At 32.3% G+C, this 60,948-nt stretch overlaps 2 protein-coding genes and 1 long non-coding RNA gene across 5 annotated transcripts; 2 read left to right on the top strand and 1 right to left on the bottom strand.

Moving 5' to 3' along the window:
• Positions 1-283: 283 nt before the first annotated feature.
• Positions 284-29,202, bottom strand: LOC106720827. 3 transcript variants are annotated; one of them, XM_045683544.1, is made up of 8 exons: positions 28,761-29,202; positions 28,074-28,273; positions 27,485-27,517; positions 18,906-19,016; positions 3,628-3,792; positions 2,684-2,775; positions 1,974-2,118; positions 284-572 (listed from the first exon to the last, which is right to left on the bottom strand). In XM_045683544.1, the coding sequence occupies exons 2-8, from the start codon at positions 28,183-28,185 to the stop codon at positions 292-294; spliced, it is 939 nt and encodes a 312-aa protein (XP_045539500.1). In that variant the 5' UTR covers positions 28,186-28,273; positions 28,761-29,202; the 3' UTR covers positions 284-291. The 3 variants fall into 3 exon arrangements, with proteins under 3 accessions (XP_045539500.1, XP_045539499.1, XP_045539501.1); XM_045683543.1 differs by having other exon boundaries at positions 1,968-2,118; positions 28,761-29,201; XM_045683545.1 differs by lacking the exon at positions 27,485-27,517 and having other exon boundaries at positions 1,968-2,118; positions 28,761-29,201.
• A 1,192-nt stretch (positions 29,203-30,394) lies between these two features.
• LOC106720842 lies at positions 30,395-31,931 on the top strand. The gene is made up of 6 exons (XM_045683440.1): positions 30,395-30,455; positions 30,538-30,563; positions 30,646-30,713; positions 30,948-31,036; positions 31,530-31,653; positions 31,747-31,931. The coding sequence occupies exons 1-6, from the start codon at positions 30,395-30,397 to the stop codon at positions 31,895-31,897; spliced, it is 519 nt and encodes a 172-aa protein (XP_045539396.1). The 3' UTR covers positions 31,898-31,931.
• Positions 31,932-32,198: 267 nt separating this feature from the next.
• LOC106720845 lies at positions 32,199-33,624 on the top strand. Its single transcript, XR_001357477.2, has 3 exons — positions 32,199-32,260; positions 32,470-32,589; positions 33,569-33,624. It is a non-coding gene; the product is annotated as an uncharacterized LOC106720845 (long non-coding RNA).
• Positions 33,625-60,948: the final 27,324 nt, after the last annotated feature.

Raw genomic sequence — 60,948 nt, 5'->3', positions numbered from 1 at the left:
TTCATATATTTGTAACGCAAGCTACATATTAACATATATATTATATATATGTTCTAAGTTATTCTACATCAAGACAAAGTTTACAAAGAGTCAATTTTCCTGATTTATATTAGAAAAGTTCCAAAGTAACTTTAACAAGATTTTTTTTTTGTTACAAGAATTTTTTTACAAAAAAAAATTATTATAAGTCTCACTTATTAAATCAAATATTGATTTTTTCACAGTTCATTGAAATAAAATAAAAAAATAATCATTTTTTCAGATTAACAAACATTTTTTTAAAATAATAAATCATACTTCAGTACTATGAGTTTGTATACGTACTTTTTTCTGGCTGCCATTTCTGTTCAAAGGTGGTGAATGTCCCGAGTACCCTGGGTTATGTATGCCCAGGCCTCCGGGTTCCCCTTCTCGTGGCCTGGGCTTCTTCAGCGAAGACCTGAGGGGGGATCTGGTGATGGTACTGGCCTCAGAGAGACCAGTTAATGTGGTCGCAGTTGTATTCATAGAAGCCACACTACCATGACCGTTTGTACTGTATGGTTTTCCTGATGCATCCGTCATTGAAATACCTGGAGATATGGGAATTGTTCAAACTTTCATAAGACATTATCATTAACTTATATAGGAACGGCTAAAACACTCACGTACATATGTCCGGTGTCGTCACCGACTTTCGAACCTATCGGGGGCCCTTAATCAGGGTGAGTGGGACTGGTATTATTTCGCAGACGCGGCCCGTCCCTCAAGGGCCACCGATGGGCTCGAAACTAGTCGGTGCCGACACCGGATATATATACGTGAGTGTTTTAGCCGTCCCTATATAAGTTACATGGGAAATGTTTATTTATGAAATGTATATATTTTTTATCAGTGATTATCAAACTTATTTCTTACTAGCGACCCGCCCCGGCTTCGCACGGGTGCAATGCAAAATATACCTACTACAGAATGTCCTTATACACAACGTTCACAGCGTTCACATTAGAAACCTTTAAATTTATCAGTGTTTTTCTACTATATTATGCATTTATTATACATACAAACCTTCCTTAAGAATCACTCTATCTATTAAAAAAAACCGCGTCAAAATCCGTTGCGTAGTTTTAAAGATCTAAGCATACATACGGACATACAGCGAAAGCGACTTTGTTTTATACTATGTATTGATACCACCCCCTTTGAAAATTATTTTTCAGCGACCCGATTTTTTATACACCCTTTAAACTTAAAAACCACAATTTTATTAATTTAATTAATTTAATCATATTAGTCGGTTGATGTTTAAATTTACATTCTAAACTAGAATTAATTACCAGTGAGTTAAAATAATTTCTGGTGCAATATAATTAAGGTGAAATTGCTCTAATTTTTTTACTATCATTGATAATCTTCCTTTATTAGAAACTTGTTACAACTTCATTGTGTACTGTGTGAGGGCTATCTTACGAAATCTATGTTAAGTATATTAAGTTTTTATAACATCATACAGGGCACAAATATAAACTAATTATTCGTTATTGTGTAGTATGTGGGTTTTAATTTTAGTGAAATTTAAAATACTATATAAATTAAATGAAATTACAAATTATACATCTCCCCCTAACCCACATCAACGCCTCTCATTTTTTCTGGGTCCCTTAATGCTCCCCTCTAGGTTTCAAATGCCTCCAAGGGGGCGTTATCGCCCACTTTGAGAAACACTGTATTATACCGAGGTATATAATTTTACAAATTAAGATTTTTTTATTTTAAATAGAAATCAAAATTAGTATTTTTTATTACTTTGCATTGAAGTTATTAGATAAATCGACAAATCTGATGCAATGGTAGAAATTGTTTTATTACTATTTTTAGGTTGGTTAAATTTGAAACTAAATTTCGTACTTTAAATAAGTAAAAATTCATAAGTCGGTTAAGGCTAGTAATGAATGTGTTTTTAAAACAGTATTTTGTTTAAAACTAACCTCTACCTTCCTTAAATCCTGGATTATTAATAGTAGTTCCTCCTTCAGTGTGCGCGTGCGCATTAGTCGGGTCCCCGCCCGCGCGACGCGAGAATAACGTGTCGTATAACGACATTATGAATAATACGGAGTTTATCACTATGGAAACAATCTGGAAAATATAAATTGTATTAAATCAATAAATAGAAGAATAGACCGTCGGTGGCTCAGGGCTTAAGCACTTGACATGCAATCTGCAGGTCCTGGGTTCGGATCCCGCCATGTACCAATGTGTTTTTCGATTTACATATGTACATTTATCGGACGTTCTTACGGTGAAGGAAAACATCGTGATGCTGCACATATCTGAGAAGAAATCAATGATATATGTGAAGTCAACCCGCACTTGGCCAGCATTGACTATGTCCTAGTCACCACTAACTTGGGGTAGGCTCCGAGCCCCTCGGTGGGGACATATAGTGAGCTGATGATGATGATAAATAAATAGAAAGCTGGAGAAATTATAATAATTACAATTTTTCGACTCAGAGTTACATTATTTCAACGAAATTTACTTAGGCAATGAAATATCAGCACATAAATTGTTAGGGAAAATCTTTAAATGATTACTTTTTAAGGACAGAAAAGATTAAATAATTTTACACAAGATTTTCAAAGCCTTTTAAGAAATGTTTTGCTTTTGGCTAATGCTCTGGATACTAGATCAATGTTTATACCTGAACATAAAAAGCCTCCCCTCTCGTTTGATAAAATCCTCTGTCATCGACTTGGACCGCGAAAAGACCGGCCGCTGCTATTGACAGCAACGCTGAAATGGAAATTAAAAATTTGTTAACATTTGACTTTTATTAATATTACTAATATTATAAACTTGAATGTTTAGATGGATGGATGGATGTTTGTTTGAAGGTTCCGGAACGGCTCAACGGATCTTGATGAAATTGGGTACAGATATATATACATAGTCTGGAAAAACACATAGGCTATTTATTACGTTTTTTTAATGCCGCACGGATGGAGCCACAGGCTACAGCTAGTTAATCCATAAACATATTTACTTTAGTATTCCAAAGGTTTAAATAAGTTACCTTTATAATTAGAAAGTTACAGAGTATAAATGGTTTATTCTATTAGGATTTAATCTATTTATTATATAATCTTAGGATTTATTTGTACGCGCTTATCTCAGAACCCATCAATCGAATTTGTAAAATTATTTCTGCATTTGGAGGCACATTTATTGAGGAAGAATATAGGGTATTTAATATCACGCTATGACCATTGGGAGTCGTAAAATTGAAAAAAAATAATAATCGAGAAGGACAAAACTATTACGATACTTGAATGCACACTTGAGCGATTCCCTATTTGCAGTAGGTATCTACATATTCTATTTTATCAGAAACTAGCTTTTACCCGCGACTCCGTCCGCGCGGAATAAAAAAAATGCACACAAGATAAAAAAGTTCCTATGTCCGTCTCCTAGTTCTAAGCTACCTCCCCATCAATTTTCAACTAAATCAGTTCGACCGATCTTGAGTTATAAATAGTGTAACTAACACCACTTTCTTTTATATATATAGATATGCACTTATTCTATTATAATTAAATTGTGCGAGTGAAACAACAAGATAAAACTAGTGTTTGTTACTTTACTCACTTGCTAGTAACGCGAGCGCTAACTTCATCATGACGAGATGTATATACTTTATTCCCACTTTCTCCTTTGAGGAGATCATCGCTAGTTGCAGTACTGACAGTATGCAGAACACGCCCAGCACAGTCACGCCGATGACCGCCACCACGCCCGCTATGTACACTGCAGCTGGAAATAAATATTTAATTTATGAGACATAAAAAGTAAAAAGATGACGCAGGATCTAGATAAGAGACTTTTATTGTTGGATCCTGTCTGTGGATAGCTATGCCACTCTAGATAGAGATATCAAATAAATAGCACTAAAGCAGGTATGGATCCCTGACGATTTTTTTTATGTGATAAGGATGGCAAACTCAGGAAGCCCCAATTTAAGCTTTTAACAATTTCGTAATATCTAAGCATTTTCCCCACGAAATTATATACACTTATTACTATATCGTATTTTGTCTTAAAAAAAAAGAAAACACAATGTTTTTGTCTTAAGAAAAAATAAATATATAGACGATTTGAGATCTACCTCAAGAGTTTCACAATTTGTATTTTTTTTTTAAAAACAGTTAAAGATTTAATTAATTTCTGTACTTACATTTGTATTAGATAGAGTAGGGATTGAACAGTTTTGTCTGATACGAGTACTTAAGTTCACAAACGACTTCCGTCTTCGCAGTCTGTTACAGTTGTCGCTTCGCGGTAGAAAGTGCGACAGATCTTGTGGTAATCTTTTCGTGAACGTTAAGCAATTGGTATTCATAGTAAAGACGCGGATTTGTCAATGCAGTTTCTTAACGTTACTCTTAAAAGCGTAGACAGCGAGGCGCTTTTTAAACGGAATACTAAATGTCTACATTACTGGTTTATTGGACGTTTTTATTACCTCCTGTAACCTAACGGATGGGAAAATTTTGAAGTTTGAAGCGTTATTTGATTCTTATTTTTGCCCAGAATGTCCTAGGTAACATATTTGCCATTATAGCGATTTTTTCGAGCTCAATTCTGTAATTTATTTAAATGCTAGTTAACTTTGGTTAGTAGCTATAATCTTTTTTATATTCTTCTGATTTAAAATTCAGAATATTTTATTTATGCATAATTTATCCTTTTTTTTACAAGGTGGCAAACGAGCAAGCGGCCACATGAATTCGCCGAAATGGCGAAGCGACCACAGCCTATAGACATTCGCAATTGCAAATGCGTTGCCTACCCACAATTGAAGGAGGAGACGCACAAAAAGAGAATATTTCAGCTTCCTATGCATCTCCTCCTCCATCAAATTCACCCCCCCTTCCCATCCTTTCCTTATAAGAAAGGGTGGGAAGGGAAAGAGGACTAAAATTAGGCCTCCTAATGAGAGAGTTTATTTTAATTGAATACACAAATCATACTGATTACTGCTTGCATAACCTCATCCTTGTTCAGGACTGCGAACAGTAAAGGGTCACCGAGAGGGTCAAAAAGAGAAGTCGCCACTCTCTGGTGGAAACGACATATCTACAGAACATTGTATATTCAAGAACCAAAACATATTATAAGCATTTCCATAGTAAACCGACAACACTCACCTATTTAACGATTCACACCTGTATCAACAATAGACACAATCGACCGGATTTCAAACACACATGAAACATAACAGAAACCAAAAGGATGCGTCTCCGACCAAACTAGACAAGTGACTGACATGAGGCCTAACCTGACTCACTCACCTTACTCATGCTTGATTACAAATTCTAAGAGCGTTAGAAAGTCTTTATTGTTTTCTTCCTTTACAAAAGTGCTACGATATTAGTATAAATTACCAAATTATTGTGATAAAAATTTCTTTATTTTGGAACCTAATTATTAAGGCACTAGCAATATACCAGAGTTTTCTTCGAAGAGGATCTTCTAGCTCTATAGCCCTTTGCAGGCATTGGCTTCTTGAAAAGATAGAAAATAAAAACAACGTTATAAGTGTCCTACTCTAACCTATAGTCTAGGTTATTCGGTGACAAAAGAAACTTTATATTAGTGAAAGTTTGTTTAATTCTGTTCTGTTTTGTCGTATATTAAACCGGAACAAACAAATATAATTTATTGTAATATTAATATAAAGCAATCACACCCGATGTGTAATGTGTATGTATTTTTATGCTATAATTTAATAATCAAACGAAGTAATACTTTTAAGAGGCAACCCTAGTTAACTGTAATTTAGGTCGCATTTCAAGGTCCGTGTATTACGCACATTACCTCATTTCTTTGCTGAAGGCGTACACTAATGTCTGGTCGTTTAGTGTCTTTACTCATCCTATATGACAACAAACACGTAACTGACACGCCATCAACTGAGATGATCATTTGTAAGAGAATTTATAACTTTATTTGTTAAACTATTTTAAATGCATTGTTTGTTTAATGATTTTTAAGTGTCTAAACTGTGTCGTATGTTTTATATTATTCGTAGGGTTGTCACAAGTAACATTGTGAGATGAAAATTAAAAACAAAACTGGGCGTCGAGTTTTTGTTTATTTAAATTTACTTTTACTTTTTCTGATTTCTGAATAATTTCTGCTGTTGCCTTCTCTATGTTATTTACAGATTTATCCCTACAATAAATGTAATGACATCAAAACAACAATAGCATCATTGTAAACTGCATCTACTTAAATGTAATTTTATTCTTTGTAAGAATTGCAGGCCAATTGTAATCCTTTGTTCATGTTTTTCTTGGAAAATAATTGTAGTTAGAAAATAATTGCCGTGATATTTATAAAGTATTTTTCATTACAGGATAAGTTTGGTTTATTTAAAGAAATGTTGTAGTCAACATAAAATTTTACTATATATCCCTGAGTATTAATTTTTAATATTGGAATTAATGTAACTACAACAAGCATTGACATTAACTGGTTATTTAATATATAAAATGCACGGCGTAATAAAAAAAACATAGCCTTCATTTGTTTTATTTTGAAATTAAAAAAGTAGCAAGTTAATATGGTTAAACCAGATTAATTCCTCTCTTATAATTTATATGTCTGTATCTATAAACTTATTTTTAAAATTATTGTTGTCTGTGCGCATGGCCAGATTTGTTCCGGGTTCATTGTTTCCGGAACTTAATTACCTAGATTACCCAATCTCCGGAACGACTGGACCTATTTTGACTTTGGAGGGAAGATAGCTTATGCATGCGGGCATATTAAAGGCTAGTTTTTTTAATTACGCGCTGACAAAGTCGCGGGCAACCGTTAGTGTACAATATAGTTTGTATGTACGCAATACTAATGTGTATTTTGTCTGCGAGGTACAATTGTTATCGTCTACGACGTGCAGAATCGATCGTCATGTTCCAAGTGCAATTTTCTAACATTACACTAGGTATTCCACGATTAATGTGTACGTTTTTGTTTGGTTCAATTCCCAGTATGGCTTTTACTATGTAAGTAGAACAATTCTATCCCACGACACTGTGATGACCACAATGTGATTGTTACTTGTACGCAAACAGTATTAATGATGAACACAATAAGTAATTAATTTATCAAACCGACTGTAAGAGTACTAACAAAAGTCCATATATGTAAAAATCAATGTCTGTCTATTTTTGTGAAAATTTGAACGACAAATTGAATATTCTAATGGAAGATTTATATCCTAAAAAAATCTTAAAAACTACAGAAAATACTTCTCATATATTTTAAATATACATTTTTGTATTCGACTGTACTAACCACCAACCAGCAAACTGAACAGACCGGTTCCAAGGTATCATGATTCAGATTGTAATACCTAGACATCAATAACCAGGTAAAACAATTGAATCGCGTGATGTCATCCTAACATCAACGTACACAGTTTAACGTGGGTTTACACTGATATACCAGGGCTGGTGTTAGTGTAGGACGTGGTTGAGCGCCCAATGGCGCTGGATAGAAAGGGGCGCTACAGGTCTGCGAATAACCTTGTTAACCCCAGGCATGTTAAAAAATAGGGCGTCATAAAAATCTCGCCCAGGGCGCTAGTAAAGCTTAAGACATTACTGATATAAAAAAATATGCCTTCCCATTTATTTTCATCTATATATATAAAAGAAAGTTGTGTTAGTTACACCATTTATAACTCAAGAACCGCTGAATCGATTTGACTGAAAATTGGTGGGCAGGTAGCTTAGAACCAGGAAAAGGACATAGGATAATTTTTACCCCGTTTTCTATTTTTTATTCCGCGCGGACGGAGTCGCGGGTAAAAGCTAGTTGAAAATAAAAGCTTATAAGATTTTTTTTCCATACAGGTGTTTCAATGGAATCTCACGAGTATATAGCAGTTAAATGTTAACTGGGTAAAGGTTGAATTCATTGAAGAAAAAAACAATATGTGAATTATTTACAATTGTATTTGTATATGATTGGTCAAGGTCCACATAGTACATAAGATAGTTAAAAGATGGTATACACAGTATATTTTTTTCTTTATTCCATAATACTTAATATTCATACTAATTTTATTCCACTTAAAATCTGGCAAGATCAAGGGAAATATGTTTTAAAGATAATGATGTGACAATTTTTAAATTAAGAACTAAAACAATTATAAACAAACATAACATCTATCTATATATCTATATATATAAAAGAAAGTTGTGTTAGTTACACCAATTATAACTCAAGAACGGCTGAATCGATTTGACTGAAAATTGGTGGACAGGTAGCTTAGAACCAGGAAACGGACATAGGATAATTTTTACCCCGTTTTCTATTTTTTATTCCGCGCGGACGGAGTCGCGGGTAAAAGCTAGTTTATCATAAAATTAGCTGTTGCCCGTGATTCCGTCCGCGCACAATTAAAAAAGAACATAATAAGTAGCCTATGTGTTCTTCCAGACTATGCTCTACATATATGCCAAATTACATCGATATCCGATTAACCGTTCCGAAGATACCTTCAAACATCCATCCATTCGCATTTACGAGTATAATATTAGTAAGAAGTAAGATGGCCAGTGACATTTTTCCACGTACTATAGTAAAGTGACTCACGACTATTTCATCCATAATTTTGCATTTAAAATACTGTGCATTCTAATTCATAGTGTCAATGTATTTTATAATTAAATTAACATCTTAATTACACATTCAAAAGATAGTAAATTAGCATAACATACCAATAAATCGTCTTAATATTGAAAAATATATGGATATTGTGAAGAAAATGAAGCTTATAACTAGCTAATAGTAATGAAAAATTCTCGAGTCATTGAACTTTAGCCGTGTTAAATACAAAACTCTTTTAGCTTTTCGCAGACTGACTAAAAAAAATCATCTCTAGTATTCTCCATGATAAAGCAGAGATAACTCTATGTATTTTGGAAGTAAATTGTATTACTTTTTGGATAAATACTTGTATTATAAGTTTGAAAGTGTAAAGTATAGTCGGTTGTAAACATCAAAACCTGTTTCAACAAATTACAACACAGTTCTGTTTATCCACCTACACAGACTGTACGATGCTGCATCGCTAGGGTTGACGACGATTAAAAAATGTAGCTATGTTTCAAATATTTAGTTATTTTTAAATAAATTATTTATAATTGATGTTTCTGAAGAAAAAAAATGGTTATTGTGAGAAAACTATAAAATATAGATATATGCTATCGCGGACTTTTAATTAGCACATTTAAACAGCTACAATTCGCCATACATAATTTTTATATAGGTCCTATAGTTTAGCCTACGTAAGCGCTGAAAGCAAAAATGTCCCTAATTTTCGCAACAAATTTTGAAGCTATATTCAAAATCTACTAGTCTTCTAGTTATTTAAAAAAAAAACAAAAAAATGGGACCCACCTGCAAGCACTTCCTATCGATTAAAATATTTTTCATCAAAATCGGACCACCAGGGGCGGAGTTTCGCGGTAACACACATAAAAAAAAAAATACAGTCCAATTGATAACCTCCTTCTTTTTGAAGTCGGCTAAAAATAACAGAGGAATGATTTTTAAAGACATTTTCAAATGATTTGACCAAGACCTAAGCAATTTTTACTGAGTAATTTCCAGTTTTAGTGTACAATGAAAATATGATTGTTATACTAACAGACTATGTACTTAATACACGTTGAAAGAAATTAACACAATGCATAAGTAAAAAAAAACTACCTAAGTTTTAAAATACCTTAAATAAATTACAAATAATTGTTCGATTTTTTTTTCGCATGTGACAACCCTGGCCTATAGCCCTTAGTTGCAGCATAGAATAGATTATAGAACAATAAGAACTTTGCCCCCGATATGGCTAACGGTATTGTTGTGAATCTCCAATTGTCGATCGGACACCTGCGCGGACTATTTTAGGCCATCATTTATTTAGTATGCTGCGATCGTGTGCTGCACTTGAGTGGTAGGTGGCAGGGGAAAGACAATTCATTTTTGATTAAATAAAAACTGTATGATGATAAATGTTTATCATCTTCTTGATATAATCTTAACACGTTCAGTGCCACTTAATCGTCGAATTTTCATACGAAAAAATCGGGAAAATTTATCTATTAGGTACCTACATACACTGGGGGACTTTCTCGATGGCTTTAACTCGCTGCATTTTATCTGTTATCTGTCTATGTTTCGTGTATTTGGCAACACAAAATTGTTAAACATATTACTTCAAGTAAAACTTCTACAGACACTAAGAACAGAGTTTATAAAAAAGGTACAGAAATGAAAACGTAAATTAAATCACTTTTTACTATGCAGTCGGTTCTCACGATTGTATGCAACTGCGAGGAGCATTAGGGTCACAAAGTCTAGAGAACGACCGCAATCGAGAAGAAAAAAGTTGTTCAAAAGCAGAGATTATTTTTTTTAGACCTCTTTTAAAATTTTACAGGTTTGGTGGTATTTTAACTTAACCTTATATTATTCAACGTGTTAACCTACAATTCTATTTCATGTCACTATACCCGAGGAACTACCATGGACTCCAGGCTTCCACCCTGAACTCTTTGGAATCAGTGTTCCAAAAGATTAGAAAAAAATAACAAAACAACGTATTGCCAACCTTATTTGGTGAGGGGATATCTTTAAGCGAAAGTCCAACGAATCAATTTACTATAGAATCGGTCAGGGTTGTCGCTTATTAATTCTATTCGATATTATTTTACGATATTCGAGTGCAATAAACCTGAGGATGGGACTGTGAACAATGCTAGTCTTGTATGTAGTCTTTAACATACAATAACATTGTTTTAGTATTACGTGGTCTTCAATATGTGAAATTGCATTGTAAACTATCTGTAAGGTATGACTTCTACTACTTTATTATAATTACTAGATGTCGGCCGCGACTCCGTCCGCAACGAATTAAAATGTGTCCAAACTTCAATGAGTTGAACCATTGCGGAATTATACATATTTCCAGTATCATAAGTAGCCTATGTACTCTTCCAGACTATATTTTACATTTATAACAACATGGTGATCCATTTTGCCGTTGTGTATATGTCTAATAACAAACATCCATCCATCTAAACTTTCCCATCTATCTATATATATAAAAGAAAGTCGTGTTAGTTACACTATTTATAACTCAAGAACGGCTGAATCGATTTGACTGAAAATTGGTGGGCAGGTAGCTTAGAACCAGCAAAAGGACATAGGATAATTTTTACCCCGTTTTCTATTTTTTATTCCGCGCGGACGGAGTCGCGGGTAAAAGCTAGTGTATATATAAAAGAAAGTCGTGTTAGTTACACTATTTATAACTCAAGAACGGCTGAATCGATTTGACTGAAAATTGGTGGGCGGGTAGCTTAGAACCAGGAAACGGACATAGGATAATTTTTACCCCGTTTTCTATTTTTTATTCCGCGCGGACGGAGTCGCGGGTAAAAACTAGTTTATTATATTAGTAAGATAAGACTTTAATTAAATAAAAGTATAACGGTTTAATAAAAATATATGATCGTAGTTAATATTTTTATACTACCTGTAGCATAAAACTTAGTGAGACCATTTGTTAGTAATTAAATACGTTACGTGGTAATTAATATCAAATTCGCGGATTATGAAAACGAGACGAATCTCACACTGAAGTAACTAGTTTTGGTTTTGGCTATTTTAGAAACTAGTGGAATATTTAGGAAGAATATCCAATCGCATTCTCAATTCATTTTCAATGCTACAGAAGCTATTGCGTTTAAATATACTTTATAACTAGATGTCAAATTGAATAGCCTTTTAATCGAATATAGCAAATAAAAAAGGCCTAGCACGAAAATTTGCGAGATGATATTCCTAAAGTCATCGACAAAATGTGTATTAGATTTACACATCGTTTTTTTCGGTGTTTTACATTTTATCGGGCTTAGAGTATATTCTAATTAAAATTTCGACATTATGTCGATGACTTACGAGAACGTATATCGAAAATATTCGTGTTAGATCCTCAATAACATAAAAGCTATATTTAAGTGCGACAAATTTAAGACCTAATTGATTTAAGACCGATTAAATGACATTTCACTGAGATGGGTAGTGAATAAACGTCCTCGACTGCCCGTAGCTATCTAGCAAGTCGTAAATCAAAGTACCCGTACTTTTCTTATTACACTTAACTGCGGTGAATAGACGGTTACTGCGGTTAATAGACCATAACTAGTTATCTTATTAAATCTTCATCAGAAAACGTCAAGTTTTTGCTTAAAATCACGTTTAACATTGACCGAATTAATGTAAAATCAAGCGAATTAATTTACACTTTGACTGAATACGTACTTTATTATTGTAATCTTTAGAAATGAAATGTAAAATAAGTATATCTCGTTTGAAACATACAAACGTCAAATATACTACATGGCGGCCATTATAGTATTTTGTAGTAAATAAATATTATTTTGTCGATGTTACCAACTAGCTACTATATCAAATAAAACTGAAGAATACTACTAGAATTCAAGGTCGGTACAATGTACATAGCTTATTAGTACCTCATTGAAGTTTTGCACACAATTGAAAATATTTTCCTAGATTTGAGCTATGGGAAAAACAACTTTATCTTGACACAGATAATAAATACTTTGGTTTGTTTTCGGATAAAAAGATCTTTAATTTGGAGCGTCAGGTAACGTTATTGTAAGTGGCGCGTGCGACTCAGCTGCCTTTGAATTTTAAGAGAAAGGACTTATCAAGAGAGCATTGTATTCTTCTTAGCTTACTTGTGTACTCGTATTGCGTTTGTCAATTTATACGTTTGTATTGGGATATAAATAAGTTTTAATTTTGTCAGCATGATGTCCACATGTGTAATTGTCATCTTAACCTCACAATGGCAGCATTTTGCTTAGTCCGTTTCTTTATAATCAAAGTCTGTTGCTCACGACTCTTGGCATTGTCGTGACGGCTTTCCAGTCGCACGTAGGGTGACCATTTATCAGGATTTATCTGAGACATCTTGACTTGTATATAATCGTAACGGTTCATAACGATAAGTTTTATTTAAAATACACATAACTAGAGTTTCATAAAAAATAGTAATTTATTTTAAAGATATAAGGTGCCTGCTTCTTCGTTTGCAGCCTTTTACTGTAAAAAAAATAAATTCAATAAGATGTTCTTCATAATTACGCTCTAGTCAGCATTCCAGGATATATTTTAATGGCTTAACGCGTTACACTATCATGTAGGGAGTGTTGAACTGAGAAAACTGACGGCTCAATAAGTCTAATGAGGTAATGAGACTAGCGTTAATGGAAAGTTACGGTCACAGTCCCTAAGCAATTAACTTATAATGCCTTTGCTAAGTGAAAATAGTGTAGGAACCGCTTAATATGACATTGGTTATTTTGACGAAAATAAACAGATGTGCAGATCATGTGGAGAAACAAAGACACATTTAATTTGGGATTAAGATAGATAGAAATAGCTATCTAATTTTTAGGGTCTACATTGTCAAAATTTGCAATAACTTCAACATTCAACGACCGGCAAAAGTCAGTAATCGTAATCTATATACGATGTTTTTTGTTTATTTGGCACTTAGTCGGAATCTACAGTTTGGGACGCCCTAACCATGAATTTCTAAGTCCAAAATCTCCGTTTAAAAATATTGCTATATCTGTGTTGTCAAAGATAATAATAGGTATGACGATATGTTTTATACAGAGATTTTGGACTCAGAAACCTACGGTAAGAGATCTATCTATCATGTGTTCCTTATATTATAGTGTACACTTGAGAATCAAACCTTCATCGCGCGTATTAGACCGGCAAGTGGACCGCTAGGAAATGCGGGCATCGCATCTCGGTTGCGGTACATGGAACGGGTACAATAGTATGTTCGGGTGTAAGCTTGCAGCAAGTACATTCACACATTCCCTAAAGTCATTTATCTTAAAACCATGTAATAGTCAACAGAATAACCCATTAATCTATATTTGTTGTGCTTCCAAACAAATAATTTAAATAATCTTCGAATCAATCTACAGCTAAGGGATCGATTATTAAGGTGAATGTAATTAGGTCAACTGGATTTGTGAGTCTTGATAGTAACGTGTGTAAGTCAAATGTTCTGAATCGATTTGAAGAATTATTTTATTTTTGGGAAACTCTACATTATCCCGGGTGACATAGTCTACATCTATTTATTAATTTTTTTTAATTCCGCGCGGACGAAGTCGCGGGCAACTGCTAGTAAAGTAAGGTTTCCGTAAGTGATAACTGAAAATTTCAACCGTATAAGTTTATTTCATTTCGTAAGTAATATCGTGATTACATCAAAAGTAATTACTGTACGTTTTCATGTAATTAATAATTGCACAGAATTTGTAATTGACTTATTATATCCAGCGTTTAGGTCAAATGGTTTCGACGAAGCGTGACCCATGGGACGAGCTTATTAGGGCCTTAATGTGTTCGTCATTGAGGTGTCGCAATCGTCACGAAACTGTCATGTTTTTGTTTAATATTTTAGCGAGATTAATTGCCACACCCATATTCGTTCATGTGACAATGTAGGCCTTTAGTTTGGATTTATTAAAATAAAATTACAATTAAGTAAATATCGAAGGTTTACTGAGAGCAGCAGTAAAACTCTTAATTGAATTGAAAATTTGCGAAGTATCAACTTCTTACTGAATATGTCTGACGACATGACACAATATGACACTCCAGAGAAGAGCGTGCAGGAGTTAGTAATAAGGGAGTGAAAAATCACCCGAGTCGTTCGGGTAAAACAATAATGATTATCCGAGGAAAAGGTTATTCTTTACCGTCTTTACATCTATAATAGGAATTTAAAGCCTTGATGATCACAGTACTCAGTCAACAATTAATGCTCCTTAATCCCGTTATACTTACTACGTGGTCGCACGCGTCTTCGTCAGCGCAGAATTGAAATAATAAGTAGCCTTTCGGAGATAACTTAAACGGATTGGCAGGAAATAACGTTGATTCTTGGGAATATGGTAGAAATTAAACAGCTCCGGTGTACACCGAAACCAAAAAAAAAAAATATTGAGCGGTTTAAAAAATTATTAACTGAATCTGAAATGGAATATCTCATGAATTTTACATAATTTTTGTTTAGTTTATTACGAAGGAATTGAACCTGAGACACAGTTCGTTAGCCACACTAGACACTGATCCATTGAGTTCCATAAATAAATTCAAATAAATTGCGTTAATATGTAAGGAATTCTGATGATCAATTAACATGCGTCGCGTATACAAGGTGAATAGGTTTTGTACGTTATCGCAAGAAGTCTTTGATGAGGAAATGACATTGGGTTAATTTACTAAAGTTATACAAATAAGAATAGTCCGTTGTTTTAAGATAAGAGAAACAGTTATTTGGATGAGCGTTAAAAGAAACTTAATGAAAATATTTAGACTAAATCTAGAGGATCAGAAATATTTTGGTGTTTCAGAACGTTATCATAATAATGTAAAGCCCGCTTCACACTTCAGTTTAAACTGCATAATCGAACTGTTCACTTAAAACTGAAAGTGTGTAGCGGGCTTAAAATGTAATACGATTTATTACCGTGAGTTTCTACTGCTTACACTTGTACACAAACATGATTACTCTCTAATTCCGTTTACATAAACAGAACTATTTTTGTTTGCTCATCTCAGTTATAAGATTGCTAAAAGTGAAGATTTGTTATTGGCTTTCAGTTATACAGTTTAGATTTATCTAGATTAAGATAGCTGTCAAGTCTAGACTAGTCAATTTACAAATTTTGAGTACGCAAATAAACAGTAAAAGTTTATCTAGTTTAATACATTTTACGTAAAACTCACGAGGTGCGGTTCGACCTTCACAATGACACATTACAATCAGCATTAACCTACTCGATAAAACGGACTAATTCATTAAGAACAGGTCAGACACGCAAACTATTTTTGTGTATGTCTCTGTATTATTATGGGGTTAACATAATTGAGAGGTATAAAATGTTTATAATTACTGTGGTATCGATAATTTCATCTATGTAATTGTCTGTTTGTCTTTGATTTAACCTTTTAATTTTACAATATATGTGGAACCCCGAAGTTATAGTGGTTACTATTTGCCGAATTATTTATTTGTCATAATTCATTCATTATCATTCATTTTTCAAATAGAAGGGGTGTTCATTCTTCTTCAGCAGCGCCAATTTTCAATGAATAATAGTAGAACAGTATTCATCAGAATACTTCTACACACTAAAATCATATATCTTTTCTCTCCTTTATGAAATGTCGGCAAAGTTTGTACTACTTTATTATTTAACTGTTTTTTTATAATCCGTACCTTTAATTTATAATCCGGTAACGTCAAACTCTCTTTGGTATCTATGTATCGATACGTATGAAAAAATAATTGGCATTTCTGTATGTAATTTCGCACGATGTGTTGCTGATAACAAAAAAAGACATTTTTTTGCCTGTCTCTATGTAACTCTGTTAGCAAGGCTGCGTTTGTACTGGATATTCGAAATGGCTTGGCCGATTTTAACAAGACTTTGACGGGAAGGTAGCTGATGCATGCCATTACATGCCACTTTTTTCTGCGCTGACGAATTCACGGGCGACTGCTGGTAAGTTGATAAAAAAAATCTTTTTGTGACCGTACCTTTAGGAATAAAATTCCATGAGCATTGTTGTGCATTAACATGCAGTCACGTCCGTCTATCTGTCTACGTGAAAGGAAACGCACGCGACGTACAATTGTAGTTAAATTTAACCTTGTTCAATGAATTAATTAGCATACTATTCCGTTACGTGATGTTAAGATAAACAGACACACAAACGCATCATAGATCTCTATTGTTATATTATATTGTTACAACATGACTGTAATTAATTGGTTAATTTCTAAGTATATTTGCAATACCTTTACTTCATAATAGACTTGGTTGATAATACTTTTTGTGACTGCAAATCTGCCGAAATTAATGTCACAATCTTACTAATATTATAAATGCGAATATTTAGATGGATGGATGGATGTTTGTTACAAAGTATCACCAGAAAGGCTGCATGGATCTCGATGAAATTTGGTATAGATGTATAAATAAATCTGGAAGAACACATAGGCTACTAGTTTTTTTTAATTCCGCTCGGACGGAGTTGCAGGCGACACCTTGTTCTTTTATAATAAAACGTCTAATCACAGCGAAGGTTACAAATATTTACGCTATTCAGCTAAAATTAAAATATTCAATGTCAGGCAGACAATTAAGGCAAAAATAACAAAGAACAAAGGAAAGCAGTGTTCCTTCATTTATTTCCTAGATTCATTATTCTCTTGTCTCATCTTGCAATACATTTGAATCTATCATATAGGTAAAAGATCTTCAGTCAACCAATTCGTACAGACCCTGCGGCCTGACTTAGGCCCAGTCATCAACGATCCTAAATTAAACAGTTTTGTTATCAATGTACTAATCTGCTTCAAAAATTACGAGCAACTAGCTATCGCCCGTCCACACATAATAAAAAAAACTTCATTAGTAGCCTATATTTTCCAGACTATGTTCAACATCCATACCAAAAGACAATGGGCAAATTTGTATGGAGTCTGGGCTAAATGCTCAACAGTGATGAAACCCATGCCATTTGAAAGATTATGGGGTGTTATAATATTAGGAAGATAATTGAAAAAAAAGACAAAGTTTAACTTCACGCAAATAATGTTAAGGGTAGTAGGTGAATATTCTAAAAATAGTATAAATGATACAAGCGAATGAGCGCAAGGGCGTCTAAAATAACGGTTGATACGTTATGCTTTGCTCATCGACCATAAAATATCTTGCGTGAGATGTCGACTAGTTGATTTATATAAAATCTTTTGTTTATGTCACATTGCAAATAGAAAGACTGCTCGCGACTGTATATTGGCAACAGGATTAAGAGAAATGAAACTTTTTTGCTTTGCTCTAAAATTAGGCCCGTCATACAATACAAGGCAACGTAAATCGTTGAAACTACGCGCTCCGTACACACAACGTTGAGTCGTCGACCCGAGTTGTTTATACTTTTAGTACAGACACAGTGAATACATGTAAAATGTATAGATTTACTCCGCAATATTGAAAATTGCAGCGAGTTTTCTCACGACGATCTTGATAAACAGAAATGTCGGCGATGCGCGCTGTTTACGAACCTCCATGACTATTGCGTAAATCCCTTAGCGACTAAAATCAGCGGGTTTCAGATATTTATTGCCTTGTGTACGAAGTACCTTAATGTTACAAATATCCGGTGCGTTATTTATCAAAGGGTTGTAACATAAACGTGACAGGATTACGTCTAGCGTATTACACCGGACACAGGACGTAATACTTTCAATTTTGTTTGATATCAAATACATACTTTATTGAAGGATATGGTTTAAGTGATTTTAATCGATGTTGTATAATGTAAGACTTGAATGACTAATGTATATTGGCGTTTAAATACCACATTAACTCACGCTTTAAAAGGTAATCAATTAAACCAATTACTCGGAATTTTCCGTGTATATTTTTTATACGAGACAAGATTAGTTTGCAAATATGTTTTTTTTAGCTTGAGTTTATAAAAGATAATTTACGATATTCGTAGCAATAACAGCGCATGTCTCACATCTGACACGACTTAAAAAGAAAAAAAAGTACGCCAACGGGTGTGCTCACGTCACTTCATCCCTTTACGTTACAACGATATCTAAAATTGCATTGTTTTGGTAGTTTCTAGCCACCATAAAGTGTAGATGGTACTAATTGAAACGTTTATCTTATTTTATTCCTTATTCCATAAACCATAGAGTTGCGACTTACTTGATGGTCTGAACTTTGAGACGTCGGTGCCGCATTTCTCTCTGTTGTACAGCAACTTCTTGCAAACACGCCATGGCCCGAAGTAGCCCTGATCGAAGTTCGGGTTCTCAACTGCAATAAGAAGAACCTTTTTGAGTAATTGTGTTTTAAACCTTATAAAGTTGTGAATAAGATATGAATTAGTGTATCTGAAAATACGTCTAACTTTAAAAATTTCGCCTCGAAATTACGGGATGATAATAAAACTTTTTTATGATTTTGTTTTAATGTCTAGGCGAAGATTATCTCAGGAAAAGGAAAGGGGGTTATTGTTTTTGGTTTAATCTTTTTTGCGTTGGTAAAAACTTTTCTTTTTTCTTTCTTGCTTCTTTAAAAAATTATATCAATTTCAAACTACGAATGCTATAATTGTACCGTTAACATTTTATAAAATTACAAATATCGTATAATCTTATGTTTTTAAAGCTATCCATTCACCAATATTCCAGAAATAATGTATTATGTAGTTCATTTGGTATTCAGAGGTCAACAGTGTCACAAACAGGTTTCACAGCAAAGTTATCTTAAACACTGCCATCAAGGTACACTGACCTTCTAAACCAAAGTTGTTTCCCGCGAAATTATTCCTTTAAAAATATTTAGACTATTACCTAACTTTATATACGTCACAAAAACATACATGTACAAACTAACCAACGTGATTTTAGATATCTTTAGTCTTGGATGGAACTGTAAAAGTGAAACTCCGCTAAGATGTTAACGACTTTAGGAAGCAACTGGCGTCGTGTTCCTACCATTTGCACCTCATTAGCAACTGACTCACATGTCACGTGTCAATTGCTTACTCTACTAGCCCTAGAGCATTCGTTTGATAGACCTTGAGTATGACTCATGTGGGTATGTATTGGATTAATAGAGTTTTATACTTTTGTCAATTATCAGCGAATCAAAAACTGTCAACTGATTAAATTTGCAGATCAACCAGCGACAAATACAGATATTACCTGTCATAAACTAAGCATTTTCAGTAAATATTACTACGAAGCTGTTAAACTAATTTTTAATATCTCCTTTCTGTGCTATTAAATTGTACTCTTAGTAATATGGATGCTCGTCAAATTAAGATAAACTTTCTCCTGTCGTAATTATTGCATAATTTGGTCTAAAAATCGTGATATGTTGTCGTGAAAAGAATCTAAGGCCCTTCGTACACAAAGCAAACCGCAGATTTTAGTCGCTAAGCGAATTACGCAAACCAATGTTATAATGGTTTGTACACAGCGGATATATCTATTTGTCATCGTCAAAGAAAGTCGCTCACAACCTACTTGTCAAGTTCGTCGTGAGTAAAGTCTCTGAAATTTTCAAGATGGAGGAACAAAATACAGTTGACATGTAGTCGCTATGCCTGTACTGACCAAACAGATATCGGCGATTCAACGTTGTGTGTACGAAGAGCGTACAACGAGATTCTCGCGAGGGAACTTTACAATATTAGTTTCGGTGATTTCTGTTGTTTTGTGTACGAAGGGCCTAAGCCGAATAAATGACGGTATCTGTAATAACTTATGGACAGTCGTGACTAGTGGAATGACTTAGGCGTTACTCCGAGCAACTGTAAAATCATTAGGAACCACGTAGAAACAATAAGTCATAAATTGCAACGATAAATTTTACGATCTCCAGTTAACTGATAGCCTAGATTCTGTAACTATGTACCTAAGATTGAAAGCTTTAGCTTCGCTTCTGTTGAAAATGGCGTATGCAGTGAAATGTTATTTTAAATAACAGGTGTATGTGTGTATAACAATGTTAGTGTGTGTGTTTTCACTGTCAAAATATATGTATAAAACATTTTAATGAATATGAGAGTTTATGAAGCTGGCTGTACATAAATTTCAATCTTGCGTATATTTCAGACAAATATATTTCTATTGAGAAAATAATATTACAGATGCTAACACATAAAGACCCTTATTACCTCCTATAAAATGAGGTCGTTGTCAATCAAAAACCAGCATCGGTATTCCGATCATTGATGTGCGTATTACAAAACCTTACAGTTACTCTATTGTATTCCACAAAACTGTACAAGTAAAATTTAATATCGGAACAAATGTTACTGCTAGTTTAGTTTTTTTGTCATCGTAGCATCAAAAAGCGATTCGTTTTTTACATTATCCATTTAGAAAAACTAACCGCTTATGTTTTTTTGTTAACGTAAATGATATGTTAGTATGAGTGCCGTTTTTATTTCGTTCGTCAAGTTTCAGTGATGACACTTTATTTTTACATCTATATATATAAAAGAAAGTTGTGTTAGTTACACTATTTATAACTCAAGAACGGCTGAATCGATTTGACTGAAAATTGGTGGGCAGGTAACTTAGAACCAGGAAACGGACATAGGATAATTTTTACCCCGTTTTCTATTTTTTATTCCGTGCGGACGGAGTCGCGGGTAAAAGCTAGTTATCTATATATATAAAAGAAAGTCGTGTTAGTTACACTATTTATAACTCAAGAACGGCTGAATCGATTTGACTGAAAATTGGCGGGCAGGTAGCCTAGAACCAGGAAACGGACATAGGATAATTTTTACCCCGTTTTTTTTTTTTTATTCTGCGCGGACGGAGTCGCGGGAAAAAGCTAGTAGTTTATAACCAACCAAATTTGTGTCAGATAAAGCTTCAAAGTGTAAAGTTCTTGTGCATACTTATTTACATACATTTTTTTAAATATAAAATGACTAAACTGGTAAGACGTTCACATGTTAAATGATACGACGTATCCATTACAATGTACGCAGAAATGCAACACAGAATTTTAATATGACGCGAACTACACCGACTTCGATATTAAAAATATTTTCTTTTAAATCTCAACAGTTTTCTCAGTATATTATTTGACAAAGATTCTTTTTGTTCCGTAAGGTTGGGTATCTTTGTGATGTGAGTGATGATGGTGTGATACTATCACATCATCATCATTCCCACATCACACTTGTCAATCAAACATCTGATAAAACTATGATACGAAAATGTTTTATGTGTACGTAAGTTACTCTCTTATATACAAAATTCTCGTGTCACAATGTTCGTTCCCGTACTCCTCCGAAACGGCTTGACCGATTCTCATGAAATTTTGTGAGCATATTCAGTAGGTCTGAGAATCGGCCAACATCTATTTTTCATTATTTTTTTTTAACTGCGCGCGGACGAAGTCGCGGGCGACAGTTAGTTTTTATATATACGTAAGTTATTTCTAAGTTATATTTCTAATTTGTATATCTAGTCTCTACTTTCGTTTTCTTATAGGAAAGTCTATTACATTCCCAGTTTCTCCTCATTATTGTGTTACTCTACGCAATAAATCATGTGCAAATTACAGACAGCTAAGTCAGGAAGTAGTGTCGGCATGTCATTTAAGGTATGTACTAAATAATGACTCATACCTTCCTATTTGACAATTGTGAATATTTCTAGGAGTTGATATCGAATATATAAAAGTTACTAGTAAGAAATCTTAATCATCATTCGTCTTTAGTGCAGCTATCACATACTAAATCTACACTATGGGTCGCCCTTAGAGGCCAATTAACAACTCTAAGAATAGCAGTCCGAATATTATTATAAATAATATTTATAAACAATCTGGAAGAACACATAGGGCACTGATTAGGTTTCTTTTTATTTCGCGCGGACGAAGTCGCTGGCGACACAACTATTACTACTATTATAGAAATATTAAACATGCGAAAGTTTGGATGGATGGATAGATGAATTTATGGATGGACGATTGTTTAAATGTATCTCCAGAACAATCAGAGGATCTTGACGAAATTTGGCACAGATGTAGAACATAGTCTGGAAGAAAACATAAGCTACTAATTAAGTTATTTTATATGTCGGGTGCGTAGTTAAAAATAAGTTGCTTAAACTTTGAAAACAGAACCTCTATCAGTTACCGTAGTCGTTCGTAAAGTTATGAAAATAAACAAATTAACAAACGCAACATTTTAATGCTCTAGAAAAAGTTGAATGCACGATGGCTTTATACATTCTTTAAAAAACGACTCCATAAGCGGGCTGTGGCACATCCCACAAGTTTTGTCACAAAGGTCTCAAGGTCGATGACCCGATTGGCGGGCGTACCGCATTTTTAAATGCAGCGTGGGTACGCTCTAACGTACTTCGCAAACATTGTAAAATATTTTACAACATCGATGGGATACAAATGCCACTGTAAATACAATAGTGTCACGTTCATAAAACATATCAGAGTTGACATTTTGTTTGTTTACCTTCAAAACATTATTTATTATTGATTTTAGTAGACCTACGTTTTATTTCCGCGTCAGGATAAAAACTGTAATAAAATGCGACTTTAAAAGTGGAATAATATTATGTGTTTACTTAAAACATGCGTTAAATAGCGTAAGTACTTTTAAGACTGGTTTATAAGATATGTCTGGGACTTCAAAAAAATCTAGTGATAAATATAGCCATGTCACGTAGTGATAGAGTAGTTTCCCAATAGTTAAGGAATTTTTTATATCGGTTCAGTAGTTTTGGGGCCTTTTTAATGCAAACAAACAAACCTTTCCTTTTAATTATATTAGTATATACAAATATATCTTTTTTTCTTCTATTTATTAAAAAGATAAGTTTGTATGCCAGTTTGAATACCTACTACTGATAAATCTGGAACGATATTTATATAAACAAAATTAATACATTTTCATATTCTCCGTGTTTATTGTATTATAGTTCTCTGGATCATAGAATTGATTACTTTTTCTTACAAAGTCCTTGCTATTTATATGGATACGCGTGCTTTGTAGTCATTACAACGGATTTAATGCGTTTAAATTAATCTTACATTCCTAAATATTGTCACGCAATCCTTGTCATTGTATTTTATAATTTAAAAAAAATCTTAGAATATGTTTATAAAAGAAAAAGAAATCTTTTTAAAAACAATTAACTTATCGACGGACTCTACATAAATTGGGTCACAAAAAAGTTTTTTTTTTGGTTGTCATTCAAAGTTTGTTAGCGTTTAAATAATAAAACATTTACCGTGGGTTTTTCTCCGTATACTAAAATCTCCGTTTAAAACATATCTTTATCTCTTTTTTGTCAAAGATAATGACAGGGATGACAACATGATTTACACAGAGATCTAAGTCTCAGAAACCCACTATTGGAACTGTTATTTAATCATTAATAAACAACTGACGGTCACAAGTAAGCTTATTTAAAGGTCTGTGGTCGTTTGGGAATCGATCCAATGACCTAAATATTTCGCCCTGCAAACTAACCGACAGTTTTAGCAGTTGTGTAAAGAAATGTACATTGCATATATTACAGACTTGTGTTTAAAAAATTATCTTATCTAAACGAATTATTCTCGTAATTTGTAAGAGATATATAATATAAATAATAATAATGTCTAATGATATACAATAGTCTACCTGCATTTTCAGTCTTTCTATAGTTAGATAATATTGGTTTCTAATATAATTATAAATTTGCAAAGGAAGAGTCGCTTATAAGGCTCCAGTGCTATACTAAGTAAGCCGAAAGATTTTTTCTCGAGCTCAGTTTCAGAATTCCAAAGGAATATTCTAGAATTCTTTTACTGTCTTTTATAATTATGTTTATTTATTTATTTATTGACTCTTATTGCTATTATAAATTATACAGAAAAATGACTAAAAACTAATTGACATAGCAAGGTCGGCCTTATCGCTACAAGCGATCTCTTCCAGGCAACCCAGTGGGACAGTAGAGATGAACATGAATAGCGGGGTGTATTATAAATAAATATCAAGAAATGTCAAAAATAAATAAATAAGAGCAAGAACTATTTATAATTAATATACTAGCTAAATACGAATATACTAAACAGATTATACAACTTATATTATATATAAATATGAGTGCCTATAAATATCTAATATATAAAATTCTCGTGTCACAGTTTTCGTTGCCATACTCCTCCGAAACGGCTTGACCGATTTTGACGAAATTTTTTGTGCTTATCCGGTATCTATGAGAATCGGCCAACATCTATTTTTCATATCCCTATTAAGTTTTTTTTAACTGCGCGCGGACGGAGTCGCGGGCGACAGCTAGTCTAATATATAAAATTCTCGTGTCACAATGTTCGTTCCCGTACTCCTCCGAAACGGCTTGACCGATTCTCATGAAATTTTGTGAGCATATTCAGTAGGTATGAGAATCGGCCAACATCTATTTTTCATACCCTCCCATTTAGTTTTTTTTAACAGCGCGCGGACGGAGTCGCGGGCGACAGCTAGTAATTATATAAATTCAAGGGTTTATCGAACTATTGTAGGTGTATTATCATAATTAAATCATATTTATTACAAACTAGATTAATTTTAAACTTGTTTTGTATTAAATACCTAAGTCACTATAACGACGGGAGTTCATTGTTAATATGCGTGAGAGATGAAGCAGATTTCAATAATGCCTAGACGAGAAACATTTGCGCTGCACCAACACGAACAAAACATATTGCCATCCCTGTTATTCTCTATAAAAAAACAGAGATAACAATATTTTTGCAGTCGTACAGCAAAACTACAATAGAATAGTAACAATTGTTCGAGGTAATTTGAAACTAAAATGTTATTTTTTTCCCGTGATCCCCCGACATGTTTTGGTCGGAGACCTTGTTTATCCAGTTTTTAAATTTTTACTTTATATTTTACTACTAAAATGTTATTCCAGTGCCCCAATGATTTAAAGCAACCCATGAAAGTTTTTCTGATACATGAAGTGTAAAATTAATTACCCTAGAAATAAGGTAAAAGTTAGATATGTCTAAACGACAGGATGTGAAACTAAGCACTTACCGTGGTTAATGTTAAAGTTACGAAGTCAAACAGGGACGGTCTAGAAATTATATAGGAGATATATAGTATACTAGCTTTTGCCTGCGACTCCGTTTGCGTGGAATTAAAAGAAAAACTTCATAAGTAGCCTACGTGTTCTTCCAGACTATGTTCTACATCTGTGCCAAATTTCGTTAAGTTGAGCCGTTCCGTAGATATCTTCAAAGAAACATCCATCCATTCATCTAAACTTTTGCATTATGAGTAAGAAGTAAGATTAGTATACTTCTCATACAACATGCTTCTCATACAATAAAAAACACCAAATATTTACTAAAACAATATTTTATTGTTCTAATCTGCACTAAATATTAAATAATAACATACTCTGCGTACTGCATTTTATATTTAAAATTAAATTATAAAGATCGATTTCATGGAATACTATAATGAACGTTGGTAAAAGAAACTGGAGTCGATTTTAATAAAGCCTTTGTCTTCGTATTGGATCAATATCATTCCGTACCGGCACGGTAAAGACAACAGAGGCACGGGCTATTGCGTGACGGGTCATAGATTTTTCTTTCCCATTGTAATCCGTTCGAAGATAGTTTCTATTAACTCAGTCTTAATAACAGTTGTATACAAAGTTCCGAGAAAAGAAGAAAATTAACAGTTTTTTACTCTTTTCTAATCAGCCAGCAATTAATATATTTAAAAAAATTGTGGGTACATCATGTGTGTATTAAAACCTATTTGAACGATAACTTAGGTTTATTGACTTTTAAAAGTTAAAAATTATTGTAAAAAGGATGATTTTATATTTAGAAAGAAAGTGAATGTAATGTGAAAAATAAACCAATAAAACCTTATCTGAACAGAGTATAAAGTTTTTGCACGAGTTCTTAGATATTTTAGAAATGGAACGAACGAAGTAAAAACGCGATAACGTGCTTTGTTTATTCAAACAAGTGTGGAAGTGCAACTTCCGTTGCGTTTGCGGCTTCGGAGACGTTTTTTTTAAAGAAATCTTTTCTCTAACAGCTTTTTAATGTGTCGCTTATGCGCGGTCGAAAGTTTCACTATATTTTAGAAAGAGATCTTTTAACCCGACTCACTTTCAAACGAAAATTGGAGAACAAATTTATTAATGCTTTCAATTATCAAGGTGTAATATTCCGAAGTAACATGAGTTTGTGTTAAGTAAAAAGTAACGATAAAAAATTCCCCGCCGATAATTCGACGTCTAGACGGTTGATTCTAAACCCCACTTTACAAATGGATTAAAGAATTGGAAACAACGGTAATGATCTTTTTAGGTTAGAATAAAAAAACTAATATTGTTGTCTATTGGGATGTATGAAAATAATTATAAATATCATCTTCCAGACCTTATCCTACTCACATGGTGTCGACGAACGAGGTTTTATAACATTTAATGTTTTGGCTTAATTTTTACGGCTGGCCGCCTGAATATCGCCAAACATACTCGGGAAGAATAAAATAATAATAAATTTATAAAATTCAAAATAAATAATTATAAATACATTAAATTAAATTTCTTTGCATGCATTCAGATATATTCCAGATTAGATGGTTATTTATCGTTCAGATTTTTTGTTCATAGAAGCATTATAGGGTTGCATGGTATATGGTTTGTCCATCACTATATAGCAAAGACGTGCAAAGGCATATTTAAGTTATGAATACTCACATGCCTGCACGGAGAGAGCAAGGTCAGAGTCATCTGAAAGAATTATTTTGGTATTGATATGCTTTCTACGTGCCTGAAGCATGAGATTAGTGTAGTGATATTAAAGACATTCAACATAGTTTCATTAGACAGGACATTCCGAAACCAAATTATAATAACTTGTTACTACTATATAAGTTTGGTTTAACACATATACATGTGAAATGGCACTTGTTTTCTCTACTGATGATTGATTTTGTAAGAAAATGTTTCAAATGTCCATTCTAAAAATTTATTTATTTGAATCTCTTTGAAAATTAATTATTGTGGGTTCAGAAATATTCACACTATAAACACAATAAAAATTTACAAATAAATAATTCCTTGTATATATCCTTTTATCCCATTTATTTCTATCTTTATCTTATATCCCATTTATGTTACATTTTTGTTATAATTTTCATAAAATCTATGATATACAGACAACTAATTTAATGATGAAATTAAAAAATATTTAAAGATTCCCTATATTTTAACAACATACTTAAATATCCTTAATATTTAGTTATTTACAAAAAACATATAAAAATATATTAAAATTACTACTTACAGCTATAGAAATAACCCCATGTCGGTAATCCAACAGCGATAGCTCCGACTATAAAACAAATAAATCCGAGAACAACCACGGCTATTGAATAAAGGACTTTTCCACTTGCCATGGCTGCATGACTTGGCCAATCTCACAGAATTTTCTAGTCATCAGGATCTAATTATAGTCCTGTGACTGATCAATATTGTGATACACATCTGAAACAAATAGAAAAACATTTTAAAATGAGGAAATCTTTCATTTCCAACACATATTTGTCTGTGTATATGATTTTAGTGTAATTTTATCATGTAGCTTAAACACCAATCCTCTAAAGAATTCTTTTGTAACCGTGAATGAATATAGAAAACTTTTGATGAAGACTATTGGGGTAAGAGAGGGAGGAAGTCCCAAAGCTGTATTTCTAAAGAAAGATTAGATATTTATTGAGTCTAGGATATTTTATCAGTGTAGTCTTAATAACATTCTATTTGTTTATTATAAATGCTGGCATTCATGAGGGTTTTGCAAATTCTCTACTATATAGATTGCCAATAGGATTTTTTAAAGTGAAATACTAATGAGTAGCCAATAAGAAAATGTTTATTTCGGACAAAATTAAAATTTTAAACAATATGCTCTGATTAAGTCTTATTAGAATCAGTTAGGGTTCGTAAACGTTTGTATAAGTAAGATGTAACTTACGTTTTATTAATTTCGTACCAAGAAATGATCACACGATGTTCACTCAAGTATGCAATACCAGATTGATTTGTGCAAATTTCGATCTAATAACATCACTCTCAGTGACGGATAAAAGAATGCAACAAAACACCCGTTTTCACGTGAATGCACAAAGTACAGCCGAGATTCGAAATTCAAACCACTGCGACACACCTCTTACTAAAATATTCGTCTCCTCACATATTTCATTAAAATCGTTCAATTACACTTCGTTAAATAGTCGGTATTAGAAAAAGAATAAACTAACAAGAATTTATCACTGGCTCAGTTTTCGAAAAATTCCAAATCGCAGGAAAAATTCAATAAAATATCACGATAGTGAAACTTTAACCGCGTCTTACCGACCAACCGACCGAGTGTGGTCAGTAAATAAACTGGTTTTTTGATTACCTACACCTCCTACTCTTCAAAGAGTATATAAAATACGCTCCGATTCCGTCTCACATTCTGTCGCTAGCGCTAGAAAATAAAAGTAACAGATAATCAAACAATAAATCTTGCATTTAAAATTAATGTATTAGTTAAGTGACTTAAGTAAATTAAAATGAATACCAATTTAGTGGTATGGAATTATAAGAAGTTGAATTTCTAATATACCGTACAAATATCGCAACTAAGTTATTAATGCAACACTGTGAACAGTTGTCAAAATTGTCATATTTAATTAATTTTTTATCTCTACTTATTAACAAAATTGATGTGTATAATATGTATGCAACATGAAAAAAATACATATTTCTAACACATGATGTATTTGCGTTACTAATAACTAAAAACCCTATTTTTAAAATTTGTATGTCTTTATGTCTGTCTGCAAAGCTGCGTTTGTTCAGGATAATCTTCGGAACGACTGGATCGATTTTGATGGGACTTGAGCGGAAAGGAGGTAGATGGTGATGCGCGGGGGCATATTATAGGCTACTTTTTTTTTTAATTCTGCGCCGGTGTCGCAGGGGCCTGCTAGTTTATAATAAAATGTAAATCACAACATGTCATCGCTAGAAACTTTTAGTTTATGGTATAATAGTTTGTTTTTACGTTCCGTTTCACTTTCACATTATCATAACAATTTTTCCCTAAAAACTCACAAAAAACATAAAAATGTAAAATAATTGTCTTATAAATTATAGGAAACTACGCACCACTCTTACACTTTTTTTTAAATATCCCAAGCTTTTATTTAGATTTTGCTACTTATATCCCAGTTTGTAATATGACCATAACATTTTTTATTTTAAATGTAGGTTTCGTTTTAAAAATAGTCTAAAGGTTAAATAATATAAAGTATTATTTTCTTAATTTTATTGTAAAGTCGTATTTTTTAAAGATTAACAGCAAATTAAGAACAGATTGTGTTTGATAGATCAAAATTGCTATTATTGGCTCGAGGTCATACTATTTTAGTATCGTACTTGCACTAAATACAAATGGGTCTTCAGTAGTTAGGTACTTTACTATTGAGTAAAGTCTGCTTGAAATACATTTATACGATTTACCACTTCATTGTAATTAGTATAATATTTATTGTGTTAAATTCATTGGTGTATAAATTGATACTAATAGAAACTTTAAATTAATCGGAATAACAATTTACGATGGTTTGGAGAAACATATTTTTATTATTGCTTACAATAATTTTAATAACTTCCAATGCCTGTAAGTTTACATAAGATTTAAAATAATATTTTTAAAAGCCCTTTTGTCTTGGCAGTACTAATTTATTTTTTTCTTTCGCCAGATGCTGTTTCTAATACCGAAAGTGGGGTACACACTTTTGAAATATTAAGACATAACTACTAACAACGGGTAAATGATTAAATACTACATAAATCTTATTATTTTTCAGTCCGTTCCGGCAGCATGCGAGGAAGTAGGTGATTGTGTCGCGCAAAGCGACAATTGTAATAATACTATGTAAGTAACTATGTTTTTGGAGGAATATTAAATCTATAATCATCTTCTTGTGTTCTTGAGATATTATCTAATTATTTGATAATGTTATTCATTTGGACACTGTTTTGTGAGCCTCACCCCAACTGTCTTCGAATTTGCGAAAGCTCACAATTATTATTTTAGTAAAAAACTTACCCACATTTACGTTTACACTCTAGTGAATCATAATTGATTAAAATGACTTTAATTTTTTAGTGGTTTCTTCTATAACGACACAACTCAAGAGTGTGTAGTTAATATCAAGCTACTATTACAAACTTTGACTACAAAGTACGATACTCAAGGTAACCAGTAACTTTATAAATTGACATTAATATCTATCTTTAAATCTTAAAAAATAAAATCGCTTATACCGTAACCTCTGTTTGGCTTCTATGTTCTGCTAAGTTACAAAATTGGTTTTCTCAATCAGATGGTTATTTATTCCGGATGATGATGTCTATATACTTCGTTATGACTTATGACTAAAGTTTAGTATTCTTGAAAAATAGCTTAATATTTGCGTCCTTAACTAACTTAGCCTCTATTCTTAGAGTTAAATAAAACTAACTGTCTTAGGCGACTCCGCCCGGGCCTTTTAAAAAACTTAATTAGTAGCCTATGTCTTCTTCCAGACACTCTGACTAAAATGAGATAGAACACGTTTCAATGTCTATGTTTCGGTAGTGCTCACTGAATATAGAACATTAAAAAAAAATAGTAGTCATTTACCGTCATTTATTAATATTATTAGCGAAATAATAGACCATATCAATCATTATAGTTTTCGCTTTACAGATAAAATCCGACTCGAAGTCCTTAAAGTGTTTCAAGGCGTAATTGTATCTGTGATTTTGTTTGTTACTTGTTCAAGTATATGCGTTCTGGGTGCCTGCATTTACTGTTGTCGCATTAATTACACGTACGTTATTTTATAATATTTAAATTATTATAAGACCATCAAAATAAATTGCGTTCATGGTATTCAATTAATTGTGATTATGTGATGTTTTAGTGACTACCGTTTAAAAAAAGATGTTGAGGCGTTGGCTGCAAAATTAAAAAGAGATTGCAATTTAAAAAGGAAAACAATTAAAAGGCCCATTCAACCTGTTTCAGAAAGCTGTAACATTGTAGTTGAAGGCGCGGGTGTATACGTTGTTTAAGTAAATAATATGTGTTTCTTAAATTTTGAATTGAATTACACATCATATTTGTTAAGTTTGTCTTTTATTCACTAGAATTTGGAATACCATGTCGGTCATTCATATTTTTATAATTACACAATTTTTTTATTTCATCGTTTTAAAAAAATCGGAAGTAGCGCTGGAAACCTCGCTACTGGCAACATTAAATTCATTGAACGTCATTGAAATTAAATCGAATCGCACCTTCGATTTTTAATTTTAACACCAAATAAAATAAACAAAGTGTTAATTTTAATAGTAACACATCAAATAAATAATAGAAAATGTTAACTTAATCAATCAGTTATGCAAAGTATTGAAGTACTCCATAATAATTTCTAAGTAAGTACCAATTAACTTATTATTTATTAATATCTTAAGAAAATTTAAACAGCGTACACTCAAAATTTTATTTATGAAAAATTTATACATAATTTAGGTCAACAAATATGTGCAATTAAGTAAATTAATAGAGATATTGAATTTATGCAAGATTTAATTACGATCTTCAATGTTTAAATTTTAAAATTGTGTTTGTTTTGTTATTCCAGGTTTGCCAGAATGGTTAATGATTACCTTAGGTTGGTAGACTATGGTGCTTTATTCACATTCCTGATATTTATATCTCTTTCAATTGGATGCTGTACATGGTGTTACTGTATTAGAGCCCAGTAAGTAAAATACATTTAGCAAACGAAAAAATTTCAGATAACAAAAAAATATATAGATGAAGGATAGAGGTGTTTTGAATTAGATACACCTTCAACACTTAGCATTTATAAGTATTAGTAATAATAGTTTTAGGAGATTATAAAGTAATGAAATGAGATGTAAACTTTAACTTATAACGCACAACAAAAAAAATTGTTGAGTTCACAAGTAGGATATGAAGCCGGATTGACTGGGGAAAAAGTGTGACCACAAAGGAGACAGGCGTGAAGTGGAAGCAATTCTATGTTTCCTCTGATGAGTGTGCATGCTGGGGGCATAATTTTAGTCCATGTTCCCCTCCCATCTTTTTATAAGGAAATTATGGGAAGGGTAAGTGGATTTGGCAGAGAATAGGACACATAGAAAGGAGAAATATGCTATTTTTGTGTGTCCTCTCTGTTGAATGAAAGTAGGGCAACACATTTGCAATTACAGATGTCCAATGTCCATGGTCATCTGTAGTTTCGATATTTCACCTAATTCAGGTGGCCGCATGCTCATTTGCCACCTTATAATAGCTATTAAAAAACTAACTACTCATCATACATTCCCAAAAAATTTGAAACTAATATGTCCTTCTACTGCAAAATGTGCCGAAGAAATCATGTTGGAATGGAGTATAGGAAGGCACCTTTTGACCTATTTTAAATCTTGCTTTGAAACAAAAAGTATTATTAGCTTTATATTTATAAAACTAAACTAGAAAATATTTGGAGTATGAATAATATATTTTACTAACTGTCGCCCGCGACTCCGTCCGCGCGCAGTTAAAAAATGGGGGGGGGGGGTTATGAAAAATAGATGTTGGCCGATTCTCAGACCTACTGAATATGCTCACAAAATTTCATGAGAATCGGTCAAGCCGTTTCGGAGGAGTACGGGAAGGAAAACTGTGACACGAGAATTTTATATATTAGATAATAATTTTGTAATTTCCAGTGACAAAGCAATGCAGCATTATGTGACAAACTTGGCAAAGCAGAAGGGACTGCAAGTGGAACCATACATAATACATACAGAGCCTTGTTGCCGATCACCTCATGCCAACGAGAACTGCTCCATTTTTGTGCCAGATGTAGGTGTCATTCTATAAATCATTTGTGGAAGTTGTTGACATCTGTGGAAGTGGATTTGGCGGAAGAGGCCACACATAGGAAGGAAAAGTATCCTCTTTCCTGCATCCCCTTTTCTGTTTATTAAAGGTAGGCAATGCATTTGCAGATGTCTTTGGGCAACGGTTGTCTCGCTATTTCGGCGAATCCAGGAGACCTTTTGCTTGTTTGCCACCTTTTGATATAAAAATATCCTTAATAACTATTTTATACCTTTAAATATATTACAATGGAATCTCGATATCTCAAATGTTAAGGGAAATGCAATAAACTACTAAGATATTGGGCGGGAAATTCTTTGTAAGATGTCATTAAATTTTATTTACTTCAACTACTGCCTGGTTTTTAAATACGATTTTAGATTAGTTATGTACTAAAATCGAGGTACAAAGTATTCAAGGGTTCAGCGGAAGGGAATGGCATTTTTCGACTTAATAAGGATTAAGACTTAACTAAGTTCAAATAATAGAGATTCCACTGTATTTATATAACGAAATATTTGGCCATGTGACTACAACAGCAGCAATAAAATTGTGATTTACTATATCTTAAAAATCTTTAAATTAATAGTTTGTGTTCATAAAATTATGATGCTCTCATATCTACAATGATTATGTATTATTGCTGTTTATTTTCCTTTAACATTGTTAGTATTTGTTCTGTCGATATGCTTTATATCGAATTGAATTTGGGATGATAAAAACATCATCATCATCAGCTTACTATATGTCTCCACTGAAGGGCTTGGAGCCCACCCTAACTTAGGGGTGACTAAAAACATCCCATAGCCTACACGTCTTGGAACTTTTTGAAGTGTGAGTTGGCATTTCATTTATATTTTTTCAAGATTATTTTTGACTAACAACTCAATTGAGTTTTAATACATTCAATGCAACTGCTTCTGAAAAAGCTCTGACTTGAAAAATTTTGTGGCATTAAATGTGTTTATTATTAAAAACTTTGTTCTATCCTGTGATATTAAAAGATATGAGGGCTTATTTTTGAATTCCAATTGTATTCACTATAAATATCCATTTATTTTTCTATTACCAACAAGTTTTGTATGTTCTTAAATTTTATGTCCATACAAGTAACAAGGTCCATTTGAAATTGTGTTCAGTAATAAAAATAATAATATAATTTTTTTTCATAATCGCATTTAAGGATTTTCCAAAAAGTTTTTACACACAAATACAATCGAACCTTGATAAGCGAGAGTTAAAAGGATCACGATATTTTACGCGCTTATAGAGGTTTCTAACCCGAGTCCTCTCACTTATGGAGGTTGTCTGTTTAAACCGCACAATGTCTTTCGCTTTTTAGGAAGTACTCACTTATCCATGTTGGACTGTGCTAAAAATCTAATCCACACTCCCAATTTTTATATTACATTGATATTTTTTTTAAATGATCTCATAACTATTTAAGTACATCTTACACTGTACTAAAATACTAATGTAATATTTATAACACAGGTTTCCACACCTAAAACAACTTTACAAAAATCATACTTAAAGCGACAAGTTTGTACCAATTTTTAAGGAAATTGCATACATTGATAAATGTAAAAAAACACACTTAAAATTATATAGAAGACGAGCATAGTCATTTTTATAAAAAAAATCTTTTATTTATTGTGATTTTTAAATTAGAGGGATGTAAATGTTTTCGTAAAGGTGTTTTGGCAATGGAAACCAGATATAATTAATACAAGTATGTTGTCTAGTCAATTTTAGACATTAAGTTATAATACCTATCCATTTTATTATAGTTATTATTATAGTTTTCGACCCAATATAAAACTGGAAAGCTCTATATCCATATTTTTTGATATCTATGTAGGAAACAAAAAAAAAAACGATTCTCATAAACAGAAATATTAAACCTGAAACAAGAGTATTTATAAAAAAAAAAGTTTTTTACTATTACTATTGGATAAACCTAAATTCTTACAACGATGTTCCTAATACATGCAATTTATAATTAAATCAATAAGTATAGATTAAAAATAATATTCTAAAGGTCTAAATGTAGTTTTATAATATCTATTAGTGTCTTGGCAAAATAATATTTGCAGCCTTAATGTATATCCCACATTTTTATATATCCATATTTTCATACTACTAGTGATAGTAAATACTTATGACTTTCTAGAGATTTTTTCCTAGTGGACTTTCTTAGTGTTGCTTATCTTGTTGCTGACAAATTGTGAAATTCGCCAGTTTAAAACTTGACATTTAATTTCTGTTTATCTGGACCGGTAAGAGAGGTGCTGCTATCGCAATTGTTTCTGTCAGAAATATATAAAACCTACATATGTACAGAAAATTATATAAAATAAATATCAAGACAAGACAAATCAGTACAATAATGATTTTGTGACACTTTTTTGAGATTAACAGGGGCGCTTGTGTGCTATCATTATTTAATTTGACTTATGTCCACTGGATCAGGTGACTTTGTCGGTCTATAAATGTCCAAGTAGGTTTTAAATATTTTGCTGACAGAACTAACCGTTACAGCACCGCCATTTTCACTGACGCAGATATCCTTGTTTGACTATAATTTGGAATGTAAAACCAGGTTCAGATTTTTAATGTAAGCCTGAGAAAAATAATCTTAAGACATGTTAGTTGTCAAGAAAATCAGACCACAATTTGACATTAGATTATAATATTATAATCTGGTAAAAATTAAGATCATATGATCAGTTTATAAATTGGCGAATTTCACAAATTATCGGTGACAAATACGTCGATATGTGATCCTACTAGCTTAGTGGCATTTTATTCTTAGTGTGATTATTGTATCTCATAAAAGGTATATTCATACTATCATTATATCTTTATTAAATACAAGCTTTTTACCGCGACTCCGTCGCGTAGTTAAGAAGTGACAAGGAAATGGGATAAAATCTATGAGTGTCTCTTGTTTCTTAGCTACTTCTCCACCAATTTTCAACAGAATCGGTTCAGCCTACTTTTATAGATAAAGATCTAGATTCAAAAGTTCAAACACAAATGCATTTTGTAACGGTTTTAAAAAATAGATGATCTCTTTTACAAAATATTTTCAATTTTTACTAAATTTCTATAATATGTGCCAAAGGTACATAAATACGATGATACGCTAACGAATGCAAGCACTGTTTTTACCAAACAAGTACTATTTTTGAGTAATTTACTGTTCTAAAAAAAATTACGGTAGAATCAGTCTTAATTGTAATGTACTTTGTAGTTTAAAAAACAATGCCTATCTTTGTAATCAACGTTTCACTATTTGACATAATGTACAAAATTAAAAAAAAATATTTTTAAAATATTCGTAGTGAAACTTATCTTGACAATCACAATGAATTAATAAATAATATAATCGGTCAGTATTTTAGAGTTAATCTTTTTTTAGAAGTAGCAGCTACAATTAATGATCTGCCAAACTTGCCTTTTATCTTTTTTAGAAAGAAAATTGTATAACATAATACATTTTTTAATGTATATATATTTCTTAAACTATGTAAAATTTTGAATAGCGTCAGTAATTAATTTATAATCTATAGTTACGGTATACGTTATATTTACTGATCTTTATAGGAGTAGCGCACAAATTAATACAAGGGTACACACTAAAGATTTCACAGATATATACAGACCGCGTAATCTACAGTTCGTGTATGGCAAACATTAATTCCTCATCCAATGCAGACTTTAAGTCGATGATGATTTGATGTCTTTGTACAACCGCAAGGATGATTAAGAAATAATTTGTTTTATTTTATTTCGCCTTAATTATTATGCGTTTTTGGCGTTTAAAATATTAAACTCTATGGTATGATGTTTCGACTGATATTAACCAATTAAATTGGTAACTTTTTCATAGTAAATATTGTTTTGTCTTTGTATCTACATAAAGTGTGTACCTTTACAGAAATATATGATCAATAAGAATGAAGTTATTTTATTCCAATCCCTAATTATCTTGTATTTTTTATTAATTGCATTTGTTTTTGAAGTAAGGCACATGGTGACTGCTTAAAAATTTTACAGGTCTATATTATAGACTATCGCCATGTTTTATAGCCTACTAGCTGTCGCCCGTGAATCTAAAAATTAGTAGCCTACGCGTTCTTCCTGGCTATGTTCTACATCTATACCAAATTTCATCGAAATCCGTTGAGCCGTTCTTTAGATATCTTCTAACAAACATTCATCCATCCATCCAAACATTCGCATTTATAATAGGTAGTAAGATATTAGAAACACTATAGAGGCGGTTAACTTGATTAGACTAGAGATCTGCAAAGTTCAGTGTCCTTGCTGGTTTAATGTAAATATTAAAAAAATGCACGAATAAATTCTTACTTTCTTACTTAACGTTATAAATGCGAAAGTAACTTTGTCTGTCTGTTTAGTTGTCACCCCAAAACTTCTGAACCGATTTCAACGAAATTTGCTACAGAGATAGTCTAGACTCTAGAGCCAGAGAAAGGACTTAGGCTTCTTTTTAATGCGAAAAACGGGTTGAAAGTGGGAGTGGATATTTGTATGGAATCGTCAATTTAACAGTTAGAAGCTTGAAACTTATTTTTAAGGTTGAAAATTTGATATAAATAAATGTGTCATTCAAAGTTAGTAAAAGTTGTACCATCAAGGGTGTAAAATAACAGTAGGAAATAGGGGATGAAAGTTTATATGGGAGTATACCGGTACCGGTGGCCTAATTTTACTCCTCTCCCTTCCCACCCTTTTTTTATTAGGAAAGGATGGGAAGGGGAAGTGGATTTGGCGGAAGAGGGGACGCATAGGAAGGAGACATATCCTCTTTCTGTGCGTCCCCTTCTCCGTTGATTAAAGGTAGGCAACGCATTTGCATTTGCGGATGTCTATGGGCAACGGTCGCCTAGCTATTGCGGCGAATCCAGGTAGCCGTTTGCTTGTTTGCCACCTTATAATATAAAAAAAAAAATGTAAGGTTTAGGTGACTATTTTGTAAGATTAATATGTTTCGTTGTTATTTTTATAAATTGAAGTAAAATAACAACAACAAAATAACTCACGCCCGTAACCCCGGTCCTGATACATCATCACCAACGTATACCACGTCGGTTAAGTAAAATAATTATCCTAAATAATTAAAATGCTACCCGAAGACAGTATTTCACGCGGATGAAGTCGCGGGCACAGCTAGTATAACCTATAAACGAATTTAGTTTATCTCAATTTTAACAGTCATAGCATATTTTTTATCTTTATGCTTTGTAAAGAGAGTGGTAAAACATTAAATAATATTTTCAATGATCGTAAAGTCGCAATATCCTTAATATGATTTAGGTTATGGAAGCAATAACGCAAAATGCGCGGTAAACCATTTTATGAATTTTATTTTCGTCTGCTTTTGATACACCTGTATAAAACATTTTGTTATCTCTTTCCTTAAAAAAAAGGAAAATACATTTTGTATGATCTTAATTTATTAATGTACATATAGAATTTCTTAGTTTAAAGATATAAATTTTGTAGGTTAATATTGTTTTTCTTACGTACCTACAATTTCATAGATTAAAATTAGTAGCAAATCAGTAGGCTTGTTGACAGTACACAACTAGTAAAGACAAAAAAAAAATAACTGAAATAAAGTTTAATAGTATTTGTGTGAAATTTTTTGTGTAATAAGATAGTTTGTCAATAAATACAGCTATGCTGAAAAATAAATTAGAACTTTATGTGGCTTATCAACTGGCGACGCCTTGTTTACATTTGTCTACAAATTGATAGGTCAGCGTACGCAAATCAGAGAACTACGTCACAGGTAAGTAGTATCTAATTTGAAATTTAAAATGTACATTTTATATGACAAAGGATGGAAACTTTTGTCCGAGAATAATCGGAAGAATCTTTGATCCAAGAATGAAATAGTTTCTTAATGATATAATCATATATTATATAGGGTATTAATTAACATTAGTTCTTTTCTAAAATTAGCACACAATCTTGAACGCGACTGACAGACCATTTGAAAAAGAAAAATAGTAATTGAAACGTATAAAAATGTTTTTGTAGGTTATGTTTTGTGTAAAATGTAGTCGATATATCAAAATAAGCTTACATTTAGAAATCTAAAATGCATCTGACTTTATTTATAAATCATCTTATTTTTAAACTGAGTATCTCGGATTGAAATTTAAGTTTATTTTCGTATACTTGAAAGGTTCGCATATATTCTTGGAATGAAGCTGACCTGAAATAGAATTGTAGAGATATTACATTGCCCAGAAATGTATTAATATGGCTGGTTATTTTTAAAATTGCACTATATAAATTTATAATTGATGGTTGACATTTTCGGAAGTAGAAAGCTAAAATCTATCACGGCCTTTGTTGAAATATTATTTACAAAATTAATGTAAGATTTTATTACCATGACTGTTTTTACAAATAAAATCGATCAATTTTGTTTGAAAGACTGTTGGAAATTGACATTATACGAAATATTATGTTTCATAAACAAACTAGCTTTTACCCGCGACTCCGTCCGCGCGGAATAAAAAATAGAAAACGGGGTAAAAATTATCCTATGTCTGTTTCCTGGTTCTAAGCTACCTGCCCACCAATTTTTAGTCAAATCGATTTAGCCGTTCTTGAGTTATTAATAGTGTAACTAACACGACTTTCTTTTATATATATAGATATAGACGTAGAATGCCAATAAGAAAGTCCAATAAGTAATTTGAATATTTCGCAACGTCAAATACAACTCTAAAAGTTAGATATTTCGTTAAATAATTATTTAATTATTCTTGCCAGCACCCGGTTTAGTTTTAATTAAAAAAGTTAATACAAGAATTAAGAGAATGTTTGTGAATGGTCCAAGTGCTTTAATCATGGAAATTGCATTGTGATTCGACAAAGTTATGTTCATAGAATTTCAAGTTTTAACGAAATGTTTTTGATAGTTTAATTAAAATTCGGTTTACTTCTATTTTTTTTTTTAATGTATTTTCATTACATTTTGCCTTTTCCAGGCGTCGTTAAATATAATTTTTTTAACATACAATACAATAACAAAATGTTCAAATACATAAATAAATAAATAAATTTTCGCAGTCGCACGTACTAAGTCTACACAAAGGGGATTATTTAGAATTCTGTGAGCCTCGTTATCAATTAATTACCTCTAGCACAAGGTTTTTTTGCAAAAATAAACGGAAATGTGTATTAACGTTACACGTTGCATTTTACAACCTAATTCTGTTCACATAAGTCACAAGGAACGAGGAAATTTATCGTATCGAGCAAGCGGTGCTCCGGGAGGTCTTACCTACATTCCCATTTAGCCTCTGTAACGTTAGAGTGAATCGTAAATTTACTATTAAGCCATTAAATTTCTGAAAGAACAATAAATATGACGGACATTTAAGCGATTAAACTAATATTATTAAACTAAAAACCATAGGTTTTTATGAAAAACTACCATAATATCGTCAAATAACTTTTTAGTTATTCTAAGACAGGGATTTTGTTATTCTTTTGTTTTTATGCTTTTTGATGCTTCTCTTTTTAACTGACTAACTGTAAGTTACGTGTTTATTTTGTAAAGCTAAGGCTTCCATGGTGATCAGAAAAGTGTAGGGCACTAACTCACGGACTGATGACGAAATGAAGGAAGCCCTAGTCTTAAGTCCAGTGACAAAGGCTGATTTTGACAGTGACATTACAACTACTCGAACAATACTAGGAAATTGTGTTTCTTTTTCATATGCAGTCGTTAATAATCTCTATTTAATTGAAAAGCTTGTACTTTATTCAGGGATTTTCATTTCATATGCAACACTAATGAATCCTCTGTCACGTGCGAGCCTTGCATCAATGAATAACGAATGTCGATTGTTTACCGTTTAATACTTATATAATGAACATTGACATGTAGAGGTATAAAGATAATTTTTAAACAGGAAAGAGGATTTAAAGAATTGTACTTGAAAAATAATGAGAATGGAGTTAAAATCTTTAAACAGAAATTTCAAACTTGTAAAATATATGTAGCAAAGTAATTAAGAAATTATTTTAACCAACATTTCCCATGTCTTAAATCTTTTCTACAATGATCTTAGACATCACATATATTCGATTTAAGTTAAAATTACATTTGTGAATTAATTCTGAAGAAGAAGAAAACTTGAAAACTATATAATGTTATGTTTGAACGTAAAACAATCTAATCTTTATATATAAAAGAAAGTCGTGTTAGTTACACCATTTATAACTCAAGAACGGCTGAATCGATTTGACTGAAAATTGGTGGGCAGGTAGCTTAGAACCAGGAAACGGACATAGGATAATTTTTACCCCGTTTTCTATTTATTTTTTATTCCGCGCGGACGGAGTCGCGGGTAAAAGCTAGTGTTAAATAAACCAACGAGATAGCGTTGGAACGTTTGCTTTAATTAAGACGCGACGTGCGATTTCCAATCTCCGTTCCCAGGAGAACATTTTCATTAGACTTACAACACGAAGCGTTCCTACTAGATTAGCTTTGAAACATTTTATGATCCTGATTTTTTAAAGATATGGCCAAATGTTTTTGTTTCACATATTTACATCTGTTTTTTTCTTTTTTTTAAAGTGCACAAAGATTTAAAAAAGTTTATAAGGCTATATAATCTTTATATGTTTATTTCTCCAAAACGTGATCATATTGTCGATTATCTTACTCTTACTAATATTATAAATGCGAATGTTTAGATGGATGTCTGAATGGATGTTTGTTTGAAGGTATCTCCAGAAAGGATCTGAATGAAATTTGGCATGGACAGAGAACATAGTCTGGGAAAACATAATAATAATAATAATAATAATAAAGCCATTTATTTCCATACAGATAAAACAAAATTAAAAAATGAAATAAAATGTACAAAGTAACTTACTTCTATTTGCAATTTTTACAATTCCTTAATTTAATTTAATTTTTTTTTTTTTTTTTTTTTTTTTTTTTTTTTTTTTAATAAACTAATCTGTAGGAACCCCTCTTCGGGTAAAGGCCTCCTCCAAAGACGCCCATTTCTCTCTATCCTGCGCCACCTGTGCCCAGGAAGTGCCGGCTGTTTTCTTTATTTCATCCTCCCATCGTGTAATAGGTCTTCCTATACCTCTTCTTCCTTTTGGTCCCTTCCATAACGTTGTTCTAACAGTCCATCTCTGATCACCTAGTCTTGCAACATGTCCCGCCCACTTCCATTTTTGCTTTAATGCATAACTCAAAGCGTGTTTTGCTTTAGTTATATTTCTTATTTCTGTGTGTCTTATTCTATCTGCTTTTCTGATATTGAGCATGCTTCGTTCCATTCCTCTTTGGCAGGTGTTAATTTTGTGTTTTACTTTTTTCGTAAACTTCCATGTCTGACAGCCGTATGTTAAGCATGACAGAAGACTTGTATTCATTATTTTAGTTTTTATGTTGATTGGGAGCTTGCTTTTAAATATTTCGTAAAGACCCCAATATTTATTCCAAGTTTGTTGTACTCTTCTATCTATTTCGAACTCGTTACTTCTTCTTTCGAAACTTATTCTTTTTCCCAAATATATATAGCTTTCTGTGTATTCTAGTGGAATATTGTTGATTTTAATAGGGATTTTTTCTGCGTTTGTCATTGTCATCGTCTTTGCGAGATTCATTTCCAAGCCAACCGCGATACTAGCAGAGTGTAGTGTTTCGACCATTAGTTGTAGTTGGGTGCTTGTCTCCGATAGCAGCACTAGGTCGTCTGCGAACCTGAGATGGCTTAGATATGTACCCTGCACCTGTAGTCCCATGTATTTCCAGTCTAGACTGCTGAAGATGGACTCCAGTACAGCTATGAATATTTTCGGAGATAATGGATCCCCTTGTCTGACTCCTCTTTTTATGGGGAAACTTGGACCAGTGGCCTCAAGTTTTACTCTTCCTATGTTGTTTTTATAAATGCTTTTTATAACTTTTATGTAGCTTTCATTTACTCCTTGATCTCTTAAGTCTTTCCATATCCTCGTGTGCGACACAGTGTCGAAAGCCTTTTGGTAGTCAACAAAAGCAATGTATAAAGGTCTCTGACGTTCTTGGTACTTTTCTATTATTAATTCTAGTGTGTGTATATGATCTATTGTAGAAAAGCCTCTCCTGAAACCCGCTTGTTCAATTGGTTGTCTCGCTTCTAGAATATTGCTTATGCGTTTACTTATGATCGAGGAGAAGAGTTTGTATATACTTGGTAGCAGGCTTATCGGTCTATAGTTATTAATGTCTTTAGGATCACCCTTTTTATATAAAAGTATAATATTAGATTCCGACCATTGTGACGGTGTCTCCGCAGTTTGTAATATTATATTAAATAGTTCAACTAGCAGTGGAGTTAAAAGTGTGTTCGCTATTTTCAGTGCTTCGTTTGTTATATTGTCTGAGCCTGGACTCTTTTCAGCTTTCAATGATTTTATCTCTTCCATAATTTCTAGTTCGTCGATAGGTTTTATGCCAGTTAGGTGGACGGTTTCTTCACTTTTAATCATAGATTGTGTGTTGTTGGGTTCCGTGATGTTATTGTATAGTTGTTTATAGAATTCCGTTGCAGTGGCTATAATATCTTTTCTTTGGTATATCTCCTTCTTCGAATCTGTTAGTCGTTCTATCCAGTTTATATTTGTTTTGAGATCTTTATAACCCTTCTTTGCACTGTTTGATTGTTGTAAATGTCTTTCTAAAGTATTTAATCTATAATTTGTATAATCTTTTCTTATAAGTTTGTTAACTAATTTGTATAATGCGAATAATTGATTTTTTATGGACCTCGATTTATTCTTTATTTTTTGTAATTCTTTTCTTTTTTCTAATAGGCGTATTGTGTTGGCGGATAGTATTTTATGAGGCTTATTTTCTTTTCTACTTAATCGGGACTTCTGCAAACTTGATTTGATTGCAGTTATTATTTGGTCATATAGGTCTTGTACTCTAGGTTTTTTCGTTTGTGAGATACTGTCGAGTAATGGAGTTAATAATAAATTTAAATTCTCTCTGTACTTCTTTATTTCCTCTTCGCTTTTCAGTTCGTAATTTAAGGTCTTTGTGAACTTAATTCTGCTCAATTTTTGTTTAGAAAGCTTTATCGTTGCTCTTAAGGGTCTATGGTCTGACGGAAAGTTTATGTTTATAGAGTCTATATTTTGAAAAATATTTGGTCGATTTGATAGAATAAAGTCTATTTCGTTTTTGTAATGTCCATTTGGAGACAGCCATGTCCATTTACGGTTAGGTTTTTTCTTAAAACATGTATTTATAATTGTTAGTTTATTCTCCGTTGCGAAATCTATCAATCTCTGTCCCCTTTCGTTTCTATTTCCATAACCATGCTTTTTCATAATTAGAAATTCTTCTGGTTTAGGCTGTCCTATTTTTGAGTTAAAATCGCCCATTAAAATTACAGTATTATGTGCGGTGTTCATTGCGTCTCTTATTGTGTTATAGAAGTCATCGATGTTTTCGTCGCTTGCCGCCTCTGTTGGTGCATAGACTTGAATTATTGTTATTTGGTATCCATTAATATTTAGATTTAGTAGTGCCACACGCTCTGTTAAACCAATGAAACTCTCTATGTTTTGCTTTAATGATTTGTTAATGATGAATCCGACTCCGTACTTTCCTGGCGTTTGTCCTATATAGCATAAAATAAATTTATCGTATTCTTCTATTTTGGTACCGTTTCTTCTCACTTCTGATAATCCAATGACATCATATTTTATTTCTTTTATAGCTTCTTCCATCTCTATTAAACGTTCGTAGGATGATAGTGTTCTAACATTGTATGTTGCAATGTTTAACATTGCTAGAGAATTTTTGTTGGGCGTTTTTATTTTTGGAGGGTTTTGGTCATACTCTCCCACGGTGACCGGCCGTCTTGGGAGATTTTTTTTGTATGTAACTTTTGATTGATTATAATTTGTTTGTGAGTAAGGCTTTGGCGCTCGTTGCTATTTTATTTCGTCACTTCTACTCTGTTCACTTATCGTGCTCTTTGTATTTTTTGTCACCAGATAGTTAAGCATACCGCTTCTTACTCCTCCTATATTTGATGAATTTTGTGAAGAATGTGAAGAATGTGCGGAGATAGTTTTATTTTTTTTGTTGGCTTGAGTTCTTTTATCTAAAGAAGAGTGTAAATTATTTTCTGGAGAATTTGAAAGAACTCTTTTCTTATTGCCTGGCGGTTGCTCAGTTTTTTTGTTTAGTATGATTAGTTTATCGTATTTAATTATCGCCTTATTTCCCTTCTCTCTTTCTTTGTTTACCTGTGCCTGCAATTCTTTCCTTTTTTGCAATATTTGTTGTGGATAATCTTCCTGGATATAATAGGGGCTATCTTTCAGTGCCATCTTGTGTTTTAAGATTTCAATTTTCATACCTAATGTCGTAAAAGTTATGACAATAGGGCGAGGCTTCTCCGTTTTCCTCCCTATTCTCCTTATCACCTGTACATCTCTGTTATCTAGTTTTACTGAAAGATTATTATGTATAAAATCTATCATTTTTTTCTCCATATTTAGGTACGAACTTTCATCTTCTTCGATTCCAAAAAACACTAAGTTGCGTTGCCTTGCTTGCCTCTCTAAATAATTCAATCTATGATCTTGATTTTCTAATCTTTCCTTTAAATTTTCGAATTGACTGTCCCATAGTTGAAATTTTTCATCTATTAGTTTATTTATATTTTCTGTTACATTCTCCGTTACTTTTTCGGCAGTTGTTAAAATCATGTTTTTTTGTTCGCGCATTTCATTTTGTATTTGTCGAAGTGATAATATTATTTCTTCCATCGTTTATCGAGAACCGTTGTCAAGTTGGTAGGTGAGCGATGACCTTAGTATTGTCGAATGTTCACGATCGACGTCGACGACGACGATGACTCAGCGCGCGGGGCGAGTAAACGTTGCGAGCGTCCGAGCGAGTGACGAGCGCGTTCGTTATTTAAACCGACGCAGTTATTCAGAAATGTTTTTACTTATAACTTCCGTAAAACTAGCTCGATTTTTGTCATCTAAGCACCAATTTAAAGAGCGCTACACTATTCACACGGCCGTGCAATTTACATCACATAAACTTCACTTTATACCAACTAAAACAATTAAAAAACACAGAGCAGCACAAACGCGATGTTGTGTTAACGAATGCCGCAGCGGTCTGATACTAAAACATACGGGCTATTAATTGTTTTTTAATTCCGCGAGAATATAGTCGGGGGCGAAAGCTAGTTTTGCTATAAATACGAACCAACTTAATTGAAACTTATTTGGTTATGATTTAAATTCCAATTATAAATTCTTACTATCACGTTGATAATAGTTTAATGGATGCATAAACAGTTTTAGTGTTTAATTTTACACCACGGAAGTGTATACATTATATGTGTCAAATCTAACGACCGAGTTAAATCGTACTAAACACAAAATTAAAGTACTAATAAAACATCCAATTTAGATTAGATTACAGTTTATTAACATTACAAGCTACGGAATTAAAGCCGACAGTCAAATTATATAGATCTATGGAGCGTGAAATGCTCAGATTTGTTTGGGTGTTTGTTTAACAGCCAACATGTCCTTTAAAAACATGTAACAAACCTAAATAGGAAGTTAATTTTTGTCTATGTATTTTCAAAGAATAGTAGTAGTTTAGAAAGAAAAAGTAAGGGATGACATTAGGTGTGAATACAATTGTACGTGCAGTCGATATCCACAGTTAGCAATATTATAAGGTGTATAGATCCAGGCGTTGCCCAACAGCGCCCTACTCTAACGCCGCGTACATAGTCTTACATATTTACACATTACATAGTCTCACGTAAATCTTTTTATCCCCCCCCCCTCTTCTGACATAGTAAAAAAGGGGACTGATCCTTGCCCAGAGCGCTGCCAGTGCTAAATCCGTTATTGTATACACCGGCAAAGTTATCTGACCCGGTGGACATAAGTCAAACTAAATTACAATAGCTCACTAGCGACCTCTGTCAATGTCATAAAAGTGTCACAAGATCCTTTTCGTACTGTATCATGTTTTTTTATATGTAACTAGCTTTTACCCGCGACTCCGTCCGCGCGGAATAAAAAAATAGAGAACGAGGTAAAAATTATCCTATGTCCGTTTCCTGGTTCTAAGCTACCTGTCCACCAATTTTCAGTCAAATCGATTCAGCCGTTCTTGAGTTGTAAATAGTGTAACTAACACGACTTTCTTTTATATACCTATATATAGATAGATTTTCTATGCCCATTTAGCAGATATCCTCGTTTGGGTATAGGAATATTTTCGACTCATCTCACTACGTTTGAGTTTTATGGTTCGTTTAATATTTGCCTTATGATTAGTATTATTGGTAGTTTATCTTTTTATACTTTTAGTAAAAAAAAAAGTATGACGTCATGGTTTTTATAAGTTTCGAACTGTAGATGTTGTTCACCTTTAGTACAACTAAAGTACACTTTACTGTCCTTAAGAAATGCATACACAAGCTCATATCCTCCTGTATACGATACTGGAAGCTATCAAAAAACCAAATGGGGAGTAAAAATACAGGAAACTAGAAGAGAAAATTAAAATATTAACGTCATGTCACATTAATCGTGTGTGGCATAAGTCGTTTTTTTTTGTTTTAGTATCTAGTAAAAATCTACTAGTCTTCTAGTTATTTAAAAAAAAAACAAAAAAATGTGAGCCATCTGCAAGCACTTCCTTTCGATTAAAATATTTTTCATCAAAATCGGACCACCAGGGGCGAAGTTTCGCGGTAACACACATAAAAAAAAATACAGTCGAATTGATAACCTCCTTCTTTTTGAAGTCGGCTAAAAAGAAGAATTTCTCTTATGCGACATGCTGAATGTTCAAATATATTTATTTGTAATTAGATATTCTTATTTCCAAATCAAATCCACGGGTTAAAATGTACATATGTACAGTGTAAGCACGTTTGAATAATTGTTTAATTTGCGAGATGCAGCTTCTCTCCGATCTCAACATAACTTGTTAAACAGTGGAGAACTTTCAAAGTTCATGTTGATTTACTATTCACTAGTCGAGTTTTAATTAGTTTCGAAAACACAGTACTGAAAATAGTAAAAGAGAAAATTAAAGTTTCTTGGAAAGTGTCTGAATAAACAGACGTTATTACGTTGTTTTTTTATATCATAAGGTGACAAACGAGCAAGCGGCCTGAATACGACGAAGTACTTGAATATTGCCGCAGAGATGCCCGGCAATGTTTCATGAGACGACAAAATACAGTATTTCTGTAGTTAATGTGTTTTAATTATTATTTCAAAAGTAGCGGTCACCCGCAATTTTTCAACGGTATTAAAAAAGTAACCTATAACATGCCTACGTGCATCAGTGATACGCGCATAGTGAAGGGGTTTCCTCACTACGCGCGCTGTTTCTAAAATAACTGCCTTTTGTATCATAATTTAACTTTTTAGCGAGAGCTTCTTAAAATGTTCATCGAAGCTCTTCAGCTAATATGTTTTTATAAATGTTTTTTGGCGGTGGAAATACACAATTAAGCTGACATCTTAGTATTATCATTTGAAGATATCAAACCCTTTAAATTATCGATTGCTACGAATCCGGTTTCATTGGGACGATTAATTTGATGTGAATCAGTGGCCAAGGGTTACACTAATTACGTGAGATAGATTACGGTACGATCACGATTGCTTTCAAATTTGCCCCAATTTAGGTTATGTTCCACAATATTCAAGTTTAATGTTCAAGTAATATAATATTTTAATTTGTATTTTATAATAATATGAAATTTGTATAACAATTTGAGTCAAATATAAAATGATGTATAAAAGGACTATATACTAGCTTATCGTGAGTTTTCGAGACCAAAATCCTCGTTTAAACATATTGTTTTCTCTGTTTTGTCAAAGATAATGACTGGGATGACGATATGTTTTATACAGAGATTTTGTCAGAAACAAACGATTAACAAACGCACAGCTCAAACTACTGGGTCTACAGATTGGAAAATTTACATAGAGATTTTGTATTTCCAAACTAAGTTTGTATCGAAAAGTATGTTAAACGCTTTTTAGTACAAAATTATTAAGTACCTTTTTCGTTTTTTTTTTTTTTCAATTTTATCCTCCACTTCATTTTGAAACAATAAAACTATATCCGAAGTAATTGAAACGTGACGTAATATTGACACATTTGCCTTACCTTTTTAAATAAAAAGACTTCTTTCGTCAGAATTTTTTAACCTTATAAAATTATCAAGTCACTGACCCAATTTCTTAACATAATTTACGTCCTTTAACAAATTCTCGGTATGTTTATTATCTTTTGATAAAAGCTTATTCAGCAAACAGCTCGTAGCTTCATGATTAGAGGGTAATAAATTAAAATTAATGATTACCTCTTGAAATTACGTGACTTTATACTTTCTTAAGAGTGAGTCTCAGTGTCAGACTATTAATTTCTTCATTGTTTAAAGAAGACATTTTTGCAGCCGATTGATACTTCTATGGACGTTATTGTACTGTTTTCTAACCTATACTAATATTGTAAAGAGGAAAGATTTGTTTGTTTGCATTGAATATACTCCGAAACTACTGAACCGATTGGAACCGATCTCGATGGCTGGCAATCCACAACCGTGCGGTTTTCGCGTAGCTTTCTACCGCGTACCGCCGCGTTGTGGAATGGTCTGTCCTCGGCGGTATTTCCAAACCGCTACGACTTAAAGTTCCATCTCAAAGCCGGCAACGCATCTGCGATTCCTCTGGTATTGCAGTTGTCCATGGGCGTCGATGAACACCTTGGTGTTCCCGCTGCTCGTTTGCCCCCTTCTCTTATAATAAAAAAAAAGGATTGGAAAAAAATCTTTTACTATTGGGAAGCTACGCTATCCCAGTGTGACTTAACTTATATTTATTATTATATAATTCCGCGCGGATGAAGTCGTTGGCAACTTCGATTTACTATAAGAATAATTATGTAACATCTTTTATCATGATAATTAACTTTCCTCTATACGTTCTTAAATAACTTAGATTTTGAAAAAACTATAATTGTTGACTGATATGTTTTTACCGCAGCTTCACTTTTATAAGAGCTTTTGTACACTAATTAGCATACAGTAAAAAATCTCAGCTAACTGTCATACTACGTAGTATAAACTTTAGATATTGTTATGTCTGTTCTGTTTAAAAGAATAAGAAAGAGGCTTAGGAAAAGTTTTCAGGCAATTTTGTATACTAATTGTACGTAAATTTTACTATTATTATAAATGAGAAAGTTTAGATGTATATCTCCATAATGGATCTTGATGAAATTCGGCATAGATGAAGAACACATAGACTACTAATCAAATTTTTCTTTTAATTCCGCGCGGACAGCTAGTTTTAATAATAACTGTAATTCGTTACCACTGATTTTCAGTACAATTTGTTAATAAGGTTATAATTACGATCACGTGTGATGAACACATTACGGCAACAAAATTCAATTAAGATCCTGTCGCTGACTGCGTCATCAAAATTAATTAAACTTGCAACATTAATATCAAAATAACCGCATTATCACTTTCATGATGACCGTATGTGTTTTATTGCCCAATATTATGTTGTTTTCGAACAATATTATATTGGAAATAAATATGTTTAAGCCTTTAGAAAAATACTATTAGAGGTTAATCTATTTATTATAACTACAATTAACGTAATAACTATACTATGTTTACCTACGTTATGTTTACCTATGTTTACCAACATTCCCACACACACGCACACTCAAACATACACAACACACACGCACACACACACACACACACACCCACACAAAGCACACGAGCACACACGCAAACACCCGCACAAATCTAAAACACACGTATGCAAAAAAAATCGAAAATAAGTTAGTTATCTTTTTTTTTTTAATCGTAAATGATTGTTTTCTGTTCTTTTGTCACTAAATGTAAAATTAATTTAATGATGATGATAATGGGGGAAGGGATTGGCTTCTGAAACACACGGCTTTGCCCTAGTTCAGGAACCAAGGCTTCCACATAATTGTGTATATGAGAGTTACAATAAAGCAGTTATTTATTATTATTATTATGTTTAATTTTTTTCCATTTGTAGTGAAACTTTTGTAGTTCTGTCACAATATATGTAAAAACTAATTAAGTATAGAAAATGTCATAAGATAAAAAGACACGGCATGACAGCTACGGTACGAAAAGTATCTTGTGTCACTTTTTGACGTAGACAGGAGGACGATTGTGAGCTGTCGTAATTGAGTTTGACTTATGCCATCGAGACAGATATCCTTGTCGGTCTATTAAATCAATTTCAAAGTCCGGTAAATTTTTAAATTTGACTGTTGTTAACATTTTCTTTGTAAATAAAATGGTTATTTGAATATCGTTATTACTATAAAAATAAAAATAATAATAAATATTCAGCTTTATTTGGACGTCGTACTTTAGTCAGACGACCCTTGTCTAATAAAATAAAAAAATTGTTTTGCAAAAAGTTTTACGAATTCAATTTATGTTTTCGAAGTAATAATCATATAAAGTCGCTTTTTAATAAAGTGGACTTCAGATTCCCTGTCATTTTTCATTTATTATTAGAAGTGAATATTTTTCCTTGATATTATAATCTTGACAAAAATTATATTGCGTAAGTCGTATGGACTAAAATTGTCCGGTTTCGGAGATTTACTTTGCTTTGTGTACAAAGAGCCATAAACTTTGAAATATGTACAATTTTAATTATACAACTGCATAAATAAAAGTTTAAATGATTCTTTCAATAATAGGTTTGAGGTTATAAAAACATTATTAGCTGTCGCCCGCGACAAATTAAAGAATAACATAATTAGTAGTCTACGTGTTATTCCAGACTATGCATTACATCTATTCCAAATTTCATCAAGATCCGTTGAGCTGTTCCGGAGATACTCTCAAATTAACATCCATCAAAACATTCGCATTTATAATATTAGTAAGATTATGTATTCAATAGCAATATTCATATACAATGTGACTTGTTCAAAATAGTAACATACTTTATACATAGTTCTTGCTCCCATTTGAAACGTAGAAATTAAATTCCATGCGTTGAACCGCAGACCCTAAAATTTAATATAGTCATCAACAATCATGTCAAATATTCACACCAGCGATAAATTAATTCCAAATTGGTTTAGAATGTAAAATATCAAATAGAATATACAATTTACACGTGTTTTAAATCGATATAGCATGTCATGAGTCTTTTTGTCGCTTGTTTCAAATCATTTTGATGGGAAATAAAAAAAGGAATGGATTTCCTAATTAGCAAATTAAAGAGATAATTTACTCTTTGTTTTAGGTAAAGTCAAAACTACTTGACCAATTTTTAAAGATTTACATACTAATCGAAAGCTTTTTGGCAATTGCATTATATATTTATATTTTCTATAAAATCGCAAGTCACCTCTTTTGTAGTCTGTGAAGTCTCTAATTTTTGTGACGTGATGTCTAAATAATGTATGCGTGTATTACTACGAAGTAGTTACTCTTTGGCAGTTACATACCCTTTGGTATATTAAAACGTGCGCTTCAACGAGTGACAATGATTTGTGTCTCCATTGCGCGAGGGACATTACTATAGTCGAGATCACAAAGCCTATTTTCCCCTTAGAAATAATACGCTTTGCTAGCCGCAAGGCCCACATTTATAGCGATATTTAATTCGGCACGTACAGAACGAAAGTTCTCTTCTTTTCGATGTGTCAACTCGAGTTTTAGGACATGTACTAATTTATTAAATAACTTAAGGGTTTCGATTCTGATTGTAATTATCAATGTCTTATGAAAATAGCAAAATCATAGATATGAAAATACAATATGAAAGTCAAATATACAATTGATTTTTTTTGGAAATTGATTCGCCTAAGCAAAAAATACAAATGAAACTGATTATTTTTTTTTTATCTCCTGTTATTATTTTCACAGTTAATTTGCGTACCAAAGTTTACGTAATAAATAGATTTCCATGTTTGTTTTATAATTTTTTTTTTGCCTTATGTCTTTGATGTTAATTTATCAATGCCACTAATATCCACAATATTATGCTACAGGTGTGTTGCCTACTAGGTGAGTAAATTTGTTCCACTCTAGTGAACACTACTCCGGAAAACGTATGGCGATACTTGATTCGATTATGTTGGTAGAGTGAGAAAATTGTTCGAAATTATTCGCAGCTGTGTCAGTACAGTGTACAGTATACACTGTACAGTACAATACAGACCAGTGTCTAATTTCAAGTACTGTTGTTTTATTTTTTCAGAAAACTTTCTTATAAAGATGACAGTTGTGAGTACAGATATTTAGAAAACATCGGCATTTCTCTGCTTTCATGTGAATTTTATTAGAATTCAATTACCAATTATACAATGATATTTTTGATATTTTATCAATAACTCTATCATTAAGATATCCAAATAACGACTTTCCAATTTAATTAAATTACTTATAAGTAACACAAAATAGAAAATATTAAGTACTTTAAATGTACAAGAAAATAAAGAGCTTCAAAGCGTTTAATTGTGGCCATAAAAATCGAATTACGATCATCAATATTTCTTATTACGTACTTTGAATACGAGTTGAGTTCTTAAAGTTGCCATACAATTACCGCACGCAGCAATCGACAGTTACAGTGCACAGCCAGCCATTATTTTAGCGGTGGTTTCAAGCTGTTCGTGTATGCCGAAAGTCAACTTTTAATCGTCTAACTGTAACTGAAGCTCGTGACATCATTTCTTTATAACGGTCCGTGTATGCTGGCCCTTAGAGGTACTTGTAATAAAATTTGGGTCGTCTTACGTACTTCGTGCCCATATTGTACGTTTAAGGGCAATAAAATTGTAGGTCTTCGTTTATTTTATATCTTGGTAACCAGTTTATCACTAAATTCAAACGTTCAATGTACTCAGTAAGTCATTTGAGCAAATATTTTCAAGTTGTTTGAAATTAGATAAAAATGTGAACGATTTGTTTGTTCTAACTTTCTTAGCCCCTTCGTACAAATCGTAAATTTTCGAAATTAATATTGTATCCTTGTGTTGCGCGTATCGCGTTGTGCGCGCTCTGTACATCCAACGTGGTACAGACGACGCGAGTCGTATTCAGGAGTCGTTTGTCACATTATAATATAAAAAATCCTATAAAGCAAATCTCTTAAAACAATTGCGAAATTTAGACTTGCAAATGTTTTTTGATTTTTAATTAAAAGCAATACGAATCTTATTGTTTTCGAACTTCTTCTTCGTAATTGAATGCAGTTTCTATAAGAACATGAAATGGATCTGATGTTATTTTTACACAATGTACTTCTTTTTTTAATTCTTTTACTTTTTTAATTTACGTTCATTTACATTAAAGTTTAAAATATGACTCTTATAGAAACGAAAAAGTTGAAAAAAGCACGGGTTTTCCTCTTCAAATATTTGTGACATTTTATTTAAATAGTCAGTTATTACAAGATTTTATTTATTTTTACCCGTCCCGATGTTTGTAATCAAATCTTTCCGGTCACTGATTGAGTTAAAATTTTACATACATGTGGAAATTATGTGACAATTCAATATTATAATGTCAAGGTTGACATTATAATATTTTAAATAAACTAAACTGGAGCTAGTATCTTGCTGTAATAACTTCGAAGTGAAAGGACACAACCTCATACAGTTCGTGCTCGTATGAATAGTCTTGAAGAGTAGTATGTCTTTTGTTTTTAATTTCTAATTTTTTATTTTACTTATTTTAGTTAATGTTTTTCAATTAATTAATTAATCTCTTATCTTATATTGACTAAAGTATCAGGTCAGTTTGTTTTATAATTTTACGCGGACAGATAATGACATATATTCTTTATAATTCATAATAAACCCCCAATGATTTTAGCTTTTACTTTTATAAAAATATTTATTCGTATTTGTGTTTTTTCTTTATTTTATGGTTTATTGGAAAAATAAAAAATATTTCGTGTACTAATTCATCCCTTGCGAGCGATTTCTTCGGAACAATAAATTCTCCCAACTATCGTTGTGTTACAACACTACTTTCCAGTTAGGTAATAAATGTGAGAACGATACAAATTGATCTTTATTTTATATTTATTGTTACAATAATAACTATCTACTGTGTCATTTACAGTTTTTATATATTACAAGGTGGCAAACGAGCAAGCGGTCACCTGAATTCGCCGACATAGCGAAGCGACCACAGCCCATAGACATCTGCAATTGCCGCCTAACTTTAATCGATACATTTCCCCTTCCTATCCGTCCACTCCTCCTCTAAATTCACTTCCCCTTCCCATCATTAGCTTATATGATAAGGGTGGGAAAGGAACGTGGACTAAAATTAGGCTTCCGTTACGTGAAGATGATTCACTGCGTTACTTGGTTTCACATTTTTTTTTCATTCATTTATTATTTGTCCTCTTCAATTTAATTTTATACGATTTTTTTCAAATAGTCTTTTTACTAAGCTAACGTAGCAATTAAAATTATTTCGGTCCACCGTTAATCAATAATTCTTGTGGACTGGTGGGCGACGAAAACTCACTAAATTTGTTCAAGGCTTCGTGACCCTCTAGAATAGTTTTACAGTCTCCTGGGGGTCGCTATCTATAGATTAAAAATTGTAAAGAAACTTGTAACACGTTTTCTCCTTTGAGACGCTGACAAAGTTCCTTTACACCGAATGCACTCAAAACTTCCCGTGCAGAAAATGTGGTATTAAACGAACTTTACAGTTCTAGAGATTAAGCGGTTTTTAATGACGCGAATATGAGCTTTCAAACTTGAATCTTACATTGTTATAAATTGCATTTTAAAAAACAAACTTTGATATTAAATTCAACTAAAATATGGGAGAATTGTATTGATATTTACAGCTGCAGTTAAAGTTATTAAATGGCCAATAGAGGCGCTCCTTAGGTTAATTTACTATAAGATACCCGCACTAAGGGTTTGATAAAGTACCTCATATACAAGACGAGCACTGTTAAATAAAATAAATAAATCCAACAATACATAATCTAACTCTTCTATTTACAAATTTTCATAATTTTTAATATTTTTATGAATGGTTCAGAAAACCTTTGAAACGCAAATTGCAAATTACGCAGTTCTGTTTATGCAAATTTTAATAACTTCGACTTTTGCGATGAATGAATTCTTTATAACATTGGCAGAAAAAGAAATTACGTTTAAAAGATATAAAATATAATTAAAACTTTAACGAACTTAGCGTTAACTTTTAATTAAATTATTTAAAGACAGCAAGATACTAGTATATAAATGTTGGATAGTACTGTTGAAACATGCGTGTAAAACATATTATTATCTCTTTCAATGTCTTTAAATAAAATCTTCCTATGAAAAATCGGACCTAAGTTATTGGACAATCTACTGCAATATCATACTACATTTTCAACTCCTTCGCAACACATGTGCAGTTCTTATAGTGTTTCAGATGTTCATGAACGTCGATGATCAGATTGATGTAACCGCCGCTCGAATGCTATCTTAAAAAAAAACTTCTAGTTAAAACTACTTCAAAGTATTATTAAAATTACGAAGAAACTAAGTCTGAATAACAGCGTTGAAAAACCTACTAATTTAATGTAAGTCACGCTCGCTGGGTAAGTAATCATTTTATGAAACGACCTACATAGGACCCTGAAATATTTTGGAACCAAATTTATTTTATACTAATACTGATTTATGGTATGACATATAAAATATTCCTTCAGAACGTAAGTACGTAAGAACATAAGACTGTCTTTGTTATAAAAATATGCTTATCTGTTTGGATATAGAAACATATTTCTATTAAAAAGTGCATGTCTACACCTCAAGTGTTTTCAATTTACATGTAAAGTGCAGGTATTTTGCATGTTCAAAGCTTTTGTGTAAAGTCCTTTGATGTTGTGAATATTTTGTTCTAGAACATTTCTTCGAAGCTTAATTTTAAGTATGTTAATTTTTGCATAATTTTGTTAACCCTACGTTGTAGTACATTAGAAATGTGATGTTTGGATGGATGGATGAATGTTTGTTAGAAGGTATGTAAAGAACGGCTCAACAGATCTCGATGAAATTTGAAGAACGTAGTCATATATATATATATGACTACGTTCTACATCTAATGTAATGTACATTCATGTTAATTTTAATATTTCACAACAATGTTATTAAATGTTGCTTATTTTTCACAATTAAAGTACTATTTATTTATCAGTAGAAAATTTTGCAACGTAAAATAAAACATTGTTTTCCCATTACTAAAGTTGTGATCAAAATATTTGACTGTTTTGAAATTTTCAAGATAATATAAGGTAACAGATGTACGGCAAAGTTTTGTAAAACATCACAGACATCAGCTCTAAACTTCGTTGTGTCGTGTCGTACGTGAGATCGCATAGAAAACACGAATTGAGAATATGTGAATAAAACGTTTTCATATATAATTCAAGTCGCGAAAGACACTTACACGATTCTGTCATATACAATAATAAAGACATAAAAACATTTGTAAATCGTCACAGGAATACTTAAATAATTATTCACATCTTTATTCTTTTTTTTATACGGTGATAAACGAACATGCTGCTTGAATTCGCCGAAACCACTGACCGTTGCCTTTGAACATCTGCAATTGCAGATGCATTGCCTACCTTTAATCAACTGAGGAGGGGACGCGGAACGCACAGAAATAGGATATTTCCCCTTCTCCGCCAGATCCAATTCCTACTCATCATTTCCTTATGAAAAAAGGTTGGGCAGGGAACGTGGACTAAAATTAGGCTTCCGGCACGCAATTTCCTCTGCCGGAGCATCTGTACTGAACATTTATACGTAACTATATTTTTTTAAAGTAAAAATTTATAATATAAAAAATTGATGTCCAATTGAAATACTATACGGAAAGAAAGACCTCGATTTAGATGGGTGGAAGATATGACAAAAAAAGCCCGTGTTACATGGAGGAGAATCACCTTTAACAGGAAAGAGTAGCAAGATTTCGTTGCGTTTCTGCGAAGCACAGACTGTTCGGAAACGCAACGCAAACTCAAAACGAATGTTAAATGATTTATTAATTAAATAACTGTCCCCCGCAATGCCGTCAGTTCTATAAAAAAAAAACTTAATGAGTAACCTATGTGTTCTTCCAGACTATGTTCTACATCTGTGCCAAATTTCATCAAGCAGCCGATTTGGAGATACTTTGTAATAAACATCCATCCATCTAAATATTCGCATTTATACATAATATTAATAAGATTTATTTAGTAATGTAAAGTTTATGTTTTTATATATATTTTTTTAAAGATAATGTCAGACAACAATATGTGTTTATACAAGTGGAAACCCGTCGTATATTGAAACTTTTTAGCGTGATCTTTTGTTTATTCTATATTCGTACATCTACGCATACATGCTCTTCTCTTACTCTTTAGTGATATTATTTTCTTTCATCGATGAAAAAAAATGTTTCGGCAAACTAACATCGATCAAGTAGAATTCTAAATTCTAGCTTTCGAATAAAATAATGATCACTGATATCTGTTAAATATAAACGAAGTTAACATAAAAAATATACAGACGAATTTAGAACCTCTCCTTTTCTGAAACAGAGCCGATTTAACTTAGTTTATGAAATTTAAACTTTTGTAAGAACCGATTTTTAGAACTAAACTAAGTTCAATTTATATTTTTGTGAAATCACTTAGTAAACTTTATTTAAATCTTGCTCCTGTTGGGCAAAGATAATAAACCTCTTACGGCTCATAAATCACGAGGTCGTAACAAGATACTTTTGATCTATATTTATCGTTGCGGAAGCTAAAGTAAACTTTATTATGTAACCTAGTTGATTTTATAACTATAGTTTATTCACTTTAAGTGATGTTAAGTTTTTTATTTTATTCCAAAGAGTTTCCAACAATATCTAGAACACACAATGTATTACATTTTTATATAATCTTTTTCTCGAATACTAACAGTTCTCCGAGATTTCGGCAATTAAAAAATCTAGAAATAAATATGCCCTATGTCACTTAGGGATAGTATAGTTTCCTAACGGCGAAAGAATATTTCATATCGGTTCAGTAGTTTCGGAGCCTATTCAATGCAAGCAAACAAACAATCAAATCATTCCTCTTCATAATAATAAGTATAGATATAAATTATACTATCTTTTGCCCGTGACTTCGTATGAGCGGAATTAAAAAATACCAAGTAAGGAATAAACAGTAATTGATATCTGTACCAAATTTTATCTAGATTTATTTAGCCGTTTGAAGTTTTATCTGCTAACATCCATGTAAACTTTTGCATTTATAATATTAGTAAGATTGTAAGTTCGTTGAACTTTTCCTCCTTGGGTCGTACACAAATCACCATGTATAGTATATTTCTTGGGACGAGTTAACGGTAAGAAATTCCAATAAACCCCTATCCGATACCAATGTTAGGGAATGTCGTAAGAGGAAATCTGTATTTGATTTGGAATCGAAAATACGTTTTTTTTTTTTATAGAAGACATGGAGTATTAGAACTTTGTCATAATATTTTAGATTTGCATATTCTTTTTGTAACAATCTGTTATTAAATTTTGATCAACACATTAACATTCGTTTGAACGAAATACCATTAAAGACTTATTGGTCAATTAATGGAATATTTATGTAAATTTCTTAGTTTAAAACAATCGCCATAGGTGTGGTTATTCATATTTATAATTTGTATGTACAGGTAGAGGCCTTTACGGTGTTCCACTTACAGAAAATATGTCTTATTCCTAATGTGGTGAACCTTAGTTTAATTTAATGTAATTAATAATAATTGTAATTTCATTTTAATTATACTCCTGAGTAGGGCCATTTGCGGGGAGGCACGCCGCCGATATTTCGAATGCGAGGAACTCGGCAGTGCACTAAAATAAGCCGTACGCTAAAGTTATGTCGCGCTTATTAATTTCGTTCATTAAGTCGATCTATTTCTTTTTACATTAATTTAAGTAATTCTTGTTCTTCTCTATGTACTAGGTAAATAAACGCTTTAACACATTATAAACGCCTTAACTAGCAACGAGACAAACTCCGATTATTCTAACAAAACAGCTGATTA

This window comes from Papilio machaon, chromosome 22, assembly GCF_912999745.1.
Source record: "Papilio machaon chromosome 22, ilPapMach1.1, whole genome shotgun sequence".
NCBI classification, from domain to species: Eukaryota; Metazoa; Arthropoda; class Insecta; order Lepidoptera; family Papilionidae; genus Papilio; species Papilio machaon.
Note: the sequence above shows the minus strand (reverse complement) of the source record. Positions and strands in the feature narration are given on the sequence as shown.

Bases quoted from the DNA above. Each gene is read 5' to 3' on its own strand.
- LOC106720842 (XM_045683440.1), top strand. From the start codon at position 30,395: ATGGTTTGGAGAAACATATTTTTATTATTGCTTACAATAATTTTAATA. The intron at 31,037-31,529 runs GTAACCAGTAAC...TTCGCTTTACAG, and splicing joins TACAAAGTACGATACTCAAG to ATAAAATCCGACTCGAAGTC. The intron at 31,654-31,746 runs GTACGTTATTTT...GTGATGTTTTAG, and splicing joins TGTTGTCGCATTAATTACAC to TGACTACCGTTTAAAAAAAG.
- LOC106720827 (XM_045683543.1), bottom strand. From the start codon at position 28,185: ATGGCAAGTGGAAAAGTCCTTTATTCAATAGCCGTGGTTGTTCTCGGA. The intron at 27,518-28,073 runs GTAAGTAGTAAT...TAATTCTTTCAG, and splicing joins ATGGGGTTATTTCTATAGCT to ATGACTCTGACCTTGCTCTC. The intron at 573-1,967 runs GTTAGTTTTAAA...CCATATCTCCAG, and splicing joins AGGATTTAAGGAAGGTAGAG to GTATTTCAATGACGGATGCA.